Below are 69,249 nucleotides of genomic sequence, written 5' to 3'. Positions count from 1 at the left end.
TTTGAAAGGATATTTTTCAGAATATATAAAATTATTCACTTTTAATGTTTGAAAAAACGAGATTCATAAAGCTTCAAAATTGGCATTTTAAAACTCTTTCCTTTAAATTGCGATTGAAAAGAGGGGGAAGGCAGTCTCTATTTCTTATTGGCGACTGCTCTGTTACGTCACAACTTTAAAGCTAATCTTTCTTTTTTGATGTTCTGTATTCTAAAAAACATTTTCCAACTGAAGTTCTGTTAGCGTCTTCTTTTGTAAAGGATAACTGTAGTGTTTGTATTTGGATGTAAGTATTCTTTCATTTTTAATGTTCTTTGTTTTTTTTTATTAGTGTTATTTTAACTATAATTAGACAAGTTTCTGATTTATATTTGCGTTAGATTTAGCATTTTTTAAATCTATCTTTCTCTGAGAGCTTTTTAAAACCTTGAGTTTCTTTTAATGTTTGGAAACACGTGTTGACTTTTTCGTGAATCTTTGGATTATTTATTTTTAAATGATATTTGAAATATTTTGAACCAGTTAAGATATTTTAATTTGAACTCATTAAATTTGTTTACCTATATTTCGAATTTCGCAATTCAATAATTTTGTGAAACATACATTCTATTTTTTCAAGTTTTTCATACATTAATTTCTTTTTGCATTCTATATACAATAATTCTCTTTTTTCTTCTTTTTTTTAATGGTATGATAACTAACCAGAAATTTCGCTCATGGGCTATAATTACACCAAGAATAGTTGACGGATCTGAAAATTACTAAAAAACTTCTAATGATTGGATATTAACGAACTAACTGTCAATTTTAATAGTTCATGGGGTGACTTTAAATATACTAATTAATTAATACTAACATTAGGTTACAAAATGGGGGACAAAAACTTATTTTCTCTAAATAATCATTTTTTTTTTATTCGGGCAATTTCGTAATTTATTATTCTCTGAATAACCATATAGCATTTTCCTGGCCTTTAAAATATGGGATAGACAAAATTTCGAAAAAATTGAATCATAAATATTAAGGAACATTAGGAAGTTATATATTTTTGGCAATAATCCAAAAGAAAATGCCTAACAAAGCAGCAGAAGGAGAAATTAAAGTTCACAAAAGAACAAGATCTAATTTTTGTTGCTTAGCGACCAATTCTGTTCCTAAGCGACTAAGTTGACGCAATAAAAAAGAATGAAATAAAAACAAACTTTTTTATTTAACATTTTGTGTTTGCTTGGAATAGCTTATTTATTAACTCGATGTCGAATTTTTGGCTGATTTTTTTTATCGAAAAGCAAATATATTCTTTTTAATCTCCTTTGAAAATATCGATTGTTAAATTATTTACGTTTTTCCACGGTTTTAGAATTTGAACGCCCGAACTTTTTTATGTCATTATTTGTGCTTTACGTAGTTTTAACATGATGTGAAAATCTTACACCAAACTTAAATTTACATAAATTCATATTATATTCAGAGTAGTATGGTTAATCTTTTATACGTTTTGGGTCGAATATTCCAGGTAAGGAATTTTAACTACAAAAAAGTCTCAGGAGTAAAAATGTCAAGGGCCTGGAAGAGATTCTAATACATATTCATAAGGTTTGATATGAGTTACGAATTTTGTTTTTCTACAACTGAAGAAATTAGTGTGGTATTTTAAAAACATTGAAATGTGTATGTTTAAGAGTATAAGAGTCAATGATCCATAGTTTAAACAAATCGCTTCATTCAGACAGGTTAACGTTATTTGGTTTTCTTTAGATAAAAATGATTTTTCAAATAGCATCCGGATGTACTAAACTTATTTTCGTAAATTCGTCTTAAAATGCTCTCCAATTACGATCAGCTGCATTTATCTCCAAATATCGATATTATGATTTTTTTTTTTATTTCTTTTACTTACAAACTTATTTTACGACTCTCACATACATAGAGATGATACGATAGTCTCCTTTTTAACAGAGTTCGTAACGCAAGAAACTGAAATAGTGGGAGTAAACCTAATAAGATAAAATGTATTTCATTAAATTTATAGTCACCATTATATTCAATTTCTGTAACTCCGACAATCTGATTCCAAAATCTTAAGTTTTATAATTAAAGTTGAAGATAATTTATAAAATTACAATAATGACGTCAGGGTTTTCTTATCTTTTTTTAAGGGTTACATGAATCCTGTTAAAATGCAAATGTTTGCATCTACGAACATAAAATTCCAATAAAAATAATGATCATAACCCGCATGTAACACTGCATATTTAATGATAAATACTTAATTGGCTTTAAAAAATAGAAGATCTTAATAAAAGTCGACAAGTTTCGAACCCTCAATAGTAAACGTTCTCAAGACTCGTTAGAGGTGAACGAAGAAAAATTAAAAAGGCTTGAAAAACAAAATGTAAAGTTGTCAACAAAAAAATGCAAGTTTTAGATGGGGGGAAATAGAAAACTGCGGAAGCGGAGAGTGAAATAGGAAGTAAAAAATAAAGGTGAAAAAAAACTCGAAAAACCACAGTAGCGGAGAGGGGCAATTCAGGGGAAAATGCATATCCATGCGCTATGGAAGAGAGAGCGAGGACTTGATGTCGTTAAGATAGGGTTCATATGAATAAAACAAGATTCAAGGGTAACAGGGGTAGGAGGAATTATGGAATTTGTACCCAAGATTATAAAATTGTACGGAAATAGGTGATTTACCGCTTTCTTTATAACGGACACTATTATGATGTTTTTTAGTGTAAATTTTAATGCATGTTTGGTTTGCCTCATGTTGCTAAGGTTACACTGGCAAGGTATTCATTTTTTTATTTGTTTCCTTTTTGTTTCCCCCTCGGCTACCGCAGTATTTCTAGATTTAATTTTTCATTATCTTTTATTTTTCGTTGACAACCGTTTATTTTCTGTGTCAAATCAGTTATGTTTTCCTCATTCACATCTATCGAATCTTGAGAATGGACGTTTAGTTTTGAGTGCTCGAAATATTTGTTTCAAATAGTTAAACATGGTAAGAAAAGTTTACATGTTTCGAGATCTCAAAAATTGGCTCCCTGATTCTTAAGGCCCGCCAGGCTTGAATAGCCTGTCGGGCCTTAAGAATCGGGACAACAAATCTTTACAAATCTTTCAAATACAATGTATTTCGGCCTACCGTCGATCCGTAGCCTATGAAAGCGCCAATCATTTTACATGTTTCGTGAAATGTTTACTTGTCCTCATGTATGTACAGATACTGAGTTGGGTTCATTATCATGCGCAACTCTGTTGTATTTTGCAAGAGATTCTCCATTTCAGGCTTCCTCCCTCTGAACTTGAACCGAAAAATATCTTTTTATGGTAGCTAATGTAATAGAAAAAAAGAGTTCTTTGTCAGAATCTAGTTATTTTATCATGATCATGTGAAGTTTTTGAAAATTGTGCTTAAAAAATATTTTTAAGTGCTTGAAAAAGTACTTAAAATGTGCTTATTTTCTGAAGAAAAATTTGGCTACGTACTCTGTATAATTATGTTTATAACAATGTGTTATTCTTTTTTTTTTATCAAGTTAGGATGTATGTAGTACAAAAGCTGATTTTTTCATTGTGTATTTCGTCCCGCAGTGGACTGATCGTTAAGACACGGTTCCCAGAAGATCGCCGAAGTCAAGAATCACTGGCTGCGGTCAGTGTGAGGGTGGGAGACCACTTGGATCAGTCTGCGTAGGGACCGAGGGTGTCGGTATGGGTCCTCGTTAAACTGTTCTACCGTAAAGTGCTCGACTTCGCGTGCAGGTCGTTGGGCTACCGAAGCGGGAGTGCCATCCCCTCTGCAGAGGATCAAAATTGTGATGGCTTGTCTTCGGATCATCCTCAGGGATGTTTCCCAGACCGTCGCCAATAGCCCATTGTGCAGCTCTAGTTCTGCGTAAATTAACTACAACTATAACATCATTGTGTATTCATATATTAATAGCAATTAAAAAAAATTCTTAAGTATTTCTTAAAGGTATATTTATTTTTTAAGTTGAAACTTTAGATTAGGGGTGCACAACCTGCGGCCCGCGGGCCAAATGCGGCCCTTCGACTACTAAAGTGCGGCCCGCGAAAGCTTCTAAACACAATAAAAATTCGTTAAAAAATGGCAATTTTTAATCGCACTTTTAAGTCATCATGTTTTGACACAATCAATTTTAACAGATTCTTTAGTAAATGTACGTTTAACGCGCTTTCTTTAACCCGATTTTATCGTAAATATATTTTATTTTATAACCGTCGTTGAACAGCCGACCCAATTTCATGGGTTTACGACTACTTACGTTCAACTCCGTAGCCTTGTAATTTTGAACCAATCCAGAAGACAAGGAAACTCCTGGATCAGTACCCCTAGAGGTATTGATTTGTTGTGGGAACATGGAGGACTTTGAGACTCGACAGATTTAACGTGCATCAGTCACCATTTACTACACGGGGAGTCTTCGGCCGGCGAGGATCGAACCCACGACCTCTTGGATATGGGCCTAGCGCCCTACCGACCAGGCTATCTCGGCCTATCGTAAATATAAATGATTCTTTTTAAAAACAGTTATTTCCGCTTTTCTACGTGATTTCGAAAATCCCGAATTTTTATTATGACGCGAGTTTCAGTTCGCCCATTTAAATAACCACTTTTTTTGTGACGATTTCATCTTAAATGTAAGTGATTTTTTTAACTTTTTTTTTTTAAATTCTTTCTTTTTTAACAATTTTTTCGGCAGTTATTGCTATGCATTCCCACGTATCATAAAAAATTCCAATTATTCTATTATGGCATGCAAATTTTAAATCGTGCATTTGACACGCTTTATTCATGCTGAGTTCAGCATAAATATAAGTAATTTTTCCCCCCAATTATTTCTATACTTTTCCACATGATTTTGACAATCCCGTTATTTAACTATGATGTTATTACGACACGTGACTCTTAATCGCGCAATTAAGTAATCACTTTTTGATACGGTGCAGTTTTATCGTAAATCCTAGTTATTTTTCCTTCGTTTTTTTTCCGCAAAGAATATGATTTGGTCGAATGTGGTAATGAATTGTGATTTGGTCAAAAACCAAATATTCGGCAAAAAAGGAAGGAAAAAAAAGCGACTGAACGCCGTACATTTGGGGCCAAATAGCAAAATCTTTTAGCAGCATAGCAACACTGAAACTAAAATTTCAATGCTCAGAATAATATTTCTTGGAAAAACGTATTCATAAATTAACTCTAAAAAATGAGGCCAATCAAGAACGTTTTTGAAAATGTCGAAAATCGAAACAGGGAACATAAAAATTAATCTTAATTTTTGAAAGAAAATTTTAAACTTCTCAGTTTTCCAATTACCAGAAAAAGCCAAGAAAAAAGAATTAAGTCAACAGAAATGCTATTAAAAACTGCTGCGTTATAATAAAAATGTCTAAAAAAAGTTTTTTTTTATTTAAAGAAAATAAAAAGTTAGAAAAAACGTTCTTAATTTTTTAAATGGAAATCTTATGCTGAAAATCGCAATTTAAATTTGTCTCATTGCCATAATTTTAGAAGAAAAAAAATTGCTATAAAATTAATTTTGTTAGTAACTTTATTTTTAAAAAAAATGCTGAGTCATAATAAAAATGCCGAAAAAAAAAGAAAAACAGAAAAAACAGATTTTTCTTAGTTCCAGAAACAAAACTTTAATACTGAAAATCACACTTTTCTATGTTACTGGTTATTTATATTTCAGTACAGGGAAAGAGTGATAATAAATTAATAGTATGAGACGTTCTGTTAAAGTGCTGGGTTATAATGAAAACAGCAAAAAATGGAAAAAAGTCCTTCTCAATTCTCAAAGTATCGAAAAAATGACAAAATTGACTTAGAAAAAACTTAGAAAAATACATTTCTAAAGAATATTCTGCCGAATATTTGACTGATCATTCAACCAACTGAATTTTTCACTGAAGGGCCAAATACTCGTTACATCCCTAATTTAAATGCAATGTTATTGCAACTTGAGAAATTCATAAAATGGCGGAAAACGTGAATTTTTAAGCTGCTCTCTGTTTGTAGTTTAGATTTCAATTTTTTGTTGCTTAAGTGATCTTTTTCGATAAAAAAAAGAAAAATTTTTACGATATTAAAAAATCTAATAATTAATAAAATGAAATAATAAAGTACATTACAAAATAAGCATTGAATTTTATTTTCCTATACTATCACAGTTTTGCTTTTATTTTAGGCTTTTGTTTAAAACCTATAAATTTTCTACAATTAAAATATTTCATTTGAATTTATATGACTTAATTATGATAAATTTTTTCCTACTTTCATTCTGTGGGCATAGCAGACTTCCCATTGAGGTGTTTTCTACTTTTAAACTTTTAATTTGTATCCCCTTAGCCATCACGGCTCTAGAAGCTTTTTTCATGTTTGTCATGTCATTTTTCATGTTTGTCAACATTAAAAAAACTTCGACGGCATGAAGAGTCAACAATAAATTCATAGATTTTACCCATGATCAGTTACAAGAAAGCACAGGCGTGAATCATTTAAATGCCATATGATTTGAAAGTATAGAGAGAGTTCGACCATGATTCGGAAAATATACTTTGGTACTATGATTCTCTAGAAATGGACTCTAAATGATGTCACAACATTCTCTTCGCGATAAGTTATAGATATCGAACTAAGTGAAAATAATAACAAGATTCTGAAACAGGAACGGAATTTCCAAAACTTCCGACGTTACACAGCTTGTATATTATGTCCAAGGCATCTTGATTAACATCTTGCTGTGTGAACAGGTTCGATATTTTAGGAAATTTTAGTATTCAGATTTGTATTTAAGTTTGCAAGTAATTCATTAGATTTATCTGTATTCCATCAATTCTATAAGGTCGTAATTGAGTTACAAATTGAATGGTAAATAACACTAGTCATACTGTAAATAGTAAAACAATAATATCGGAAGGTGAGTTCTTCAAGGTAGGGAGTAAGAATAAATCAGAAGTCCTATTACTAATATAAACTGCTGGAACCACTTGCGCTTAGCTTTATACGGTTCTCCAATCTATTGCTCGGTTATCATTCGACAACAAGAAAGCTCAAATATAAGTATAAAATATTGTTCAATAAAAATAAGATGCGCTGAAATCAGGTGTGACCAAACTACAGAACCCTGTTATACGAGTCATGGAAAATTTCGAATGATGCACCAGAAATCTGACTATCACCTGTAATTCCATTAAAACAGCGTGTAGTGTATCTATCACGACAAAAATACAATTCCAATTCACTTGTATATTAAGACATTGGTCTTAATATAAGGTTTACATTGTCGATATCTACTTACCCCGCATTGGTGACCTTCGGACGTGATGTGAACACACCCACCTTGACAGATACTCCCACTTCGATTTGAACACCACTTCCAGGATGGATGGTCTACATTGAACAGTTGGCTTGCTACATGTGACTGCAAACATTATCCACCTCCACCCGTTGTTGCTACTTAGTCTCGATCACACACAACGTCTGCCTGTATGCACTCGACTGCTAATGGCAACATAGGAGCGATATCGACCGTGAATTTAATACAGCTCTCACGATCAGCATTCGAAAGTACGGTGATCTTAATATAGCTCTCCCGGCTTCTCACAAAAGAGCAATGAATTAACTAATGGTATCCGTTCATCGAATTCTATCACAGATACCCCACACAGCGAACTAATTAATGGAAAACCCAGAGTTTGTTGCGGTGAAAAGGAACTACTTAGTTGAAAAGGAAGATTCCGAAATTACTACATTAAAGTGTGTAGTTGTTTCTTTTTTTGAATAAAAGATTACATTCAAGTAATGGTTTTTTTGTGTGTATTCCTTCACAAAAAATAGGTATTGAAATGTTTGAGTGGTAGAGTGTGTATTGTGAGTTGTATGACATTCTATAAGAGGTAAAAAGTGGTGAATTAGTCTTACTAAATAAAGACTTTTTTTAATTTGAAAGTTTAAATATTCAAGCATTTTGTTTCATCAGCTCTTTCTTATTACTTCTCTTAATCTTTTCTCCCATTAACATCTTGCTTTTTTATATTTTATAATTTTCACAATTATGAATTTTAAATTTAAAACGCGAACTTAAAATTGACCTTAACTCCCGCATCAAGGTCAATTTATGTTGCATTTATATTGTCTGAATATTTTTTTAAAGAATGTCTGAATATTTTTTTAATCTCCATCTCGTCATTTAAGGGGAAATGAAATTTCTCGGTATAGGAAGAAAAACAAGATTCTTAACCCCTCTAGATTCGATGATAATTAAGGCAGTGATGGTATAAAGCGATGCGTACTAAACTAACTAAAACGAACTCTACTAAAACGAACAAAAATAATAATAAAAAAAATTATTTTACAGAACACATTTAAATACTTCACCTGTATGACGCAAACATTCTTCGCTGTGTTTTTTCTTTTAAGACTTGAAAAATTTTTTTGAAAAACTATTTCTTAACACATTTTATAGAGTAATACCTACTTGCAAGTATTTACTTAAAAAAAAATAAGAAAAGAAGAGTTGTAGGATTGTACGACCAGAATTGTAGAATTTCTTTTTAGACTAAAGTAACTATTTTCGTGCATTTAAAACTATAGAGAATTCTTATTTTTTCTCATGAAATTATAACTGGAGAGTTAATACTTATGATTGTTTTAAGGAAAGGTTCTATAAACTAATGATAAACTGGCTAAAGTAAAATTTTTTGAAAGCTTTTTCAAGTATTTTCTTTTTAAGTTAAGCTTGAAACCAGAATATGTATTTCCAAAAATAAGTGTTAGTTTGTTAAATATTAATTATTTACATTCATCTAAAACGACAGTTAATACTCCTAAAATATCTTTTTTTTCCCTCCATGATGTCTCTTATAGTTTAAATTTTAAATCTTTGCCATGAAAATACCTACAGGTTTTCTGCTATTTCAACAAAATCGAAATCATCAGTCGAGTTTTTGAAAGTTATTTCCATGTTGATTTCACGACTTTTATTGTAAGAAACTTTGTTGAAAAAAGCTGTTAGTGAGTTATAATACACATCGCTTTATACCATAAACATAAAAAATTCAAATGTATCATACTTACTGTTAATGAATGGGATTAAGCATTCTAATAATGAAATATTAAGTAGAATAAATCTGAAGTCAATGCATCCTTCACTTAAGAGTGCTTGATTATGTGTTCACATTTTCAGTTTTGTTCCCCCCTTTAATTTTAACTGCATTTATTTTGCAATTTCCGATCCCCAAATCTTTACACCTTAATGACTCTGGTTATAAGAAATTTTGTACCATCTATAAATAAATTCGATTCCAAAAAACAAACTACTGAGATGTGTATCATTTATGAAAAGCGCTAAAAATGATACCTGAATTTTGGAAGCAAGAAGGAAGGGGTTGAGAATCATTTGTTAGAAACCCTAAGAAAGGGAAAGGCTTATTGTAAAAGAAAGACGAACCTCAAGGAAAAAGGTAGAGAAACTATGAAAAAACTATATACTGAAAAAGAAAGATAAAAATTATTACGTTGAATTTCCAACCAATACCTTCTGGTATGGAATTTCCGTAGTTTCGGAAAATAATTTTCCTTTTGCGAAAATTATGTATGATTCTGACATAAGAATGAAAAGAAATGTACATTATTACATGTAAATAATTTGAACAGACGTCAGATTGACAAATGGTCATGCTCATAATTTCTGAAGAGATTTTTTAAAAAAAATCAATTTGTTTTAAATATTTCGGTTTTAGTTCTCTACCTCAGGAAATATTTCTGTAACTTCGCTTGTTAGAGACTATGACAACCTTGATGACTTTTAATTCAATACTTTTACTCATTACTTTTAGTTATATTCTACAACTTACAAAAAAATTACCTTTCGAAACGTTTGGTTTTGGTTTAGCTTGGTTTTTCATAATCTTACCATTAAAATAACTTTACATAAAGAAAAAACATTGTTTTGTTAAAGAATTACACAATAAGCCTTTTTCATTGCACGATTCTAAAATTTATTTTTGTTCATGTTCTAAAATTAATACTGTTCGAATTTCATGACGTTTGAAATCTATTCAATAGCGAAGCATGCTTGTACCATTTAATACTCAAAATCGCATTCATCAAATTATTTTGGGGTGTATTTTGTAAACTTAAGTTTGAGATGTCATCTAAAATTGCTATACCTCGATTTTCGAAACAAGCTTTAATTTATAGTGGACTGAAACTGGGTAATGTAATTTTTTTGTAACTTTATACCTCAATAGCGAATATGTTTCTTTTAAAAGGTCACTATTCTAAAATTTAAAAATATAGTAAAAAGTTCGTTAGAATGTTCGTTTACAATAAGAGATTATATGGTTGTTAATGAGAAATACGCGTATGTGATGTTAAAATAGGAATAAAAATGACTTGATAGTGTCCTGTTAACCTCTTTTATTTCACTATTGTGCACAAGGATCTGTTTAGAGGAAATTTGGGTCCGTTAACGGATGCTTCACAAAAATCTTTTCATAAAAACGGACCCTTCACAAAATAATTTATCTTTTAATCGGACCCTTCACAAATTTGTTTATCTTCATTATTGTTTTGTTAATGAAATAAACCCTTCTCGGGGGGAAAAAAAGAGAGACGGTTCGAAACGAACTAAGTTTTCCAAGTTTCCTTAAGTTTTAATTCCAAATGTAGTATTCTAAGAAAATATTTCTATATTCACAAACATCGTGTGCACATTCTTATTGATATTAAATGATAATTTTTTTGTAAATAAATAATTAATCAATTTATGTTTATGCATAAAAATAATTAATAGAATATTATGTAAATAAAAATTAATTTCTGGCATTTTTTTTAAATAAAATATCATAAATTTAAGAATTATTTAAATTTACTTATTGCGTAACACATTAAAAGGGATACATAACTTAAGTTGTGTTATTTAAAATACGTCAATTGAAATTATTAAAAATGTGAGGGATTTTGTTTCCATTATTCGTCCGAAATGAATATTCTTTGTGTTCTAAATATCAAATATTTGTATGTTGCATCTTTAATTTAGTAGCAGCAATTGATGAACAGAATCCTGTATCTATTTACAATTTAAAAACTTCTTGAAAAGGTTTTTAGCAATTTTTGCAATAGCAATTTTTGCATTTGGACAAATTCACAAAAGCAGGACCCTGGTTGAAAGAATGTGACTTAACGCCTTTTTTTATATTCACGAATTATGAGTAGTTTTTTTTCACAATTTTACAAAAACAGGACCTTTCACAAAATGTCTGGGCAGACCCCTGGTGTACAACTATTTTCAATTCAATTTACTTTGAGTAGACTGGTTTTCATAGAGGTTTGTACACTGAATTAACTCCGCACTTCATAACAACCCGAAATGTCTACAATAAGAATATTGAACAGAATGTTTTCAAATCGTAACAAGTTTTTTTGCAAGAAGAAAATAAAATGAAGGCAATACCTTTTCACGCCCTTCATAACAATGAATGTTTATTTAATTAGTCTAGAAATAAAATTAAAGGCCATTCTCTTGAAGTGAATGTCAGGATTTCTAAAAATATAGCAGAACTTGCCTTTTATTGGGAGTACTTAGCTCGTAGTTGCTAATACATTTATAAAAATGAAAGGTTAAAATTGTAAAAATAAAATGATATTCATTTTTCGCTTTGCTACATTGGTACTAAAAATAAATTACTCATCCAATTTAAGCCTTTTTGCAAAACATAACTCCCTGAAAAGCGGGAAAATTTATTTCTTTAGAAACAAAATTGTCGTAATGGCGGAAGGATAGCAATTTTTAACTCGTTAATATCATTTAATTCCTGGTATCTTTAAGATTAGCATTTTGAGGGTGATTTGGAAATTCGTTATAACAGAGGTAACTAGAACTCGTTATGTGGAGTTTTTACTGTATCAGATTTTTTGAGTTATCTTAAGTGGATTTAACTCGCAAGAGGCAGCTGAGAACATCACCGAGCAACTGAAGTGGAGTTAAAATTTTAGAATTTTTGTTTACCCGAAGGTCATTTAAAAATAAACTCTAAGTAAATTTTGTATTTTAAGTAGTTACTATAATTCCAATAATAATTGCAGATGACGCAAATGGATGCGAAATGTTTTAACTAATAATCCCAATATAATTATGATAATCTCCATAATTAACTTTTACACTCCTATATGAAATATATCATTGAAAAAATTTTTTATGTAAAATATAAAGAATTCAATAATAAATATTATTTAAATATAAGGAATATTAACAAAGCACTTAACCCTTTCCTGTTACAAAAAACTACAAACAATTATAATTTGAAACATCTAAACGTTTCATCCTTTTTCTTGACAACCACCACTCTTAATAAAAACAGAGAACTTAAGTATTATTGTATATTTAGTGTCTACGATTGCAGTTACTTATGTGACTTAAATCTACCCCTGTCTGAAAAGGTTAAAGTTATGATGATTTTTTAAGGGTGAAAAACTATTAAATCCATAAAAAATAAAAAACACCTCAAAATTCAAACTTTCCAAATTGCCAATTAAAGTAGAATGTCTGAGTTTTCTTGGAATAATAATTAATAATATACGGTTTCCAGACAACTATAGATATTCAAGGAAGCGATTAATAATGTATACTTATTAGAAAGTTCTAAACAGTTAATGCATGTCCAGTTTAGATATTTTTTAAAGATTATCTTGAAAGGTGCTGGAGATGTTTCCAAGCCAGAGCAAAATCTGTTCTTAACTATGGAAAGCACATTTTCCCTGTTGGATAGTATAAGTCTCGTTGACTATTTGCCAAATCAATGTCTGAAAAGGAAAGTTACAATTCACGATTAAAAGTTCCTCAGTTTTTTTCTTTAGTAAGATTTAAAGGTTCGACTTTCAGTGATGGTTAGAGGTGCGGTGCACGATCGATCGATGGCCCACGATAGATCGATGGACACTAACTTGTCTGGGAAATACGAGCGTCAAATCGCCACAATCATGCCCCTTTACGATATTATGGAGACATTGATACCAGGGCCCACAGCTATTTCGGGAAAGTCTTATTTTACTTTAAGATTTATAAAACTCTTTGATTTTTAAAGCTAGGGTATGTAATGCCGTTTGAGTTTTACGTCAATCGAGTCTGGCAAGCTTGCATTAAATTTAGTCTTATCGTTCAATCTGCCTCTGCCTAGATAATGATGATTTAATTCAAGTTAAATTTTTTCGAACGATTTTAAGTAGTATGAAGTGAATAAGATACTTGCGAATACTGGAAAGGCCCTTTTGAAATTTATATATATATATATATATATATATATATATATATATATATATATATATATATATTAATATATATATATATATATATTAATATATATATATATATATATATATATTAATATATATATATATATATATATTAATATATATATTAATATATATATATTAATATATATATTAATATATATATATATATATATATTAATATATATATTAATATATATATATATATATATTAATATATATATTAATATATATATATATATATATATATATATATATTAATATATATATATATATATATATATATATATATATTAATATATATATATATATATATTAATATATATATTAATATATATATATATATATATATATATATATATATATATATATATATATTAATATATATATATATTAATATATATATATATATATATATATATATATATATATATATATATATATATATATATTAATATATATATATATTAATATATATATATATTAATATATATATATATATATATATATTAATATATATATATATTAATATATATATATATATATATATATATATATATATATATATATATATATATATATATATATATATATATATATATATATATATATATATATATATATATATATATATATATAACCGTCGTTGAACAGGCGATCTAATTTTTTGGTTTACGACTACTAGTGTTCAACTCCGTAGTCTTGTAACTTTGAAACCAATCCAGAAGACAAGGGAACTCCTGAATCAAGTATTGGGAGAAATTTGCCTTCGTGGAGGACTTTCTAATGGAACTATCCCTCATTTGCTTTACTTGGAGGGGAAGATCACAAGAACCTCCCACGGTTAGTCTGACGGCAAAGGGGCTCTAACCCATGACCCGCCTATCACTGAGGATATTTTACGTCAGCACTGTGGTCGGTGCGAGATGCGGGCGAAATTCGAATCAACCTGCCGACGCTGGGATGGAACCTCGGAATGATTACCTTTATTAGGATAAAACTTTTGAAATGATTAACTATAAAATTCCTCTTTCATTCCCCCCTCTTTTCATTCGTACTCTTTTTTTTTTTTAAAATTAAGTTCCTACGGGGCTCTGTCACTGTTTTAAAACAGGGCCATCTCCTTGAAACGAAGGAAGTAGTTTTTTGATCATACTGTAATTTAAACAAGCTGATTACTTATTAATTATAAAAATTAAATACTCGATAAATTGTGGTTGATGAACAATATGGAATAAAGGACAAAGCTAAAAAATATATACCTACAAAATTATTAAAGCTAGAATAATTTCTTTTTTTTTGTATTTATTATTATTTGTTGCCTATGACTTTGTTATTAAATTAAGCAAAACACATTTTTATAAATTTATCTTTTCAAAATAAAGATTTACTTAATTAAGTATCTTTTTTCTCTTGATATTACTGGAGGAAAACTTATGATGACAAATTTTAACACAACCGTGCGATTTCCCCATGCCAATTCCCCCCTTAATCCCCACCACATCATACCTATTTTCATGGTACCTTTACCTATATTAACATATTTGGTACTTAATTAAACAATTTCAATTACGATAATGCGAGTAGTATCTATTATCAAAATTAAACATCATTAGATTGAAGAATAGTATGGCGTTTTTTTTACGGTTCTAAGCGAATAAGTACTACATATTAATCGATTAATTTTAGTTTTTGGTACGTAAGTTATTTTTTTAATGATCCTTTATTTTACTTAGTTTATAGAATGCGTTTTAAAAGTGGAACTACGAGGGAAATAAATACGTGGTTTCAGATAAGTTAAGAAATATAAATGTAGTGGCCCTCACTATCCACGCTGATGATTTAGCTTATCCGGTATATCTAATACAATAATTATATCTTAAAGAACGTGGAAAAACTCCTATTTTGATTAAATATAGCTAGCAAACATTTCTGATATTGTTTTATAAATACTTAAATGAAAAATAAACGAAAAAATACGTAGAGAAAGATTAATTTTTTAAACGGAATATCTTTTTTGAACGGAATAAATTAGATTTTGGTACGAGTTTTAGGATCGAAGGCTAAATTTGAACCTTCAGGAGGAAGCTGGCACAAATTGTGCTGGAATTATAAGACCAAATTTCTTTTAAAATTAGTGTTACATAGTTGCATACCAAATGTACATTTGATGTTTGTTAATATTGCAATTGGATTTTTTTTTTGTCTATAATTTAGCGTTTTTTTTTAAAAGTATTTCAGATATAATTTTGGTATTTTTATTTTATACTGGTTTTTTTGTTACGGTTAGTAAAAATTAATTTAAGTATCTACTGTTAAGTAATATTGCTAACAAAACTAAGTAAACTTGACTAGAAATTTCAAGTTAAAGAAAAATCTTATTGTTTTTTTCGGATAACAAAAGACGTACATTTTTATTTGCGATTTCAAAAATATATTTTAAGATTGTTTACTATAGCAAAAATATTTATTTAATTTTCGCTAAAAAAAAAAAAAACTCTAAGTTTGAGCTTCATTTGTAATTCGAATATAATTGAATTTCGATTTAAGAATGAAATTTTCATTCAGAAAAGAAGCTTTCTTATTATTGTAGTGTGGTTAGATCACGTGACGTGAATTATCCAAGTTAGATCACTTGAAACTTATTATTTATAAAGCATTTGTAAGCAATTAAGAGTTTGTTTTTTTAAATAATTAAATATGGCACAATTGTTACTTAATTTTAAAGAAATATCGAGCGTTCAAATATCGTGTGCTTAAACGAGAGATAGAAACTTTGTGTCTAGATAAAATGTTGACAGAATTGTAAGGAATTTTAAAGGACTATTAATTAAATTGTTTTTCGTATCGCTTTGTATTTTTTTATTTTCAATATTTACTATGTTGCAATCGCTTCGTGGGTTAAACTATTTATTTTTCTTTTTAACAGAGAATCATTTTCAAGATTAGGATTCAAGTTTTTACTATTTCAGAAATTAAATATGACACAGGCATGAAAATGACCTCTAATTTATTTATATATTTTTCGACAATGTTTCGATCGTCAACCTGACATCTTACGGCCGAATGTTAACACTATACATAGATTTTTTTTCAGTATTTGATTTTTAAAAAACTTCCATTAATAAAATATATTGATGGAATTTTTTTTTAGTTTTAACTTTAGCCGCAATATAACAAGACTGTTTTTCTCGTCTGTTTTTTTTTATTCCTTTGAAGATAGATCAATGGGGAATAAAAAAAAACTTTTTAAAAATTTTAATTCGAATTTTCATTGAGTCATTAATTATGAAAAATTATAATTTTTAATAAATATATTGATTTTTGCTTCTGTTATGTATTCCAAAACGTTATCAAATAGGATCGTTTAATGATGAGCAACCAATTATAGCATTTTACTTATAATATATATATATATATATATATATAATTTTAAAAACCTGTTTTATTCAAAATTTTCATACTTAAATTGTTCTTTATATTAACTAAGTATTATTCAACTTGATCGAATAAGAACTATTTTTCCAATTAAATATTAATATTCTGTAAGATTCAGTGTTTGTATGTTTAATTTTTAAATGCGCTTTACTTTCAAAACATAATGATTTCAATTTTTATTGACTGCGATATGTTAATATGAACACTTAAATGCTGAAAAATAAAGTGAAACAAGCATCGAAGAAATTGATATTAATTATTATAAATTGATATAAATTGAACATTAAGTAACATAAATTGCTCCATAAATCTATATTAATTTTATTCATTTCTTGGCTGTACTGATTGCCTACATCTGTTCCATATTAATTTAATTTATATCTTGGCTGTCTATTTTACTTTTTGTCGATATCTGATCAGGCATAACACTATCATAGCCAGCTCCATTGCAGTGCTGGGTTCATATTTTGGAGACTTGAAATTTGTCATATATTAATATTAGACAACTAATCAAAATAGGAAAATATCATAAAATAATATAAATTAGTGGGCTGCACCCCTTGCTCGCTAACGTTCGCCAACCCCCGAAAATTGCTACGCAATCTTATATGGTTTGCTTCGCAAACCAAGCTCGCTTCGCTGGCAACTAACTTAGGTACATTGCAAATGCACGAAATTCTAAGAATTCTAAACTATCATTCAAATCCATATAACAACTTTTTTTTTTTAAAAAATTACATCTTTTTAGTAAATACTAAGTCATTAAAATAAATTTGAATTCAAATAAATGACATGTAATTCGTTAAACCTATTAGAAATGTGCTATAGTATAAAATCTTTAGATAAAATTTCGAAATCTTATCTCTTTAAAAAGGTAAAAATTTGGCTATAATTAAGTCTATTAAAAGTTGAAATAAGTGAATTGCAATGGAAAAATCTGCATAAACAAAAAATTATGCTTTTAAAAAATAATAACCATGAACGATTCACAACTTTGTTAAAAACATAAGTATAAGTCTTAGAACTTGGACATACAAAAGAAAAACTTGCAGAAACTAAACATTAATTTGCAATAAATACTAAATACGAACAAATACTGAGAAAGATTAAGGGCTTTGTTAGTAACAAAAAAAAATTACTATTAAAGATTAAGAACTTCCTTAAACACACAATTATAAATTTCTGGGCTTGGAGCTATCACTGTTAGGCTGTCAATTGATCTAACCCTAGAGAGGCCAACATAAAGTTGCCCATGACTGAAAACTGGTTTAGTCGAAACTAAACTGATTCTTTAAAAAGTCTGGCTTTGTGACTTTAAACGTACCGGGAACTGCTTTCTTTTTTTAAAAAATGACATGTTGTTGTCTGATGGAATCAAAGGTATCCTAGGAATAAGAAATGTCGTCAAATAAATTCGTAATGTATAAATTCGTGAAAAAAAGCGCTTTCGACAAAATACTAAAATAGAGATCTATCGACAAAAACTACTCACTTCTGCCTAGTTTAATAGTACAAGATTACCGCAGCTGATAGGGTGAATTTCAGAAGAGATCACATTTGGTGAGAATGCTCTCTCTGGTTATTTTAGTTTCCGTTTTTAAAAGCGCTATATGTTGAGCCACATCAGCTAGATTTGGCATGTGACATTTTTAGCGGCAATCATAGGTCGATTTTCTAGCGTTGCCTTTCGGGGAGTTGTAATGAGGCTTTTTTTTGTCGCCGTGTAAGAGAAATATATATAATAAGCTGGACTGTTCTTTTTTGCTTAACGAAATTTTTGTTTAAGGAAATTTATTACTGATTGATTTACTCCACCTTTTACAGCGAAAAAATAAGCAGGGAAAAGAATTACAAATTAAAACTTGGAGTGAAGTTGAAACGATTTCAACTCATAAAAAATTAACTTTGACATTGTCACATTTTATTATAGATTTGAAATAAATATTAAGGAAACATTATAAATTCCTTCGCGTGCGACAATTCGAATTTTTAAATTTATTGTTTTTACTAGTAACAACTATTTTGGTAAACGTTTTTTTTTTAAATGAGCATGATTTAGTGAATTTTTTATTCCCTCAGTTAGTTTTAAATTTCTTCTTTATAATAATTAAATTCAGTAAATGTAGTTCTTGGAAAAATACGAGTACAATTGAATTTTTATCCCCCATATTTGTCTTAGAGTAGTTTCCTACGCTCCCGTAAAACATATTAGCATTTTTGATAGAGTGCTTAATCGGTAGGGGAGAGTGGGGTCAATTGTAACATTTTTTACTTAACTATTTTTAACTAACAAAAAATCCAATATATTATTAGTATTAATTGACGGACGAGTAAAGTAGACTATCCTCTACTAGAAAAAAAAATAAGTACCTGATTTTAAATATTATTATATTAGTTATTAACAGTTTTTGACAGTCGTGCACTTGTTACAATTGTCCCCACTTACGGGGTCAATTGTAACAGTTCATAAATTCAACTAAAACATAGTTAATTATACATATTATCATAGTTGTGATATATTTTTTATTGATCAAAATAGTAGTGATATTTTGGGAGTAAAAATAATAATGAGCAGAAACCTAAAGGGTTAAACTTTTAACTTTAAGGGGTTAAAAATTTTAATTTATGCTGTGAAAGGTGACAAATAAAATAATGCACATGCAACATTATATAAATGATATAGGAAACTATTGGTGGTTCTTAAAGAGTTAAGTAATGGTTTGTAAACATAAGATTATTTATTTTCAGCTGTTACAATTGTCCCTTTACTTATTGTTACAATTGTCCCCAAGACGCCATTTCAGCTTCATTTGTAAAAAAACAATGCTAGTTAATTAGCAAAACTAATCTTTTTTTATTGAAAGGTTAATTAAGGTGTCCACTTACATATTCGGTTACTAATTTTTATTTGTTTAAACAAAATTACTTTGTTACAATATAATATTCTAATACCAAAAAAAGTACTTGCGTGGCGTGAAAATATCTTTTGTGATGTAATTCTTTCAAAAGTACATAAAAATGGTTGCCATCAGGGGTGTACATGTAGATTTATTAAATACACCTTGTGCGCCACCTAGGAACCAAATCTAGAACCCAAAACTCGAAATTTTTACTTTGTTACAATCGTAACCTGTTACAATTGACCCCACTCTCCCCTACTTTACATCATTCCTGATTTTAGAGATTTTGCATAGCAGTACCGGTTTACCCTTAACGTTGCGTAAAATATGTAACTGATACGTTATTAGTTCTTTCCTTTCTCACCTTTTTTTAATCTTTATTTTTAATGTTCTTTTTTCTTCCTTTTTACTAATAACCACCTTGTTGCCTGCAATGCTGTTGTCTGGGGAAGAGACTAGAATGTGCAATAGGCGTTGTAGGATGATGATGTCCCACCTCGTTGGAGGTAGGGAGGCCCAGTAACACTTTCAAAGTATCAGGCAGTACAAAACTCTGTTTTGTTATTATTTAAGCTCTAACGTTTCCTCATATTTTTTAAATATTTTTTTTCTAATATGTAACTGATACGTTATTTGTTCTTTCCTTTCTCACCTTTTTTTAATGTTTTTTTTTCTTCCTTTTTACTAATAACCATCTTGTTGCCTGCAATGCTGTTGTCTGGGGAAGACACTAGAATGTGCAATGGGCGTTGTAGGATGATGATGTCCCACCTCGTTGGAGGTAGGGAGGCCCAGTAACACTTTCAAAGTATCAGGCAGTACAAAACTCTCTTTTGTTATTATTTAAGCTCTAACGTTTCCTCATATTTTTTAAATATTTTTTTTCTAATATGTAACTGATACGTTATTTGTTCTTTCCTTTCTCACCTTTTTTTAATATTTATTTTTAATGTTTTTTTTCTTCCTTTTTACTAATAACCACCTTGTTGCCTGCAATGCTGTTGTCTGGGGAAGACACTAGAATGTGCAATGGGCGTTGTAGGATGATGATGTCCCACCACGTTGGAGGTAGGGAGGCCCAGTAACACTTTCAAAGTATCAGGCAGTACAAAACTCTTTTGTTATTATTTAAGCTCTAACGTTTCCTCATATTTTTTAAATATTTTTTTTCTAATATGTAACTGATACGTTATTTGTTCTTTCCTTTCTCACCTTTTTTTAATCTTTATTTTTAATGTTTTTTTTCTTCCTTTTTACTAATAACCACCTTGTTGCCTGCAATGCTGTTGTCTGGGGAAGACACTAGAATGTGCAATGGGCGTTGTAGGATGATGATGTCCCACCTCGTTGGAGGTAGGGAGGCCCAGTAACACTTTCAAAGTATCAGGCAGTACAAAACTCTCTTTTGTTATTATTTAAGCTCTAACGTTTCCTTATATTTTTTAAAGATTTTTTTTCTAAAATGTAACTGATACGTTATTTGTTCTTTCCTTTCTCACCTTTTTTTAATCTTTATTTTTAATGTTTTTTTTCTTCCTTTTTACTAATAACCACCTTGTTGCCTGCAATGCTGTTGTCTGGGGAAGACACTAGAATGTGCAATGGGCGTTGTAGGATGATGATGTCCCACCTCGTTGGAGGTAGGGAGGCCCAGTAACACTTTCAAAGTATCAGGCAGTACAAAACTCTCTTTTGTTATTATTTAAGCTCTAACGTTTCCTCATATTTTTTAAATATTTTTTTTCTAATATGTAACTGATACGTTATTTGTTCTTTCCTTTCTCACCTTTTTTTAATCTTTATTTTTAATGTTTTTTTTTCTTTCTTTGTACTAATAACCACCTTGTTGCCTGCAATGCTGTTGTCTGGGGAAGACACTAGAATGTGCAATGGGTGTTGTAGGATGATGATGTCCCACCTCGTTGGAGGTAGGGAGGCCCAGTAACACTTTCAAAGTATCAGGCAGTACAAAACTCTCTTTTGTTATTATTTAAGCTCTAACGTTTCCTCATATTTTTTATAAATTTTTTTTCTAATATGTAACTGATACGTTATTTGTTCTTTCCTTTCTCACCTTTTTTTAATCTTTATCTTTAATGTTTTTTTTTCTTCCTTTTTACTAATAACCACCTGGTTGCCTGCAATGCTGTTGTCTGGGGAAGACACTTGAATGTGCAATGGGCGTTGTAGGATGATGATGTCCCACCTCGTTGGAGGTAGGGAGGCCCAGTAACACTTTCAAAGTATCAGGCAGTACAAAACTCTCTTTTGTTATTATTTAAGCTCTAACGTTTCCTCATATTTTTTAAATATTTTTTTTCTAATATGTAACTGATACGTTATTTGTTCTTTCCTTTCTCACCTTTTTTTAATCTTTATTTTTAATGTTTTTTTTTCTTTCTTTGTACTAATAACCACCTTGTTGCCTGCAATGCTGTTGTCTGGGGAAGACACTAGAATGTGCAATGGGTGTTGTAGGATGATGATGTCCCACCTCGTTGGAGGTAGGGAGGCCCAGTAACACTTTCAAAGTATCAGGCAGTACAAAACTCTCTTTTGTTATTATTTAAGCTCTAACGTTTCCTCATATTTTTTATAAATTTTTTTTCTAATATGTAACTGATACGTTATTTGTTCTTTCCTTTCTCACCTTTTTTTAATCTTTATTTTTAATGGTTTTTTTTCTTCCTTTTTACTAATAACCACCTGGTTGCCTGCAATGCTGTTGTCTGGGGAAGACACTTGAATGTGCAATGGGCGTTGTAGGATGATGATGTCCCACCTCGTTGGAGGTAGGGAGGCCCAGTAACACTTTCAAAGTATCAGACAGTACAAAACTCTCTTTTGTTATTATTTAAGCTCTAACGTTTCCTTATATTTTTTAAAGATTTTTTTTCTAATATGTAACTGATACGTTATTTGTTCTTTCCTTTCTCACCTTTTTTTAATCTTTATTTTTAATGTTTTTTTTCTTCCTTTTTACTAATAACCACCTTGTTGCCTGCAATGCTGTTGTCTGGGGAAGACACTAGAATGTGCAATGGGCGTTGTAGGATGATGATGGCCCACCTCGTTGGAGGTAGGGAGGCCCAGTAACACTTTCAAAGTATCAGGCAGTACAAAACTCTCTTTTGTTATTATTTAAGCTCTAACGTTTCCTCATATTTTTTAAATATTTTTTTTCAAATATGTAACTGATACGTTATTTGTTCTTTCCTTTCTCACCTTTCTTTAATCTTTATTTTTAATGTTTTTTTTTCTTCCTTTTTACTAATAACCACCTTGTTGCCTGCAATGCTGTTGTCTGGGGAAGACACTAGAATGTGCAATGGGCGTTGTAGGATGATGATGTCCCACCTCGTTGGAGGTAGGGAGGCCCAGTAACACTTTCAAAGTATCAGGCAGTACAAAACTCTGTTTTGTTATTATTTAAGCTCTAACGTTTCCTCATATTTTTTAAATATTTTTTTTCTAATATGTAACTGATACGTTATTTGTTCTTTCCTTTCTCACCTTTTTTTAATGTTTTTTTTTCTTCCTTTTTACTAATAACCACCTTGTTGCCTGCAATGCTGTTGTCTGGGGAAGACACTAGAATGTGCAATGGGCGTTGTAGGATGATGATGTCCCACCTCGTTGGAGGTAGGGAGGCCCAGTAACACTTTCAAAGTATCAGGCAGTACAAAACTCTGTTTTGTTATTATTTAAGCTCTAACGTTTCCTCATATTTTTTAAATATTTTTTTTCTAATATGTAACTGATACGTTATTTGTTCTTTCCTTTCTCACCTTTTTTTAATGTTTTTTTTCTTCCTTTTTACTAATAACCACCTTGTTGCCTGCAATGCTGTTGTCTGGGGAAGACACTAGAATGTGCAATGGGCGTTGTAGGATGATGATGTCCCACCTCGTTGGAGGTAGGGAGGCCCAGTAACACTTTCAAAGTATCAGGCAGTACAAAACTCTCTTTTGTTATTATTTAAGCTCTAACGTTTCCTCATATTTTTTTAATATTTTTTTTCAAATATGTAACTGATACGTTATTTGTTCTTTCCTTTCTCACCTTTCTTTAATCTTTATTTTTAATGTTTTTTTTTTCTTCCTTTTTACTAATAACCACCTTGTTGCCTGCAATGCTGTTGTCTGGGGAAGACACTAGAATGTGCAATGGGCGTTGTAGGATGATGATGTCCCACCTCGTTGGAGGTAGGGAGGCCCAGTAACACTTTCAAAGTATCAGGCAGTACAAAACTCTGTTTTGTTATTATTTAAGCTCTAACGTTTCCTCATATTTTTTAAATATTTTTTTTCTAATATGTAACTGATACGTTATTTGTTCTTTCCTTTCTCACCTTTTTTTAATGTTTTTTTTTCTTCCTTTTTACTAATAACCACCTTGTTGCCTGCAATGCTGTTGTCTGGGGAAGACACTAGAATGTGCAATGGGCGTTGTAGGATGATGATGTCCCACCTCGTTGGAGGTAGGGAGGCCCAGTAACACTTTCAAAGTATCAGGCAGTACAAAACTCTCTTTTGTTATTATTTAAGCTCTAACGTTTCCTCATATTTTTTAAATATTTTTTTTCTAATATGTAACTGATACGTTATTTGTTCTTTCCTTTCTCACCTTTTTTTAATATTTATTTTTAATGTTTTTTTTCTTCCTTTTTACTAATAACCACCTTGTTGCCTGCAATGCTGTTGTCTGGGGAAGACACTAGAATGTGCAATGGGCGTTGTAGGATGATGATGTCCCACCACGTTGGAGGTAGGGAGGCCCAGTAACACTTTCAAAGTATCAGGCAGTACAAAACTCTTTTGTTATTATTTAAGCTCTAACGTTTCCTCATATTTTTTAAATATTTTTTTTCTAATATGTAACTGATACGTTATTTGTTCTTTCCTTTCTCATCTTTTTTTAATCTTTATTTTTAATGTTTTTTTTCTTCCTTTTTACTAATAACCACCTTGTTGCCTGCAATGCTGTTGTCTGGGGAAGACACTAGAATGTGCAATGGGCGTTGTAGGATGATGATGTCCCACCTCGTTGGAGGTAGGGAGGCCCAGTAACACTTTCAAAGTATCAGGCAGTACAAAACTCTCTTTTGTTATTATTTAAGCTCTAACGTTTCCTTATATTTTTTAAAGATTTTTTTTCTAATATGTAACTGATACGTTATTTGTTCTTTCCTTTCTCACCTTTTTTTAATCTTTATTTTTAATGTTTTTTTTCTTCCTTTTTACTAATAACCACCTTGTTGCCTGCAATGCTGTTGTCTGGGGAAGACACTAGAATGTGCAATGGGCGTTGTAGGATGATGATGTCCCACCTCGTTGGAGGTAGGGAGGCCCAGTAACACTTTCAAAGTATCAGGCAGTACAAAACTCTCTTTTGTTATTATTTAAGCTCTAACGTTTCCTCATATTTTTTTAATATTTTTTTTCAAATATGTAACTGATACGTTATTTGTTCTTTCCTTTCTCACCTTTCTTTAATCTTTATTTTTAATGTTTTTTTTTTCTTCCTTTTTACTAATAACCACCTTGTTGCCTGCAATGCTGTTGTCTGGGGAAGACACTAGAATGTGCAATGGGCGTTGTAGGATGATGATGTCCCACCTCGTTGGAGGTAGGGAGGCCCAGTAACACTTTCAAAGTATCAGGCAGTACAAAACTCTGTTTTGTTATTATTTAAGCTCTAACGTTTCCTCATATTTTTTAAATATTTTTTTTCTAATATGTAACTGATACGTTATTTGTTCTTTCCTTTCTCACCTTTTTTTTAATGTTTTTTTTTCTTCCTTTTTACTAATAACCACCTTGTTGCCTGCAATGCTGTTGTCTGGGGAAGACACTAGAATGTGCAATGGGCGTTGTAGGATGATGATGTCCCACCTCGTTGGAGGTAGGGAGGCCCAGTAACACTTTCAAAGTATCAGGCAGTACAAAACTCTCTTTTGTTATTATTTAAGCTCTAACGTTTCCTCATATTTTTTTAATATTTTTTTTCAAATATGTAACTGATACGTTATTTGTTCTTTCCTTTCTCACCTTTCTTTAATCTTTATTTTTAATGTTTTTTTTTTCTTCCTTTTTACTAATAACCACCTTGTTGCCTGCAATGCTGTTGTCTGGGGAAGACACTAGAATGTGCAATGGGCGTTGTAGGATGATGATGTCCCACCTCGTTGGAGGTAGGGAGGCCCAGTAACACTTTCAAAGTATCAGGCAGTACAAAACTCTGTTTTGTTATTATTTAAGCTCTAACGTTTCCTCATATTTTTTAAATATTTTTTTTCTAATATGTAACTGATACGTTATTTGTTCTTTCCTTTCTCACCTTTTTTTAATGTTTTTTTTTCTTCCTTTTTACTAATAACCACCTTGTTGCCTGCAATGCTGTTGTCTGGGGAAGACACTAGAATGTGCAATGGGCGTTGTAGGATGATGATGTCCCACCTCGTTGGAGGTAGGGAGGCCCAGTAACACTTTCAAAGTATCAGGCAGTACAAAACTCTCTTTTGTTATTATTTAAGCTCTAACGTTTCCTCATATTTTTTAAATATTTTTTTTCTAATATGTAACTGATACGTTATTTGTTCTTTCCTTTCTCACCTTTTTTTAATATTTATTTTTAATGTTTTTTTTCTTCCTTTTTACTAATAACCACCTTGTTGCCTGCAATGCTGTTGTCTGGGGAAGACACTAGAATGTGCAATGGGCGTTGTAGGATGATGATGTCCCACCACGTTGGAGGTAGGGAGGCCCAGTAACACTTTCAAAGTATCAGGCAGTACAAAACTCTTTTGTTATTATTTAAGCTCTAACGTTTCCTCATATTTTTTAAATATTTTTTTTCTAATATGTAACTGATACGTTATTTGTTCTTTCCTTTCTCACCTTTTTTTAATCTTTATTTTTAATGTTTTTTTTCTTCCTTTTTACTAATAACCACCTTGTTGCCTGCAATGCTGTTGTCTGGGGAAGACACTAGAATGTGCAATGGGCGTTGTAGGATGATGATGTCCCACCTCGTTGGAGGTAGGGAGGCCCAGTAACACTTTCAAAGTATCAGGCAGTACAAAACTCTCTTTTGTTATTATTTAAGCTCTAACGTTTCCTCATATTTTTTAAATATTTTTTTTCTAATATGTAACTGATACGTTATTTGTTCTTTCCTTTCTCACCTTTTTTTAATCTTTATTTTTAATGTTTTTTTTTCTTTCTTTGTACTAATAACCACCTTGTTGCCTGCAATGCTGTTGTCTGGGGAAGACACTAGAATGTGCAATGGGTGTTGTAGGATGATGATGTCCCACCTCGTTGGAGGTAGGGAGGCCCAGTAACACTTTCAAAGTATCAGGCAGTACAAAACTCTCTTTTGTTATTATTTAAGCTCTAACGTTTCCTCATATTTTTTATAAATTTTTTTTCTAATATGTAACTGATACGTTATTTGTTCTTTCCTTTCTCACCTTTTTTTAATCTTTATTTTTAATGTTTTTTTTTCTTCCTTTTTACTAATAACCACCTGGTTGCCTGCAATGCTGTTGTCTGGGGAAGACACTTGAATGTGCAATGGGCGTTGTAGGATGATGATGTCCCACCTCGTTGGAGGTAGGGAGGCCCAGTAACACTTTCAAAGTATCAGGCAGTACAAAACTCTCTTTTGTTATTATTTAAGCTCTAACGTTTCCTTATATTTTTTAAAGATTTTTTTTCTAATATGTAACTGATACGTTATTTGTTCTTTCCTTTCTCACCTTTTTTTAATCTTTATTTTTAATGTTTTTTTTCTTCCTTTTTACTAATAACCACCTTGTTGCCTGCAATGCTGTTGTCTGGGGAAGACACTAGAATGTGCAATGGGCGTTGTAGGATGATGATGTCCCACCTCGTTGGAGGTAGGGAGGCCCAGTAACACTTTCAAAGTATCAGGCAGTACAAAACTCTCTTTTGTTATTATTTAAGCTCTAACGTTTCCTCATATTTTTTATAAATTTTTTTTCTAATATGTAACTGATACGTTATTTGTTCTTTCCTTTCTCACCTTTTTTCAATCTTTATTTTTAATGTTTTTTTTCTTCCTTTTTACTAATAACCACCTGGTTGCCTGCAATGCTGTTGTCTGGGGAAGACACTTGAATGTGCAATGGGCGTTGTAGGATGATGATGTCCCACCTCGTTGGAGGTAGGGAGGCCCAGTAACACTTTCAAAGTATCAGGCAGTAAAAAACTCTCTTCTGTTATTAATTAAGCTCTAACGTTTCCTCATATTTTTTAAATATTTTTTTTCTAATATGTAACTGATACGTTATTTGTTCTTTCCTTTCTCACCTTTTTTTAATCTTTATTTTTAATGTTTTTTTTTCTTCCTTTTTACTAATAACCACCTTGTTGCCTGCAATGCTGTTGTCTGGGGAAGACACTAGAATGTGCAATGGGCGTTGTAGGATGATGATGTCCCACCTCGTTGGAAGTAGGGAGGCCCAGTAACACTTTCAAAGTATCAGGCAGTACAAAACTCTCTTTTGTTATTATTTAAGCTCTAACGTTTCCTCATATTTTTTAAAGATTTTTTTCTAATATGTAACTGATACGTTATTTGTTCTTTCCTTTCTCACCTTTTTTTAATCTTTATTTTTAATGTTTTTTTTCTTCCTTTTTACTAATAACCACCTTGTTGCCTGCAATGCTGTTGTGTGGAGAAGACACTAGAATGTGCAATGGGCGTTGTAGGATGATGATGTCCCACCTCGTTGGAAGTAGGGAGGCCCAGTAACACTTTCAAAGTATCAGGCAATACAAAACTCTCTTTTGTTATTATTTAAGCTCTAACGTTTCCTCATCTTTTTTAAATATTTTTTTTCTAATATGTAACTGATACGTTATTTGTTCTTTCCTTTCTCACCTTTTTTTAATCTTTATTTTTAATGTTTTTTTTCTTCCTTTTTACTAATAACCACCTTGTTGCCTGCAATGCTGTTGTCTGGGGAAGACACTAGAATGTGCAATGGGCGTTGTAGGATGATGATGTCCCACCTCGTTGGAGGTAGGGAGGCCCAGTAACACTTTCAAAGTATCAGGCAGTACAAAACTCTCTTTTGTTATTATTTAACCTCTAACGTTTCCTCATATTTTTTAAATATTTTTTTTCTAATATGTAACTGATACGTTATTTGTTCTTTCCTTTCTCACTTTTTTTTAATCTTTATTTTTAATGTTTTTTTTTCTTTCTTTGTACTAATAACCACCTTGTTGCCTGCAATGCTGTTGTCTGGGGAAGACACTAGAATGTGCAATGGGCGTAGTAAGATGATGATGTCCCACCTCGTTGGAGGTAGGGAGGCCCAGTAACACTTTCAAAGTATCAGGCAATACAAAACTCTCTTTTGTTATTATTTAAGCTCTAACGTTTCCTCATCTTTTTTAAATATTTTTTTTCTAATATGTAACTGATACGTTATTTGTTCTTTCCTTTCTCACCTTTTTTTAATCTTTATTTTTAATATTTTTAATGTTTTTTTTTTCTTTCTTTTTACTAATAACCACCTTGTTGCTTGCATTGCTGTTGTCTGGGGAAGACACTAGAATGTGCAATGGGCGTTGTAGGATGATGATGTCCCACCTCGTTGTAGGTAGGGAGGCCCAGTAACACTTTCAAAGTATCAGGCAGTACAAAACTCTCTTCTGTTATTATTTAAGCTCTAACGTTTCCTCATATTTTTTAAATATTTTTTTTCTAATATCAGGGATGAGATTCTTCCGCGGATTCGCGGATTTCCGCTTTTTTTCAGATTTTTCCATTTTTTCCTCTAATTTCCGGTGAAATTTTTTTTTTGCCCAAGTTAAAATGTTTTATGAGGAATTTAATTTTCCGCGCAGGGAAATTGTTGAAGTCCCTTTTCCTCCCTCTGAAGTTTCTCTAAAAATCATTTCCTTGGGATAAAACTGGTTGACCTTTATACAGGGATGAGATTTTTTTTGTGTCTCGAATTTCAGCCTTTTTATCAAAAACTCCGATTCTCTAAAAGTTTCGTTTTTTTAAATAAGTATCCCTTTTTTTTTAAATTCAGTCATTGAAGTAAAATAATTATATTTATTTACGATTTTCAAAGATAAACAGAAAATTCAATTTACGCCCTAGCTGCTAACCCTTCCGCATTTTTACTTATTTTAGCTATTTTCTCCGATTTCACGCACAGAAAATAAGATTTTCCGTATTTTTTATCCGTCGGCTGGATAGCTCGTATTTTCGTAATTCAGATCTCGATTTTTATTCACGCGATTTTAATATCAATCATCGATTTTCGTATTTACCTGATTTAAAAGTTGCACATTGCGATTCTTATTTACGCTATTTAAATATCGTATATTATGATTCTTATTTACGACATTTAAAAATCCAATATCGTGTTTTGTATTTATGCATTTTTAAAATCTCGATTTTATTATCAAATCTCGATTTTCGTATTTACCTGATTTAAAAGTTGAACGTTGCGGTTCTTATTCAGGCGATTTAAATATTGTACAGTGCGATTCTTACTTACGAGATTTAAAAAATCAATATCGCGATTTGTATTTACGAGCTTTTAAAGCCCTATGTAGCAATTCGTATTCACGTGAGCTTAAAATCCAATATCTTGATTCGTTTTTGTGGTTGTAATATCGCGCGATTTAAAAATTATGCATCGTGATCAAAAAATTAAAAAATCATGATTTGTATTTTCGCATTTTTTAAATTCGATGTAAAGTTTCATATTAACGTGATTTAAAAGTCTCATATCGGGATTTATATTCACATGGTTTACAAGTTTAAAAATCGCACTTTTTGTCAAATTTTTGTTTATATGTATATATATATTTTTCTTCTTTTTTCTTTCTTTCTTTTTTTTGTTTTTTGGATTTCCTCTTTTTTACTTTCTGACTACTCTCATCCCTGAAGAGTGTCCAAACATTTTGATATGAAATTTTATGCTTCGAAAAATAGTAATTATTATTTTTTTCTCTTTCAAATAACAAAATAAAGGTTTTCATTTTGTTTTTCACTACAGTTTTGTTAGCAGTTTGCTTTCGATCTCTTGCAAAATTAATGATATTTAACAAGCTATGCTATTTTTTACTTCAACATGTTTTAGATTTTTAGGATTATTTTGCATAGGACTATGATAGATAAGGACTCTTTTGGATGATTGAAACATTGTTATTATTTGGATACGGATCGATGAAATAATGTCGGAAATTTGAAGACTTTTACCGTAAGTAAAGTATATGTTTTTAGTCTTGTTTTTTTAATATATATATAAAACTGCTGATCATGTATTTATCTAACACAATAAATTAATATAAAATGGACAAAAAGAAGAGAAAAGAATGGAGAAAATTAAGAAAATAGATAAATTTTATTTAAAAGAATATGTAGTAATGTTTATTTATCCAAAAAGCAAATAGACAAACTCTTTCAAAATTTGATTTAAAAAAAACAATGGATGCCCACCTAAAGTATTTAAATTCTATTTGGTTAATTTTGTGTGATTTAAAATAAAATGAACTAAAAACTTGTTTGTTAATTTATATAATTTTTACCATGTGCAAATCAGAGGCTAAAAATATATGCAAAACAGGCAATTCATGTTTTCGTCATGTTTCTCTGTCTTTATTTTCTTAAATAAAAGTTAATTTTCTAGAATTATTTTAAAATTGTGTAATTAAATATAAACATTAATAAACTTCTTTAAGCTATCCAGCGTAATATTACCTTGCTCACATCCATTTTCAGGCCAATCCTTGGTAACTAACAAATCAAACGCACGCCAGTACTGCAGTAAGAACGCACTATAAAACAGAACTTCTCTATTTACGCTTTTACCTTAATTTGTGCTTCTGTTTTCATATTTTGTAATCTGACAATATTATTACGAATTTATTTTAAATCATTCATGAAACTTTTCCCCTTCATGTAAGGTGAATTCGCTGATCGCTTTATAGATTTCGTCTTATATTTTGTTTTGTTTTTACATTTTATTTTCTGTTTGTAACGTGATATTTATTACTTAATGTGCTATTCTATTTTGTTTTAAAAAAAATTTTAGTGTTCCTCGCACTATTGTATTGATGTATTTTGCTTTGGTTACATTGATACAATCAGGGGTCTGTCTAGGTTTTTCTGAGAGGTACCTATTTTGTGAAAATTTAGACATAATTTGTGAAAATTAAAAATTATATTAAAAAATCAGCGCAAAAATATGGATATATCGCTTCTTACAGGATAAAAAAATTTAATTTTAAGAAAAAGTATTTTGTTTCCTTAAGTTGAATTTGTGAGGGTACCGTTAAACGGTAGTAAATTTGGCCTGGACAGACCCCTGACAATATTAGAAGGCACTCCTTTCTGCTGATATAGTAGTGTGAGCTGATGAAGAGATTATACCTTAGTTTTTCCTCCCCCTCCCCCGATTTTTTATTGAATTTTTTTTTAATAATTTTCTTCTCTTCTTACATTATTCAGTAATCTTTTCCACGTTTTCTCTACACTTTAAACTACAACAGAAAGTGTTGAAAACAAGGGCGGAGCCAGTAGTGGGTCAGGAAGGGGGGGGGGGAATTGCACCCCTGTCGGGAATGGCCAGCCCCCCCCCCCATCGGGAGTTGTTGTAGTTCATTTACGCCGCTCTAGAGCTGCACACTGGGCTATTGGCGACGGTCTGGGAAACATCCCTGAGGATGATCCGAAGACATGCCATCACAATTTTGATCCTCTGCAAAGCCCCCCCCCCCTTCCCATCGGGAAAATTTTGAAGTCTCGTCGAGAAAATAGTCTGGTCATATTTTTTCCTAAATTATGCCAAAAATTCATTTACAAATGCTTAGTAAAAAATTTTGCAGTTAACTTTTTATTTTTTATTTATTTATTTTTAAGAATTAGTAACAAAAATTAGTAAAATATATTGTAAATTCCACGTAATTGCAGTTTCACTGCACTACTCATAACTTTGCCCATACATTGTTAAACTAGAGACCGAATGCGGTTAGACATGGGTGAAATTGACGACTTTTCGAAGTCAATTAGAAATCCTTTTCCACAGACACATCTTCGTTTTCTTGGAAGCACATCTTTCAAACTGCTATTCTTTCTTCTGGAGAACTGAGAAGGGGATAATCACACCCTGACAAAAGCCTGAGGGATCGAAAGAGACGCAGGTCCTCTTCTTTACGAATTCTTTTTTATGTAATGTGTTTATCAATGGTTTATGGGATCACATAATTTCTTTTTGAAATTTTCAAGCAAAATGAAAGTATAAGAATAAAATAAATTTTTTCATTTTTTTTAATACTTTTAAATGAGGAAAATCATTTACCTATTCGGATTCAAGGTTTATATTTTAGTCAACGCAATAAATCTGCAGTCGAAAAAAAAAAAAGAAAAACAGTTACAAAATATTTTTAATTTATTATTTTTTTATCATTTTCTCAGTAGTAAAAAGATTGTTGATTGATTCAGAAAAACAATTAAACTGTTCGTATTCAATATCTTAAAATGTATATTAATCAACATAACAGATTCTCATTGACTTATTTTATGTACAGTGTATGAAATGGAAAAAGGGAACACCTTGATTAACTTTTGTTTTAATCATATTTTCACGTACAAAGAGTCAATACTATATTTTAAGTTACGAAAATGGAACAGAAAAGCGCATTCTGACCTGGATAAACATACAAGTTTGTCTATAGTTTTAGGTTTTTAATTTTCAAAATGCGGAAACAGCCGGAATCTCGAAGATATGGTCTGAAGTTATGGAAAAAAGAGAGTTGGAAAGTTTGGTTCCTTTAATTTTAACTTCACTCTTCGATTATAGCCCATTATCCCGAGAACTTTTGGAGTGAATTAAAAAAATTTTGCATAAAATTACAAAAAAAAGCATTTTATACACAAATTTTTAAGCAAAAATAATTTTAAATAATTATTTGTAATTTTTTATTAGTTTATTAAATATGAGTAAAATATATTGAATTGTATATTCTATATATTTTTGCATCCTTTTAATTTCAAAATACAAACTTTCAGAGCAATCGATCTATTAGTTTCTGTTTTATCAAATATTAAATTTTATGAAATCAATTACTATGAAATTAACAAAAGAGGACAAAATGAAAGACGTTTTTATTTACTTATGTCTGATATTAATATTGAAAGTGGACATCATTTCACCTTATTTTCCTCTTTCAATCATAATCCTTAAAATTATCAAACCATTTGGATAGCCACCAGCTAAATTACCTTTCTATATAAAGAGGAAAAATTATTTTGCTATTATCAGTAATATTGACATATACTTCAAATGAATGTACAGTGCGCAAAAAAAATAAATGGACCCACTGGAATAAATTTTAATCTTAAGTTCAGATCTTCATGTTCTAAGACTCATTATTAATGGTTCGAGAGGATGGCATCAAATATACTAATTAATTAGTCCAAACTATATTTTAAGTTTGGAAATTAGACATGAAAACGTACTCCGATTATTAAACATATCTTTTGTCGACGGATTCGGATTTCTGACTCCCAAAATATAGTAGTTTCAATCTAGAAATATTGTTTTAATAGCTTTTTCAGGAGCGCGCTTGAAAGTTAGGACCCTTTAATGTTAACTTTAGTTTTTGCGTATTTCACTGTATCCCAAATTTTTTTTTTTTTTTTTTAGCGAACTGAAAAAGTTTTGCATACAATTCCAATCAGATCAATTATTATTGTTTCATTTAAGGGAAGTCGAGAAGCTTAAGAAATGCAAGGTGTACAATTTTTTCATAATTTGCAATTTTAAAAGTCAAAATACAAAATTTAAGCAAATGCGATCAAGTAAGTCCTGAGAAATAAAAATAAAAAACTCTTATTTTTCGAACTTTGGTCCCCTAACTTCTTAATTTTTAGTGTCCATTTTTTGTGACTTGAAATTCGTAACTATGAAAGCAAAATCAAATTTAAATCGTAGAGGAACGATTGTTTCTCGTTGATATGTGGTAAACATTAATTAATTAACTGTGTGAAAGGTTATTCGTTGCAGGAGTATGTCAATATGTAAAAAGCTTCTGCAGGGCGAAACAGAAATCTTGTTAGAAAGTGTGCTTTCAGCTTTGCAGAGAAACGAAAACATAGGCAGACAAACAGCAGCCATGTGTGGCAATTTTTTTTTTAATGTAAGTTAGTTATTATTCGTTTCTCGGACGCAAATTTAAAATTTGTAAATTGAAAAATAATTACAAATTTAAGCTATATTGTTTGAATCTTATATTTTAAGCCGATGGACTTACTCTTTTTCTCAAATGGAGAAATTAGCATTTTGCCGGACATAGATGTTCACTTTAAAAGCATTTTTGAAAAGAAAAAGGAATCGCAAGGAGAAATTTTAAAAGTCTCTTTGTATTTATTTACAATATATATTAACATCGAGTCCCCTGATTAAAATAGCCCTTTTTTGTCAGTAAAATTATACTATGTAATAATTTTAAAAAATTTGAATTTTACGATTTTATGGGCATAACATTTCGAAGTTCGTTCAAAACGGGGCATGATATCTTTAGATAAAATACGTGGATGCAAAAAATGTACTTAAAACTTTATGTGAAAAACATTTAAATGATTTAAAAGCCAATCGATGCATATAAAAATAAAATTTTATATCAAAATGTTCTTTAAATGTTTTGTTAAATGTGCATGAAATTTCAAATTTTTATTAACGAATAATTTTTGCGTTATGAGAGTAAGATGGTAGAAATTTTTTGAAATAGCGGTTACTGCTACAACTATTTTTCTTTATCACAGAAGTAATTTTTACGCTTACAATGTATGGTAAATTGCACCATACAATACAAAATACATCGATAACAGAAAAAAAAAATTAGATTTAAATTTACATTAAAAGGAATCTGCACATTATGGTATCAATATTAGTGATTTTAGATTCTTAGAAGCACACATGAAAAAAATGACGTGAGAAAAAAAATGTTAAGTATAAAATTCATTTTAATTTAAATATTTTGAATTAATTTGTTTGAGCCCCTCTGTCGGGGGAGACTTGACCCCTTGTCGGACAGAGTCTGGCGCCATCCTTGGTTGAAAAGTTAGCCATTCAAAAAAAGAAAACAATTGTTCTCATTTTTTTTTTCAAGAACACGGTGCTCCGAAAAATATTAAACAGATTAAAATATGTGATCGCAATGTAATACCAAAGTCAGCAAATAAGGTTAAATATTTTAAATTCAGACTTTTTAATTATTTTAAATTAGTCCTTCTCTGAAATGTTTGGCTCCTTTTTTTATAGATAAAAGTGGCAAAGATAAAAATCGTGCAGAAATCCATTAAAACATTACTAAAGTCAATAAAATGTAACAAAACAAGTAATACAATATATACATGTTAACCACAAACTTTTCTAGCATTAAAATGTTTGATTCTGTTTTTAACTATTAAGATTTAACTCTCTCGGGGATGATAGTATTCCGGGTATCCATCCCTCCAGATATAGAAACTAGGAGCAGGGCATGTGATTTTTTTCGCGGAATTCTCAAAAATATTGATTCACGGACTCATCAAAATTTATAATCCGACGAGATTCTCACCACAATCTAAAATTTAAAGTTCTTCCATCTAAAGTTCAAATTTTGAATTTCGTTAACTCTTCTGCAATTTTGATTTTTTTCTCGGATTTTTATCGTTTTTAATATTTACAACTACGCTGGAATCCGCAAATATCGCGATTTTAATATCAGACTTCGATGTTTATATTTACCTGATTTGAGAGTTAGACATTGCGAATTATATTCACGCGATTTAAAAATCTTAAATCATGATTCGTGTTCTCGTAATTTTAAAATTCAATACCTCAATTTGTATTTACAAGTTTTTGAAATAAATATCACGATTCGTATTCACGCGAGTTTACAACCATATATTGCTATTCGTATTTACCGGATCTAAAAATTATGCATCGAGATTCCTACTTAAGCTAATCAAAAATACAATATCGCAATTTGTGTTTTCGTGTTCTTAAAATCCAATATGGCGGTTTATATACAGGGTTAGCGTTTCAGAATTCCTAAGTTAAGCGTTCTCAGTTAAGCGTTTCAGAATTCCTAAGAGCGGTAGAGTGCATCCTGACGACTCGAAATCATATAGCAATGCGAGGTCGGAAATGCTTTCCTGAAGCGGTAATGTACACAGAAGCACCATAAGGAAAAGAGACCGTAAGTGAAAAATCGTTTAAATAATTATTTGAAATAAGCATAAGGTACATGGGTCAAAATAAGTGTTCGAAGTTTCTACTGCAACTGGCTACAATGCACACCTCACATCTCCGGCACATGGACATCCGAACATTCAGCAATACTCCAAGCATATCTCGAATTTCTCCAGCAGCTACTGCAATTCTTACAACCAGCTCCTCAGCATTGTCAACAGGGGTGTCATAAGCCAGCGTTTTCATATGACCCCAGAAATAAAAAGCAAGAAGAGGCCAACGCACTGGAAAGCTCGGAACTTTCGTACAACACCATCTGCCGCCTCTGGAAAGCATTTCCGACCCCGCATTGCTATATGATTTCGAGTCGTCAGGATTCACTCTACCCCTCTTAGGAATTCTGAAACGTTTAACTGAGACACCGTGTATGAAATTTAATGATATATCTTAGTTCAAAAAATTATATTAAACATGAATAACATATAAATTGATATCCTGTGTTAAAAGTTTTCGGATGCTGTTCAATTGTTTGTTCGAGTTTGCAACTTTCTGGGATTTCCACTTCATGTCAAAACCAATCACCCATGCCTTCATTTACGAATGAATTGAAATTAGTTATGAATTTCAAATTTTGATTGTTCATTAAAATTAAAAATTAATTATGAATTTCTAATTTTAATGATTAAACTGCGTGATTTCTTTAAAAATCTCATCATGATGACCAACGAATATTTTGAACACCCAACATCTTTACAAATATCTTAAACATTTCTATCCATATGAGGTGTCGTTCAAGTGAAGCCCGTTTTTCAGCTTTAGTATCCCTCTCTCTTCTTGTCCGCAAAACTAAGCAAATCCCATCCTCTGTTTAAGATAGAAAGTAACAACGCATTAATTTGCTCTAATTTTAACTTTTTCCGAAGTAATCTAATTTTGGAATATAATTTAAATAAATAATATAACTTTTAACAAAAAAAAAATAGATATTTCAATTAATTTTATAATATATACTTTTAAGGACTCTTTGCTGTTCTTTTTTCTGAAATGGCTAAAATTTTTGAACTCTGCAAACAAAAGCAATTTGAGTCCAAACTTTTTCTTACTTCGAACTTTTTCTCCTATTGTTTCAGACGTAATTTTCAAAGGTTATGATTTTTTTTTTACCTTTAAAAAAAAAACTTTAAATTATTATGTGATTTAAATGACATACGTAAGCTGGGCATGATTATCGCCTAGACCCAATAGGCATGGGCCTAGGGCCCACAATTTTTGAGAGCCCTCAAATGTCAGTAAAAAGTCTTATGTAAGGTGGGATAGCTTTGTGTTACCTTAGGTACTAAATGAAAAATAATTACAGCTTACAATAAAAGAATAATTCAGCTAATCAGTGAATTTTAGCAAAAATCACTCATTTCAATTGTTCGTGGTCACCAAACTAAATTTATTTTGCCATAACATTTTCCTTTAATTTATAGATACGTAAACTTCACCTTAGAAAAATAATCTTTAATTACCTGCTTTCAAAATTTCTTAGAATGATTTTCTTGAATCATGCAGTTCAATAGAATATTTTCTATTGTTCGAATTATTTTTTAAGGGACCCAGAGAATTTGGTAGGCCTTGAACCTGAATTTGTCCTGATCGGTCCCTGTATGTAACTATTGCTCTCATCTTGCCTGCCCCTTGTCAACCACTATAAGCAAATTAAAAAACCTCATCCACGTTATGTCCATAAATAATGTTTGAACGGCCCATATTATCGTGTTGCATAAATATTTATATAATTTTAATCAATTTGTGGTATTTTTTTCAGCTTTCGAAATCTTAAGGAAACATCAATCCAACCAGGAGATGACATCATAGTTTTTTTTAAAGGTAAGTCATATTAACACTCAAAGAATATAATAATCTTCTTGTTCATATAAATGAGCATTTATATAAAGTGTCAGGAAAATAATAATGATACATAATACAAATAAAGAAATATATTAATAGCATACATCTCTGTACTTAAATGAAACTGCATTCAAGAATTAGCCTAAACATTATATTTGTCAAAAACGTAAACAATAAAAAAGTCGTTTTCGTTCAGAACTGCTTGACACCTTATAGTTAGATTTAAAAAAAAATTCTTCAAAAAAAGTTTTTTATTACGAGGGAAAAATTCGCTATAGAAATAAATTGAAATGATTAATTTTTCTTCTGGGAACGTACAAAATCTTGACGCATACTGGCGAAAAATGGGTTAAAAACGTTTTTAATGAATTATAGGTAACAATTATGACTATCCCGTCCTGATAGTGAACGGTATTTTCTAATAATGCTAATAAAACCATCTCGAACTAAATCTTTTTTTTTAAAAAAAAAGTCTCAAAGTTTAAAAAATTAAATTTGTTGAAGCGTAGGTAAAATTTGTTCATTCTGCTATGGTCCAAAAATGCTGTTAAAATAAAATTATATATCGTTAAGTAAACTCTATAATTTTCTGTTCATAAACAGCGTCAAATATAAAGTAAAGCATGAAACATAAAGTAAAGTAAAAAAAAGGCAATATATAAAAAAGTAAAATATGAAAAATAAAATGTGAAGCACAAAGTATAACGCAAAGCCAGAAGTACATAGTGAAACGTATAAAAACAGTGTAAAGAATAAAAAAGCTCAAAATGTCAGGCAAAGTTTAAAGTATTGAGTGAGGCTTATAAAATTAAAAAAATAGAGTATAAAGTAAAGATTAAAGTGAAAAAGGGAAATTAATACAGTTTGTTGTACAGTGTGAAGTAAACTAAAGCGAGATATATAAGGTAAATGTTAAATTATAAAGTGTGTAAAGCATAAAACATAAAGTTAAAAAGTGTGTTAAGATTAAAGAACAATTAATAAAAATATAGCAGAAAGTTATAAGTAAAATAAAGTACATATTATAACAGAAAAGCGTTATGTATGAAGTCAAGTTTAGAGAGTAAAATCGAAAATTTTGTGTAAATTAATTATTCTAAAAGGTAAAGGGAAACGTGAAGTAAAAAGTGAAATATGAAGTAAAATGTAAAGTAAAGCATCAAACTTGTTCTTAAGTATAATGTAAAGAGTAATATATTAAGTCAAAAGCAAGTATAATAAAAAGTAAATGTATAAAATAAAAAGCGAAGTATTGTATTTAGAATAATGAAACCCGTAACATATCAAGTAAAACAAAAAATAAGAAGTTGTAGAGAAGTAAAAAATATAAGTAAAACATAAAGTAGAAAGTGGTAAAATGCAATAGTAAAGTAAAGCGAAAGGTCGGATGTATATTACAAAGTATAATCAAATGTAAATTGTAATAAAAAGAAAAGTGTATAGTAAAGAAGATATCTATATATATCAATAAAGTTTAAAGTGAAATCGTCAAGTAAACTAATCATAAAGTAATGTTTTAAGTAAAGTAGAATGTAAAGTATAAACTAAAAGGTAGGGTAAAATGTAAAGTGAAGAAAAAAGCCCGTAAAATAAAATGTAAACTAAAAAACTGAACAGGATAGCATGGGATACATTATAGTATAGTATATAGTAATCTAAAGTAAAACAGTAAAAAACGGCTTAAAATATAAATTAAGTAAAAACGTAAATATATAATGCAGTTTGAGGTAATATGCATGTAAACTACATTGTGAAGCATAGTAGAGAATAAATTATAAAGTAAATACGTAAACTAAGCTTAAAAAACACGGAATACCTAATGTGCCATGTTAAATAGAAATTAAATAAAAAATAAAGTAAAGAAAAATAAAACAAAAAGTAAGTAAAGTAAAACATGAAATGTGAATTGCAGCGTAAGATAAAAGCTAAAATAAGGTAAAACGTAAAAAAATAGTGTAAAGCAAAAAGTATGAAATACAAATGTAGCGGAAAATGTTAAGGGTAAAATATAAAAGTTTAAAGAGTAAAATAAAAAAGTTTAGAGAGTAAAATATAAAGTAATGTGTAAAGCTTAAGATCTTAAGTAAAGTATAGCAAAATGCGTTTCAAGAAAACTCATATAATAAAAAGTTTGTTAATTAATGCCTAAAGTTAAAAAAAAAAGGGTAATATGTAGTAAAACAACAAGTTATGCGCTATATAAAGTATATAAAAATTTATAAACTTAAGATTAATGAAAAGTTTAGAGTAAAGCCTAAATTTAATTTGTGTAAAAAAAAAAAGTCAATTTTAATGTCGTTTGATGTGTGAAGTATAAAAAAAACTAAAGCGAAAATTATAAAATAAAAATATAGCTTATAATGTTTAGTAGAAAAAAAAGTAACACATTTAAAGTGAAAAAAAGCGTGCAATGCAAAGCTTAAACATAGCTTAATCGAGTATAATGATATAAACCGAGTAATATAAGAATAAAGAGTCTGGTTCATTTCATCGACAGGCCATTTCATCGAAACCACTTTATTGACAGGCCATTTCGTCGACAGGGTCATTTCATCGACAAGTCGTTTCGTCGACAGGCCATTTCCTCGACAGGGTCATTTCGTCGACAGTGTCATTTCGTTGATAGTGCCATGCCTAATTCTGAAACTATTTTAGAGATTTACTCTAAATATTTTATTATTAATTAGAAAAATGCTATTATTTAATTTTCATACTAAAGTAAAATTCTCTATTGCTGTGTATTGTTCCACTTGCACTAAAAGAAGTTTAACTTAATTGATAGGTAGTTGAGAAGCGTTTAATCGCGAACGGTTGATGTATCAAAATCTACTTTTCTATGTCTAAATCGTAATAGCTTGACAATTATTTTCAGGATAGGTAGGGATTGTCTTCAGAAGATTACCAAGCATGATATCCGGAACGTGGTCAACAGTTAATATAGTGTGACGCTAGCAATCAAATTATTTTTAATATGAAATTAATAAAATTAGATATTCTTAGAATTAAAAGTAATAAAAAATTCAAAATAAAAAGTAATATTTTTAAAAACCACGTTTTTGTAGTGGAGAATAATAATTAAAAAAAATTGAGAAACGAAAAACGTGGGGCGCATGAAATACATAAAAGTAATGTTATATTAGTGTGTGTATGTGTGCTCTTGAAAATATGTGTATGGTATATTTGTAATTGTAATTGTATCTGAATGTGGATGTGGAATATGTTTGTGTATATGCATATGTATGTGGATGTATATGTGGCTGTACATGTGTATGAGTAAGAAAATGTGTATATGTATGTGTATATGCACTGTTATGTACTTCATGCGCCCCACGTTTTTGGTTTTCAATTTTTTTTTTAATTATTATTCTCCACTACAAAAACGTGGTTTTTAAAAATATTACTTTTTATTTTGAATTTTTTTTATTTTAAATTATAATTTTTTTAATTTTTATTTTATATTTTTTAAAAATTATTACTTTTTAATTATTATTCTTCACTACAAAATACGTGGTTTTTAAAGATATATATTTTTATTTAGATTATTTTTCTTAGTAAAGAGTAGTCAAGACTACTACAAGACCACTACTAAAATAATAGAACTTTGATTTTAAATTAGGGATACAAAAATCTTTATAGAAAAACAATACCTTTACGACTTCCATTAGTTTTGTGCTGATGACAACCAAAACAATCTGGAAATGAATGAGGAAAAACTGGATCCTACTACGTGATTTTTCAGCCAATAAAAATACTCCGACAGTAAAAATCTTTTCACCTGACATGTAATACTAATTTGAAATAATGGAATCGACAACAAAAGACAATCTCGAAAAAAAAAATTTTTTTTTAAATTTTAGTTTTATTTTACTTTGTATGTCTTTTTTCTCTTCATTTTCATGTATTGTCATCCAATTCTGATCTATGTGCCAAATTTGAAGTTTGTAGCTAGTCGGGAAGTTAGTTTAAAATCGATTACAAAATTCCACCCGGACAGACATACACGAAGGCAAGTTTATATAAACGTGGTAAAAATATATTATAATGAAAATTAAGACATTATTTCAGGGAGGGAAAAGCTAAATTTATTGCTGTAAAAATGTTCCAACATTTTTACATACATTTTAACAAAAACATAGACTTCAGTCAAATTCTCACAGAAATGAAAATAATCATAGACCTAATAAATATATCTGCATAAGTATAAAAAAAATATTTCTGGATTTTTTTCATGGAGGAAAAGTAATTTCTTAATGTTCACATTAATTGCAATTTTAAACTTTTTTTAGTATCTTTAACATTAAGACAGGATGTATGAGTATGCTTATTTGAACATTCGAACTAAATAATTGAAATCGAACTTAGTCTTAGTTCCGTTACTACTATTAGAGTTTTAGAAGAACTATAGGAACGCAAATATGTTTACGTATTTATCGAGGCGGTTGTAGACTCCTACAATATTTAAAGTGCTACTCACCGGACCAAAAATGTTTAGAAACACAGGCGTAACGTTGCAAGCGTGTTAGTGTTTGCTCTTCACAAAATATATTTTTTCCATGGATAGTGAATTTAATAATAGTATTATTTATTAAATTAAAATCTAATATTATTAAATTATACTATTATTAAATCATACTATTGTAATTAAATAATAATAGTCCATTTTAATAATAGTAATAGTAGTAGTAAATGAATAGTAAATTAATTCCTTTTTATTTGCAGGATTTAAATTAGGCGCATTTTGTTTAAAAGAAAATGAACAAAACAAAAAAAAACTTAGAGTTATTTATTCTAACGTTTAAATTCTTACTCTACAAAAAAGAAAAGAAAAATCTTGCAATTAAAATTTGACCAATTTTTGACTATTTAATTGCTCAAATTTTTAACTGATTTTCTGTACAGGATGAAAGCACAATTTTCAAACACTTTCTGACCACTATTAGCAAAACTTATCGCCAATCGAAATTTTGATTATCTTCGGCCTGGACAAGATAGGAGACTCAAAACTAAATTGTAGAAAAAACATGAAAATAAAAAATTTTTTATATATTTAAAATATCAAGTTTGTTCAGTAGACTAAAAATGAGAAAAAAATTTTCACGCATAGCAAAAACCACAAGGATAAAATTTCACAATAAACTTCTATCAACATCCAAAATTCCACTTTTTTTCGTTTTGTTTACAAAAATTAACATTTCTTTTTCAGTACACTTATGAAGCATGATGTTTAAAAGCATTTCCATTTCCGATTACACTTTTTAAAGGACTTTCCTTAGTGCTCGCCTTTAAAATATCTACTCTCATTGCAAATTTTATTAATTTAAATAAATTTTTATTCTCTGGCAAATCGAAAAGAAAAACATTTTGATATTTGATTAAAAAATAAGTTTGCTAAACTTATTTTAATGAAACATTAATGAGAATAAAATCAGATGCATATGGATGACTCTCCACAATTATAAGCTCAAACGTCAATTTATTTGTTATATCGTAATAAGTTGCTTTTTTCCAAATGTTTTAAATCATAGAAACCAATTAAACAGGTTTCCTCCCCTCCTGTGATTTGGAACCATTTTTTACATTATCATTTCGATTGCATCGCATACCGAGGATGTGGAGTTATTTCGAGTTTTTTCTTTTATTTTTACATTAACGAAGTTTATTTTATAAGGTAAAGGAACATATAAATGTTTGGGGAACACATAGGATAAAAAACATATTAAACATTAAAACGTTATAAATAATTAATTAAATAAGAAATAAAATAAACTGGAGAAGTGAGAACAAGATTTTTGTTTCAAATAATATATCATTTAAATTTCACCAGAATTGTCAGAAACTTACTTCTTCAGCAGCATAGCGGACTAAGACACGAGGGTCAGAACAAAATTTTTTATCAACAATATTCTCCAATATGTTTTCCAAGTTGGATTTTCATTTTATTTTTCCCCACATGCAATTTTTAAGATTTTTGTAATACTAGGACTGTATTAATGCGTCTTGTGGGGGAACATAATATAAGTATAATTTTATTTTTATCGACAGAGAATTTTTGCAGCTGAAATGGCCTGTTAACGAAAAGACCTTGTCATTGAAATTACCTATCGACAACGGGTTTCATTATCTCACAGATTCATTATATACTCTTTTTTTTTCTTGCTAATTTCACTCGTCATTCACTCCCTACATCAAGAATCATTCACAATAGTTATTGCTTTTGCGATGATAAGCTACTAATGCACATTAAAAATTAATCTTAGAAATAAATGTGTTAAATATGACTAGAAAAAATTTTTGTAATATACAACTTAAATGTGTAAAATGCAAATAATGTTTTGCTTTTGAAACGTGATGTGAATAGAGGAGTAGGCTATTTAAAAAATAAATGCTTCTTTTCTGACAACTTCAACATACTATTAAGATTTTGCATCAGGCTAGGTTTAAAAAATTTTATCACAAATATACTAAATTACAAAGAAGTGCAAAAGGCATAAAGTCTAACATAAAAAATCATAAAACTAGTTTCAAAATTACACATGACTTTGCATACGAAATAACCTTTTCTACATATTGTCGACGAAATGACCCTGTCGACGGAATGACCTTGTCGATGAAATGACCCTATCGACAAAAAGACCATGTCGATGAAATGGCCTGTCGATGAAGTGATTGTCAATGAAATGAATGTGACCCAAGAATAAATCAGAGTAAAAAATAATGCATAAAGTAAAATAAATTGTAGAATAAAGAGAAGCAAAACAATAGAAAGTTAAAAAAAATATAGAGAGCAGTGAAATATAAAGTGTAAACCGTAATGCATAAACCCAAGTATCGAAATTCTTTAAGTCCTCAATTTGTTATTTAAAGAATAAATATAAGTAATTCGTAAAATATATATAAAAATGTATGGAAAAGTAAAGAAATATAAAAAAAAGTGTAAATGGAAGCGTAATAACTAATGCGCAAAATTAAAAGTAACGCGTGAAGTATGGAATAGAGCAACGCGTAATAGTAACGCTTAAGAAAAGGTATAAGTAACGAATAACAAAAATTACGCATAGAGAAAAATAACTTATGAAAAATGCGAGTATGTTAAGTAAATGAGAAGCAAGAAGAAAAGTATTGCATGTGACATAAACACATAAAGTAAAATTAACAGGTAAATGTTACACATAAAATATTAAACGTGCAAACCTAGCGCAGATTAAAAATGTGTGTAGTTCAAAAGAAATGAATTGAAAATAAAACGTTAATTCGACGCATAAAAGTGAACTCGCAAAAGAAACTCATACAAGTAAAGGCGTAAAAGTTACGGGCAAAGCAAAACTACGCGTAAAAGTTAATCTTTTTAGTGTGTAAAAGTAAAAATAACGCTTAAGAAAGATAAATGTATTGCAAAGGAAGAAGCACGGAAAAATAAATCACAAAGAAAAGTAGGGAATAAAAATAGAAAGTAAACGTGTAAAAATCCATAATGAAAAGCAATACGTTAAAAGGTAAAGGAAAAATATAATAGAGCGACGTGTAAAATACTGCATTACAAAAGAAACGACTTAAAAATGTAAATTCTTAAAGGTAAAACTTTAAGAAAAGTAACGCCTAGAATATAACGTGTTCTAATGACGCGTAAGTGAAGCTTTTGGAGAAAAAAAGGGGTGAAAGTAACGCTGAATCGAAGTAAACACATGTAAAATACAAAAGAATAATACATAACAAAAGTAAAGTTGTAAAATAAGCATTAAAACTAATGTAAATGTTTACGAAAAGTCAATTCGTAATTGTAACCACATAAACAAAAAAGTAACGCATAAAAAAATTAAACGGGTAAGATAGACGCACAAAGTGTAAAATCAGAAACAAAACATGAAACTTAAAATATGAGGAAAGGTAACGCGTAAATGTGAAAAAGGCACAAAAAACTAATTGTAAAGCATAATGAAAGTAACTCATATAAAAAGCAAATATATCGTGTAAAATGAGCCTCGTATTCCTCGTAAATGTAACTTTTAACAAAAATAAAGCTTAAAACATAATATCACGTGTGAGAAAAAGTTACCGATAAGAAAAGGCTTGGGATAGTAAACATAAGAAAATAACGTAAAATAGTATTGAGAGGCAAAATATGAAGTATTTGAAAATTGCCCATAAAGAAAAGTAACACACCAGAGAAGGGTGCGCGCAAAAAGAACGTAGCAAAAATTAAAACCTCGTAAAAATAACGCATAAAAAACTAATCGAGTAGATTGTAAACAATTAGAAAATAACTAACGAATAAATAGAAAAATACGTGCAAAATATAAAGGTTGAAAATATTAACAGGGGTCTGTCCAGACATTTTGTGAAAGGTCCGTTTTTGTAAAATTGTGAAAAAATTACTCGTAATTTGTGAATATAAAATAAACGATAAGTCACATTCTTTCAACCAGGCTCCGCTTTTGTGAATTTGTGCAAATAGGGTCCGTTATTGCAAAAAAAACTTTTCAAGGAGTTTTTAAATTGTAAAGACATACAAGATTATGCTCAACACTGTAAAATTATAGTTAAAGCAATTAAATTTTAAAAAATAAACAGCAATTGCAGCTACTAAATTAGCGATGCAACGTATAGATATATTTGGTATTTAGCCTATACTGCTGAATGCAGAATATTCATTTCGGACGAATGAATCAAGAAGCGTCTGCCGAAGACAAAATTTAGTTCGTTTACATCTGTCTTCCTGCCCCCCCCCCTACCTGAGAAGGGTTTATTCGATTAACAAAACAATAATGAAGCTAAACAAATTTTAAAAAGGGGCCGATTAAAAGATAAATTATTTTGTGAAGTGTCCGTTTTTATGAAAAGATATTTTGTGAAGGGTCCGTTAACGGACCCAAATTTCTTCTAAACAGACCCCTGATTAAGTCAACGGATAAAAAGCATGAGAAACCATGCGTCAAATGACAGCTTGAAAAAAGTGAAATGTAACGCATAACAAAAAGTAACTCATAATTCACAATAACATGAAAACATTGCGCCTTCCACGCATAAGAAAAGTAACACGTAAAATATAATATTGTGTAGACGTTCACAGATCGCAAAGAATAAAAGTGTAACAGTAAGGCATAAGAAAAATAAACGGTTGAAAGTTTAAAAAAAAAAAAACAACGTGCAAATGATACCACGCATAAAAGTACCAGATAAGAAAAAAACGCGTAGAAGATAGTAACGTGGAAAACAGTAACGTGAAAAAGTAAAATAAAAGCGTTTAAGTTACATATAAAGGAAAAGTAGATGTATTGAAATTAAAACATGAAGAATTATGCGCAAAAGTAAAAATAACGCATTATATGAGCAAACGTGTAAAAGTAACGTTAAAAGAAATATAACGCATAAAATTTAAATTGTAAAGTACTGCATACAAAATAAATGTAATGCATTAAAAAAGTAAACACGTAAGTAACACTTATAGTAAAAGTAACTCATAAGAAATAAAGCATGCAAAATTTCGCATAAAGAAAAGTAGCCCGTGAAGTATAATTTTTTGTAAAAGTAAAGCAAGCAAAAATTAACGCGTATAAGAAATGCATAAGTAATGTATGTAGAAAAAAATATAATGCATAATAATAAAAAGTGGCGCATAAAGAAAAGTATCGTATAAAATAAACTGTAGATAAATTGAGGAAGAAGGGAAATGAAGCTTAAAAAAGAGACATAAATTTAAAATCCGCATTAAAAATTTAAAGAAAGTTTGACGTAAAGAGGTGAATCTACTGTATAAGAAAAGTAAAATTTATCGTATGAAAAAGAAAATAGCCCGTACGAAAAAAACTTAGCATAAAAAGTAATGCATAGAAATATTAAAAAGTAAAATATAAATTAATAAATAACCCATAAAAGAAAGTAACTTGAAATATAGCACATAAGAAAAAAGTAAACGCCTAAGCAGGGCTGATTGTACCCCGGAAAAAATCCGGATTTCCGGAATTTTCACTAACAGTGATCCGGAAGTTTCCGGAGATCGAAGGTCCAGACGTTTCAAAAAAACAGAAATTTCTGGAAATCAAATTTTAAAGGTTGGCACTTAAAAGCACAGTTTATTTTATTTGTTCGTAAGGGAGAGCCAGAGGGATGCTTCATAAGTATCCCTCTGGTACTTCATAAGTATTCGTGATTAATATTCATTTTTTATCAGTAAACAGTTGTTATAATCATAAACTCAAGAAAGAAAGACATATTTGTACATTTTAATTACTTCTCCAGGTCATCATAGGTATGTGTAAATGGTATAGGTATGCGTAAAATTTTAAATATATCAATAAGCAAACTAAAAAATATTGAGAAAAAGGAAAAAAACCTTGTTTAAATTTTTTTCTAAGTTTTTCAATTGAAACTGTTTTTTTTTTTTTGTTTTTTTCTTAATTTTTTAACTTAAGAAATTTTCCGGAATTTTGACTTGGGCTCACAATCACCCCTGCCTAAGAGTAACTCGTAACAAAAGTAAGGGATTTGTATAATAACGCGTAAATGTAACGATAAATAGTACTTATACATGAAATATAACGTGTAAAAATATCAAGAAAAAGGAAAGGTAAAGCTTAGCAAAGGTAAAAGTAAAGGAAAAATAAATGTGTAAAACGACCGAATAATAAAGATAAATGTCGGGAATAAAAATAAAACGTGTAATTTACAATAAGGGTGTAAGAAGAGCGCGTAACGCATAACAGAAGTAACTAGTAAAATAAATATTTCGTGAAGTTAAAATGCCGAAACGAAAAATTAAACGCGTAAAAGCAACGCATAAGTAAAGTGAAGGCGTAAAAGTAAAGAAAATATAAAGTATAGTATAAAGTGTTTATTTTAAGCATAAAGGAAAGTAACGCATAACTAAAGTAAAATTAACCGATATTAAAAGAAACGCGTTAAAGATAGTAAAACATATCAACGCAGAACGAATAAAGGAAAAGTAATTCAAAAGAAAAATAAACACTTTAAAATAACACTTAATGAAAAATAGAAAATAAAATGTGTATTAATTAAAACGTACTGAAACGTAGCGCTCAAAAGTAAAAATAACGCATGATAGAAGTAAACGTGTAAAAATATCTCTTTGAAAACCTAACGCAATAAATACAATGAAATTAAATAGTAAAAGTTAAAAATCGAAATAATAAAATTAAAAGTCATCAGAAAACTAAAAGAAACGCATGCAAAAAAAATGCTGAATGTAATGAATGCATAAATTAAAGTAAGCATACGCAGGGTGTACGTAAAGTAAAAGCAACGCATACGAAATTAAAAATAAACATTTAAGTAGAAAAGAAAAGTAACGCGTGTAATTATATTACACGTAAGATTAACGTGTATGAAAATGAGTAAAAGTAATACACAAGTAAAGTAAACGCGTATAGAAAATAAATATAATGCATACGAATGGAAAGTATCGCTTAAAAAAAGTATCACGGAAAATAAAATAACCCGCAAACGTAAATGAAGTGTTATCCAAATTAGTAGTAAAGTTAAGCGTAAAATAAAGTAAAAAATAAAACAATTGTTTGTGACGTAATGAATTAAATATAAAGTCTATAATAAAAAGTATGTAATTAGTACATAATTAAGGTACTTAATAGGGTAACGTAATAATTAAAATAGTATTTAATTAGGGTGTCGGGGCAAAAAATGCAGCCACTCGTAAAGTAGTAAAGTAAAGAGCCGATCATAAAATAAAGTAAGGTATAAAATATAAGCGTAATATATAGACTAAGACGTTAAGAAATTTGTGAAATAAAAAGTAAGGAAAAGATTAAAATAAGCGAAGAATAGAGTAAATATTATGCAAAGCATAAATGAAATCATGGAGTATAAAGTAATGTGTAAAATAAAATGTATAATAAATGTAAATTATATTTAAAAGAATAAGTAAAGCGAAGGCAGTAAAATAAAATATAATTGAAATTAAAGCATAGTATAAAATAAAAGTTTTTAGTGAACTAAAAATAAAGTTAAGTGTGAAGTAAAGTGAAATGTGAATCATGAATTAAGTGTTAAAATAAAGCGTAAGGTTAAGAGTGTGTAAACTGAAACTAAAGAGTTCATCATACATTAAATGCAAAGTGGAAAGTACTGTAAAGTAAACCGCTCAGTATATTTAAGTAGTTTACACTGTAAATTTAAGTATAAAGTACGCACGTAATCTAAACTTAAAGTAAAGCCTAAAATCTAAAGTAAAATATTAAATACAAAAACGGTGAAGCAAAAAGTAAAGCATTACTAAAAGAAAAGCATAAAGTAAATTGGAGGATAAAATACAGCGGCAAATGCAAAGTAAATCGTAAAACATTAAGTGTAGCATAAAGTGTTATATATAAAACTAAAATGTAAAGTATGAATTATATACACAAAAAAGTAAAACATAAATTGAATATAAAGGGAAGGGTATAAAAAAAGTAAAAAGGGTGAAATGAAGCACGAGGTATAACTCAGTCTGAAGTACCAAGTGAAGCGTTTAAAAATTTACCATAGAGTATAAAATAAAGATTTAAATAAAATATCAAGTAAAATCAAATAATTAAAATGTGTGTTAAAGTGGGAAGTGAACTATAAAATAACGTATAAGGTGTAACGTAATGCGAGGTCGTATTGTAAATATATGTATTCAAAGAATGAAGTACAGTAAATAAAAATACAGCAGAATGCAATGTTAAGAATAAATTACAACGTTAAAAAGAATGAAAAGCCCAAAATGTAATTAAAATTTCAAGAGTAAATTAAAAACTATTGTTAAACGCCTTAAAAAGTTTGAGTGAAGTATTACGTAAAATAAAAAGTGTGCAGTCTATCGTTAAACCTATTATGTATAAAGTAAATATAATGTAAAGTTAAAAGCAAGGTATATTTAAGCGTAAAGTGAAAACCAAAGTATTGTATAAAATAATATTTTACAATATACTTTATATGTGACGTTTAATAAGAAGTAAGATATAAAGCGTAAAATATGTTTGAGTAGTAAAGATTTAAAATAAAGTGTAATATAAGAAGTGAAGCCTATAGTATGAAACGATTAAGCGCGAAGTAAATAAAAAATTACTTTGTTAGACACAAAATAAAGCACCAGGCTCAGAGTAAAGTCGGAAGTACAGTGCAACGTTTGATCAAATGATGAAGATAGTAAAAAATTGATAGGTAAACATTATATAACAGAATAATTTAGTTCAAAGTAAAAGCATGAAAATAACTAAGCATAAAATAAAGTTGCTGCAAAGCATAAATTAGAGCGTAAATGTATAGTTAAGAAGAAAAGCGAATAAAATGAAAGGCAATAAGAGTGTAAACAAGAAAAATAAAGCATATAGCAGAATATTAAGTCAAGTAAAAGTAATAAATGTGTTAAATTAAAAACTAAAAGAAACAACTGAAAGCTGTTAAGAGCAGGGGTTTCCAACTGGCGGCCCGGGGGCCGCATCCGGCCCGCGAACTAAAATATATTAGTTGTTATTTTTTTGCGGACAATTTTCGTAAGAAATCTATATGAGTTTAAAATACTTTTCTCTTTAATAAAAACCTAATCTCTTCGTTTCTGTGAAATTTAACATACCAACGGTGCAAAGAAATTTATTTCTCAGGTTTTGCATCCAAGAAAATATTTATTAAAATACAAAAATTATCATGTATGTTGCTCTTTTTTTTTTCAATTTTTTGTATTTTGTGAATATAATTTAGCATGTGCGTATCAGAAATTTTCTCGAAAATATTCTCCGATTTAACTTTTTGAAACCACTCATTTTGGGCGAATATATTTACACACACATTTGTAAATTTGAAATGTAAATATCTATTCACTGATGGTTGCAGCAGACAAGCCTCAATTTTCTTATTGAATATTTTGTGTGCTACTATGTAAGTTTTAGTACCAAACTTTTTAAAATTTTATATCTTAACAATTAGATATCTGTTGCACATTAATCGTTTAATACATTGCTGCACATTACAGTTATTGTAGCCCAAATTTTTATTATTTATTTAATATTTTTTTAAATATTATTAATAACAATTAAATATTTTTAAGAATCTTCTTCTTATTTTAATTTGTAATTCAATACTTTTGTTTTGTACAACTTGGTAAAAGACTGACAGTAATATTTAATATTCCTTCAAACATAAAAGAGTCCTACATAAAATTTTGATAAAGTTGCGGCCCGCCATTTGATTTGTGTTTTTAATTGTGAACCCCGGCCTCATGTAAGTTGGAAACCCCTGTTTTAGAGCAAATTATACTGTAAATTAGAGTATAAAGTAAATACTTAAAGTAACGTGTACAATTTAAAGTGCAGAGACGAGTGAAACGCTCTATAAAGTGGAAAGTAAAGAAAAAAAAAGCAGTAAATTAGTAGGTAAAATAAAACGTGAAAAGTAATATGCAGCAGAAAATAAAAAGTAAAGCCTAAAAAATAATGTAGCGTATAAAGCAGAAAATGTTAAGTAAAGGGGAAAATATAAAAGCATAAAGAGTAAAATATAAAAGCGTAGAGAATAAAATCTAAAAAAATGAGTAAATTAAAAGGTTAAATTAAGCGTAAAATATAAATAAAGCACAAAACGGAAAGTAAAATAAGGAAAAAAGTGTGTTTTTTGAAGCGTGAAAAAATTATGAAGTATAAAGTAAAATATATATTAAGTGTACGCTAATGAGTAAAGTTAAAGCTTAAATAAACTAAAACTGCGTATAAAAAAACGCTAATTATATTTTAATATTAAGTGAAGTACTAAGTAAAAATAAGCGTAATATAGCTTGTAATGTTTAGTAGATAGAAACGTAAAAAAGCATCTAAAGTAAAGTAAAATAAAAAGTTTGTAATATAGACTGAGAAGTAAGGCAAAATGTAAATTAAAAAATAAACTATTTTAAAAAGTAAAGATTAAAGTGTGAAATATAAATATCAGTGTTAAAAAGGTGTTAATTAAAGCATGAAGAAAAGTAGCGCTTAAAATATAACAAGAGCGTGTAACAGTAATGGATTAAAAAAAAAAGTAAACGAGTAAAAGTTACTCATAAGAAAAATGCGAGTAACGCATAAAAAAAAGTTAAGAAAGATAAAGTTTCAGTAAGGAAAGGGGTAAAGAAAAAAGCGAGTAAGTAATGAAGTAGAGAAACGTGAAAAAATTATAACTTTAAAGTGAACGCGTAAAAGTAAGGAATAACCAAAGGTATGGCATAAAATGCGGAATTTTAACGCATAAAGACGATCATTATAAGGCGGACAATAAGTAAAGACAATGTCTGTCTATGAAAAGATACCCCATCATAGAATCGAGTTGACACGTCTTATATACTAATGAATTGTATTTTTGTAGTGGTAGATACCCTACAGTACTCCCCCACCAGAATTGTATCTGTAATAGAATTCGATGGACGGATACCACTAGTTGATTCATTGCTGTTTCTGGGAGAGCTGTATTAAGATCACCTTTCTTTTGCTGATCGTGAGAGCTGTATTAAGAGCACGGTCGTTGTCACTCCTGTGTTGCCGTTAGCAGTCGAGTGTATGTATGCAAGCCGACGTTGTGCGTGATCGAGACGAGACTGAGTAGCAACAGTGCGAGGAGGTGAATAATGTCGCAGTCACAAGTAGCAAGTCAATTGTTCAATGTGGACCATCCATCGAAATAGGCGTTTCTAGATCGAAGTGGGCGTTACTGTCAAGATAGACGAGTTCACATCACGTCCGGATCAACAATGTCAACCTTCATCTATGAAAACCCATCATAGAATCGAGTTGACACGTCTTATATACTAATGAATTGTAATTGTACTTTTGTAGTGGTAGATACCCTACAACAGTGTTTCCCAAAGTGTGATGCGCATACCTTCAGGGGTACGGGAACAGTTTAGTGGGGGTACGCATTATGAGAAATATCCTGCAACAAACGAAACTTTCAAAAATTGTTATTTCAAAACAAAGATAGCCATGAAAATTTACGATTACGTATTTTTCTATTGGCTATTTTTTGCAGAGTTATCAGTTAATAATGAGTGGTGTCAACAGCCAGTTGTGATTTTTAACTTTTGTGCAATTTTTTTATAGTAAAAAATACATTCATTATTTTATTAGTGGTACACAGCGTTACGAAAAATTTAGAAAGGGTACACAAAACTCATAAGTTTGGGAAACACATAAGAAACGATAACTGCTTATGAGAATTTTGTAGAAAAGCAAAGTAAAATATGTACAAAAAGCGTGCACGCGATAAAGTCATGCGTGTAGGAAAATTAACGAGTAAAATATAAATTAAAGGAAAACTTAATTATAGAGTAATCAAGGTAGTAGATCAAAAGTAAAAGTAACGCATAACAAAAACAATGCGTAAAGAAAAGTTACTAGTAAAATGTAAGGCCTAAAAGCGAGCACGTGAAAGTAATGTTAAACTAAAATAAAGAAAAGTAACGCGTAAAATATAATTAAGCGTTAAAATATGCGAATATTACGTAAATGCTACGCTTCAAGAAAAATACCGCTTAAAGTATAACGTGGAAAAGAAATACATAACAAAATTAACGCATAAGATATAAAGTAAAAGAATCTTCGGATCATCCTCAGGGATGTTTCCCAGACCGTCGCCAATAGCCCATTGTGCAGCTCTAATGCGACGTAAATGAACTACAACAGCAACAATAAAGTAAAAGAAAGCTTTAAGTATGGAGTAAAAAATACACTAGAGCAATACAAAAAAAAAATAAAAGTATAGTATAAAAAAGGTAAACTTGTAAAAGCAATGCATAAATAAAAGTAATGGAAAAATGTAATACATAAGTAAAAAGTACATGTTAACGCATATGAAAGTAATACATAAAATATCGAAAAAAAATTATTAACTGGTAGAGGTTATGCATAAAAGATTAAACGCGTTAGCTCAGTGGAAAAATGAATATAAAGTAAAATGTATGCAAATTAAAACATAAATAAAAATATACCGTAAAATTGATGCATAAAACTTAACGTGTCAAAGAAATTCATAAGTAAAAGAAAAAAGTAAAATTATAGAAGGTAAAAGTAAATTATATAACGAGTAAAATAAGTTGTCTAACGTGTAGAAGTAAAAATAGCGCATAAGAAAAGTTACCACGCAATAATAATGTATGAAAAAAATAACTTTAAAAAGGTTATTACTTATAATTTAAAAAAATAACTTATTAAAAGTTGTTAAATTAGCCCTTCAAGAGAAAACTCTTAATCGGTTTCAAAGATAAATACCTTATTCTAAAAAGTTTAACAAATATAGAGTTGGTCGTTTTTCTTACATTTTCGCTAGTTTTTATATTAAGAGAATGAGCAATACATTTTGGTTTAATAACTTTTAAATGATGTAGTTAAAAATTGAAACTTCTAATTTTTTTTCAATGTAACGTGCTTCCGAAAAATATTTAACAGCTTGAAATATGAATTATGCTATCGCAATATAAAAATTTTCAATGTGATGCCAAAGTCAACAAGTCAGCAAATAAGTTAAAATATTTTAATTTCATACTTTTTAATTATTTTAAATAGGTCCTTCTCTGAAATGTTTGGCTCCTTTTTTTATAGATTAAAGTAGTTAGGATAAAAATCGTGCAGAAAACATTAAAACATTAGTAGAATCATTTACGAATAAAGTGAAGTTAGTTATAAATTTCTGATTTTGATTATTCGTAAAAATTAATTATGTAATTCTAAATTTAATGATTAAAATTCTCTAGATTTCTTTATAAATCTCTTCATAATAAACAACAAATATTTTAAACATCCAACATTTTTACAGATAACTTAAAAATCCTGAAACTGAAATACTATTTCTATTTATATGAGGTCGTTCAAATAAAGCCTGTTTTTTAGCTTTATTAGTCTTCCTCTCTCTCCTTGTCAGCAAAAGTAAACAAATCACCTCCTCTGCTTACGTAAAAAAGTAACGCACTAACTTACTCTAATTTTAACTTTTTTTGAAGCAATGTAATTTTAGAATTTCATTCAAATAAATAATGTAACTCCTCAAGAAAATAGTAGATATTTCAATTAATTTTATAGAATTTGAGAAGAATATTTTTACGGAATCTTTGCTGTTTTTCTAAAATAGCTAAAATTCTTGAACACATAAAAACAATTTTTTGCGAAAATTTTTCCTTCTCCAAAATTTTATTTGAAATTGTTTCAAATGTAATTTTTCTCAAATTATAATTTTTGTCTCGGTTTTTCCTTTTAAAAAAAAGCAACTTGAAATTATGCGACTTTAATGACATACGTAAGCTTTCATCCTGTCTGTCCATTGTCAACCACCATAAGCAAATTGGTGAACCTCATCCCCGTTAAGTAATGTTTAAACAGCCCTTATTATCGTGTTGCATAAATATTTATATAATTCTAATTAATATGTCCTATTTTTTCAGCTTTCGAAATCTTTAGGAATCATAAATCCAACCAAGAGCTGACATCATAGTTTTTTTTAAAAAGGTAAGTTATATAAACACTCAAAGAATTTAATAATCTTCGTGTTCAACCAGCATTAATGTAAGTTTTCAGGAAAATAATAATAATACTTAATACCAATAAAGAAGTATATTAATAGCATAACATCTCTTCCTGTACTTAAATGAAACTGCATTCAAGAATTAGCCTAAAAATTAGATTTGTTAAAAAAAAAAAAAAAAAAAACTCAAAGAAAGCAATCGTTTTTGTTCAGAATTGTTTGACACCTTCTTAATTAGGTTAAAACCAACTTTTTATTTCTTAAGAAAAAAAGTTTTTTTTATTACGGGGAGAAGAAAAAAAAATTCACTATAGAAATAAAATGAAATGATAAATTTTTCTTCTAGATCAAAATCTTACGTAGATTGCCGAAATATAGATAAAAAAAATTTTAATAAATTATAGGTAACAATTTCGACTATCACGTTCTGATAGAGAACGGTGTTCCCTAATAATGCAAATAAAACCATTTCGAAGTGAATCTTTTGTAGCAAAAGTAAATAAATGTTTTACTCAAATTTCCCAACTAAGTATGATTCAATATCCAATTAAAATAATTCATGTGAAAATCTCAAAGTTTGAAAAGTTAAATTTGTTGAAGCGTAGATAAAACTTGTTCATTCTGCTATGGTCCTAAAATGCGGTTAAAATAAAATTATATATCGTTAAATAGTTTTCTGTTCATAAACAGCGTCAAATATAAATTAAAGCGTGAAACATAAAATGTAACTAATTTTTGAAATGAAAAAAAAAAGCGCAAAATAGTAGAAGATGAAGCACAAAGTATAACGCAAAGCCAGAAGTATTAAGTGAAGCGTATAAAAACAATGTAAATAATAAAAAAAAAGCGCAAAATTTAAAGTATTAACTGAGGCGTATAAAATTAAAAAAAATAGTGTATAAAGTAAAAATTAATGTAAAAAAGGGAAATTAATAAAGTTGGTGTTAAAATGTGAAGTAAACTTAAGCGTAAGATAAATGTTAAATTATAAAGTGTGTAATGTAAAGGGTAAAACATAAAGTTAAAAAGTGTGTAAAGAACAATTAATATAAATTTAGCTGAAAGTTATAGGTAAAATAAAATATATATTATAACAGAAAGAAAAGCGTTAAGTATGAAGTCAAGTTTAAAGAGAAAAGTAAAAAAATATTGTGTAAATTAAAAAATTAATTATTGTAAAAGGTAAAGCTAAACGGGAAGTATAAAATGAAATATGAAGTAAAATGTAAAGTAAGCAGTATATCCTCAACCTTATTGTTAAGTATAATGTAAAGCGTAATATATCAAGTAAAAGCAAGGTATAGTAAAACGTAAATTATAAAATAAAAAGCAAAGTATTGCATAGAATAATGTAAAGCGCAACATATCAAGTAAAACATGAAGTAGGAAGTGAAAAAGAAAACTAATGCATAAAATACGACGTGAATCATAAATTAAAAAGTGGCAAAATGCAAAATATCAAAAAATTAATAAGTAAAGCGGAAGTATAGCAAAAAGTATAATCAAATGTAAAATTTAGTAAAAAGAAAAGTGTATAGTAAAGAAGATATCAATGTATATCAGTAAAGTTCAAAGTGAAATCGTCAAGTAAATTAAAGCATATAGTAGTGTTTAAAGTAAAGTAGAATGTAAAGGGTAAAATGTAAAGTAAAGAAAAATACACATAAAATAAAACGTAATGTGAAAAATGTAAACTAAAGAATATAGTAATCGAAAGTAAAAGCGTAAAATATGAAGTTAAGTAAAATGCGTAATAAATGCCCGGAATATAAAATACATTTTAAAGAAATATGCATGTAAATTGGAAAATATATTGTAAAACATAGCTGAGAGTAAGTTATAATATAAAGTAAATACGTAAACTAAGTGTAAAAATACGTAAAATCTAAAGTGCCAAGTTAATAATTAAATATAAAATAAAGAAAAATCAAACAAAAGGAAAGTGAAGTAAAACATGAAATGTGAATTGCAGCGTAAGATAAAAACTAAAATAAGGTAAAACGTAAAAAAAATAAGTGTAAAGCATAAAATAAAAATAAAGCAAAAAGTATGTTAATGGTTAAATTTAAGAGTTTAAAGAGTAAAATAAAAAAAAAGTGTAGAGAGTAAAATATAAAGTAATGTGTAAAGTTATAGTAAAGCGTAGGATCTAAAGTAAAATATAGCAAAATGCGCTTCAAGAAAAGTCAAATATGTATAAAATAAGGTAAAATGTGTGTTAATTAATGCCTAAAGTAAACAAAAAGTGTAGAGTATATAGTAAAATAACAAGTTATGCGCCATATAAAGTACGTAAAAATTAATAAAGTAAGGACTAAGGTAAAGTTTAGAGTAAAGCCTCGATTAAATGTGTGTAAAAAAAGTCAATTTTAATGTCATTTGAAGTGTAAAGTATTAAAAAAACTAAAGCACAAAATATAAAATAAAAATATAGCTTATCATATTTAGAAGGAAAAAAAAAGTAAAGCGCATTTAAAATAAAAAGTAAAGAAAACCGTATAAGAAAAAGCGCGTGTAATGCGAAGCTTAAACGAAATGTAAAACTTAATATACGAATAAAGCAGAGTAAAAAGTAAAGAACAAAGTAAACTATAGGATAAAGAAAAGCAAAACAAATCGAAAGTCAAAAAATAAAGAGTGTATAATAAAGTAAGTCGTGAAATATAAAGTAAAATGTAAAACATAAGCTGAAGTATAAAAAATATAAAGTGTGAAATATAAAGTAAGCTATTTAAAGCATAATATAACCCATGCGCAAAAGTAAAAGTAATGCATAAGAAAAGTAACACTTGAAGTATGGAATAAAGAAAATAGAGCAGCAAGGCATGATTAAAGGTATAAGTAACGAATAACAAAAATTACGCCTAGAGAAAAATACCTCTTAAAATAGAAATACGCATGAAAAATGCGAGTTTATTAAGTAACGCAAGAGCATTACATATGACATAACACTTAAAAAATTAACGGGTAAATGTGAAACATATAAGATAAAACTTGCAAACGTAGCTTATATTTAAAAGTGTAAATTGAAACAAATGAATTGAAAATATAACGTCAATGCGACGCTTAAAAGAAACGTGTCATTAAATGAAGACTAGAAAGTTACCCTTAAAAAAAGTAACTCGTAAAAGTGAATTTTTTAATGCATAAAAGTATGTATAGCCCATAAAAGTAAAAATAACGCTTAAGAAAAGTAACGCATAATAAAATGATGTATATAATGCATAAGAATAGAAACACGAAAAATTAAGAAAAGTAGGGAATAAAAATAGAAAGTAAACGTGTAATGGTAAACTTTTAAAGAGAAAAATACGTTAAAAAGTAAAGGGAAATAAAATAGAGCAACGTGTAAAAATACTGCAGTACAAAACAAACGCCTTAGAAATGTAAATTCTTAAACGTAACGCTTTAAGAAAAGTAACGCATAGAATATAATGACGAGTATGTGAAGCTCCAGATGGGGAAAAAACGCGTAAGACACGAAAGAATAATTCAAAAGTAAAATTGTAAAATGTATAATAAAGCAAATGTAAGCCATAAAAATTAAGCATAAAGGAAGAAACTCATAAGAAAAGCAAAAATAACGTTAATACAGAAATTTAAGACGTATAAATAACGCATATAAAAAAGTAAAGTTTACATTATAAAGGTAAAATGTTTAAAATGAGATGTGTATAAACTAATGCATCGAAGAAGTAACGCAAAAGAAACGTAATTTCGTAATTGTAACCACAAAGTTACCGTATAAAAAATTTAACGCGTAAGATAAACACAGAAAGTGTAAAATCTAAAACAAACATGAAACTTAAGGCATAAAAAAGTAAATGTGAAAGTAACTCTTAAAACTAATTGTAAAGCATAATGAAAGTAGCACGTATAAAAAGCAAATATGCCATGTAAAATGAGCCTCGTATTCCTCGTAAATGTAACTCACAACAAAAGTAAAGGGTAAATTATAATATCGCGTATGAGAAAAAGTTACCGATAAGAAAAAGCTTGGCCTAGTAAAGCATAATAAAACTAAATGCGTAAAAATAATGCAAAAAAGTATTAAAAGGTAAATTAAGAAGTATTTGAAAATTGCCCATAAAGAAAAGTAACAAGAAAAGGGTACGTGTAAATTCTAAATTAGCTTTAACAATTTAAAGGAGTTCGGACGGAAAGATTCAAAACAAGTTCACAAGAAAAGTAACATATGAAAAAATAATATTCTGAAGGGTAACATATTAAAAGAAGCAACGCGTAAAATATAATAACACGTGATGGTAACGAATAAAAAAGGTCGCTTATTAAAAAAGTACAAGCGTAAAAATGAAAAAAGCACAAAAAGTAAACGCGTAAAAGTAAGGCTAAAAAGAAAATATAAAATGCTTAAGAAAAGTAAAGTAAAAAATTAACATTAAAAGCAAATACGCGCAATTAATAATAATGAGTAAAAATAATGAAAAGAAAATTATATGGGTAATAAGTAAAGCATGAAGAGAAGTTGAGAATAAAATAGAAATAAATTGTGCGTAAATTAAAGCATTAAGAAAAGTAACACCGAAGAAAAATGTGTAAAATTATTACATAAAAAATATAACGCATGAAATATACCCGTGAATTTAAATCGAAAAAGTTGCGCATACGGAGTAAATCCATAAATATAAACCGTAAAGAAATGCTAACATAACATGTAAAGTAAAAGACGTTTTTAACGCTTAGAATAAAAGTAGCGCAAAAAAGTTAGGCACAAAGAAAAAAACAAGTAAAAGTAGCGCATTACAAACTGCAGTAATGGATATACAAAAGTAAGGAATCTATATAAAAAAAAAAAAGCAACGCTTAAATAAATACAAATACGTAAAACTAATATATATAATTCATGAAAGCTAAAGAAAAACGCAGAAGAAAAGTAAATTAACGCATAAAAGTGTAACACTTTAAAAACTAAAAATTGCGCAATTTTAATCATAAAAAAAATCGTAATGCGATAAAATAACGAATAAAAAGTAAAGTGTAATGTACGATAACGCAAAAATTGAGCTAATGCGTGAAAGTAACAAGTAAAAGTAAGTAGCACATATGCAAAATAAATGCTCAAAATTACTACGTAGTAAAAGTAACTAAGAAAAAAACTAAACGAGAAAATGTAACGCATACAAAATTTAACCCTTATTGTAAAATAGCATGTAAAAAGAGCGTATACCGTGCAAATCGAATTCATAAGAAAGGAATGAGATATATTAGCATGGTACTTTTTCCTTCATAAAATTTTTTTTTCCCGTTTATTCTTAAAATATAACAACGCATAAAAAAAAACCTTAATACAAAAAATTTAACACAAAAATCTTAAAAAGTAAATTATACAATTTATAAATAACCCGTAAAGGTAAGTAACTCTAAATATTAACTCATAAGAAAAGTAACGCGTTAGAAAATAAAGTGTAAATAGTAAAGTAAAATTAGTTAGTAACGAGTAAGTAGTAAAACATTAGTAAACGCGTAAATTGAGCTAATGCGTGAAAGTAACAAGTAAAAGTATGGCGCACATAAGTAAAATAAGTGCTTAAAATTGCTGCATAATAAAAGTAAAAAATTAGAAAACTAAATGAGAAAATGTAACCCATAAAAAATGTAACTCGTATTGTACAATAACGCGTAAAAAAAGCGCGTATGCCGTGCAAATATAATTCATAAGAAAGGAATGAGTTACATTTGCACTTTTTTCTTCGTGAAACAAATATTTGTTCTTACTTGCAAACAATATAATATCGTATGGAAGAAAAAACCCGTAAGATAAGTTTTAAAAGAATTTGCGTAAGAAAATAAGCGGAAAAATAAAATAATGTGTTAAATTAAAAATAATCTTGAAAAGTAAAGCATAAATATATTAAAAAATAATTAATAAAATTTATAAAGAACCCATAACGAAAAGTAACCCGAAAAAAAAGCGTACGCCTAAAAGAAACACATAACTAAAGATGCTTGTATTATAACGCGTAAATGTAACGATAAATAGGACTAATCCGTTAATTTCACAAGTAAAAGAAATAACGCATGAACAAATAAATGCTTAAAACTACTGCATAATAAAACCAAAAGCGTAAAAGTGACAAATAATAAAACTGAACACAAAAACATAACGCATAATGAAATGTAACTCGTAATTTACTATAACAAGTACAATGAGCACGTATGCCGCACTAATGTAAATAATAATAAGGAAAACAGAGTAACACAAAAAAGTTAAATAAACACATTGAAGTAGTGTTATTTTAACACGTTTATTTTATTTTTTCGTAGAAAAAGTAGAGAATAAAAAATAATAATGTGTTTAAACTGAAACAAAGAGAAAAATAACTCATAAAAATGTAAACGTGGCAAAGAAACATATGAAGAAATGCGTAAAATCTAAAATAACAGTGAGACTTGAAGCATAAAGAAAAGTAACGCTTAAATGTAAAAGTAACACATATGAAAAGAAAATGTGGGAAAGCCTTTAGTAAAGGGAATGAAAAAGAGCAACTCGTGAAAACAAGACAAAAGTAAATATATAAAGCGCAAAAGTCCCTCGTAAATAAAAATCAGGCGTAAAGAAAAAGTAAATCATAAGAAAAATAACGTGTAAAATGTGAAGCATAAGATTATTAAATTAAGGCTAGGATTTTGGGAATTTGAATTCCAAATCTGTCAAACTTTTATTAAGAGGAAGCATGCTTTGGTGCCTAATTACATAACTTAATAAACATACTAATTAGTTAGCATATTATTTAAAGCATTAGCCATTCATTAAAACAAAAGTTTTTCAGGTTGATATCCCTATTTTCCAACTCACTATTCAAAGCAGTTTACACCAATATTATTATTATTTTCAATTTATTATTATCCTATTTCTGTCTAAGTTACAGTTTTTGTAATTTACGTCTTTTCGAAGTAATTTCCACGCTTAATTTTTAAATTAGTTTTACTTTAGAATTACATTCGTATTGATTAGTATATTTTATTAATATTTTTAGTTTATGTCGTCCAATAGCAGAATTAAATTTTATAACATGCAAAAATTTTTTTTGTTCTGTTTCGTAATTAGTAAAAAGTTTGTTAAATTTTTGTTTTTGGAAGAAGAAAAAAGTAACAAAAATTTTTATAAGATTTAATCGAATATTACTACAACTAATATTTGCCATTCATAATTAGTTTTGTCAAAATGTACTTACTATTCGCGTGTCGTTTTACTTAATTACATTAGTATCAGTCAAAATATCAGTAAAACATATTTATTTAATCTCGTTTAGTTGCAAAATTTATTTGTTTAGCTTATAAATTTGAACAATGTTATGCATGTTAATCTTATAAAATGTTTTATTTCCAAAGGTAAAATGTGGAACATGAAAAATTTGATTTGCTGGTCCTCCAGAGATAGCAGAAAATGATTCAATGTGAAGACATGCACATCCATGGGAGTCTCAGACTTGACAGCAGAGTCAAACAACGCTCTAGAGCAGTGGTTACCAACTGACGGCCCTCGAACTGAAATATATTAGTTTTAATTTTTGGCGGACAATTTTCATAAAAAATCTATATGGGTTTAAATTACTTTTCATTCGTTTAAAGAAACCTAATTTCGTTTTTTCTGTGAAATTTAACATACCAACGGTGCAAAAAAGTTTTTTTTTCACAGGTTTTGCATCCTAGGAAATATTTATTCAAATACAAAAATTATTTAGTATTTTTTTTTTTTTTGTATTTTGTGAATATAATTTAGCACGTGCGTATCATAAACTTTCTCGAAGAAATTCTCCCATTTAACTTTTTGAAATCACTCATTTTGGACGAAATTATTTACGTTTGTAAATTTTCAAACGCATAAAAGAGGGAATGAATACCATGTTTTATCTAAATTCCTATCGCATGAGCGGAAAAGAGAAAAAAATTAATCTCAGGTGCTCGAAATTTTTTTGTTTTGTTGTTGCGATAATTCCTAATACGTCGGAAAATTTTTTTTAGTTTATCACAGAATTAAATTTAAAAGAAAAAAAATCTTGTCTCTAAGTTTCTGATTAAGAGAAGATTCAAAATGATACGTAACATTATTTGTAATGCTTGTTATTTTGCTTTTTAATATTAAAAAACCTTTGATAAAAATCTGACAGTAATATTTAATGTTCCATCAAACCAAAAACAGTCCTATATAAAATTTTAGTTAACTTGCGGCCCGCCATTTGACTGGTGTTTTTAATAGCAGTCCCCGGCCTCATTTAAGTTGGAAACCCCTGCTCTAGAAGCTAGTTTTTCCTTTGTCAAAAGTTTTATAAAGTGTAAAGTTTTAAAAGTTTTATAAAGTGTAACACTTTATAAGTTTTATAAAGTGTTTATCTCAAGTCTGTAACTTCATATCTGGAGATCTCACCATGATCCGGGATTTACTAGAAAGTCGTAATACAGACTAAACAGACCTTACTAATTAACAATTCCGTATCAATTTAAAACCCCACCATCTGTTAAAATGGTGTTGTCTCAAGGAAATTGTTTGTTTTTTCCCCCCAATCTTAATCTCTCCTTTGCCAAAAGAGAAAGACATTTAATAATTAATACTGAAATAATGTGCCAATACTTTTTTAATATTCGTTATAAATAATATTATACAGGGTATTCATGTACAGGTGGATGCAATTAAAATAATATTTTGTGTTGTGTCTTCATTAACCTCCAAAGCATAAACTTTAAAATTAAATCTAGTCCTCGCAAATACAATTAATTTAATGACGCAAGAGCCGAAAATGCTGTGCTGAACATAAAGTAGTAAATTGTAAGAACGTGTTTTTTTTTTTTCGTATAACAGTAAATTAGAATAATAAATATCGATTTTTTTTTTTAAATTTTATCTATATAGATTCATAAGGGACGTGTTTAGATTTTAAATTTGCTTGATACTTGTTATTTCTCGGTATTATCGATTAGGGTGATTAGTTACAGGGCTAAAGAGAATACAAGGGCTAGTTCACTCCGCTCTTAGAGCTGAAGCTACGATTTCCCTCCTCATGACGTCACTGTGTCTACAGATCTCGGAGATTGCAAGCAAAGATATGATAACTTTGCATTTTTCTCTTGTAAAAATAAGTTAGACTTTTTCTGGTTATTAGCCTTCAAACTTTACGTAATTAACACATTATTTCCGTTCATAAACATAGTTCAAAAAAAACTTTCTTGGTTATTATTTTAAAAAAATACCATTTTAAACTTATAAAAATGTTTTGCTAGTTGGTGAAAATGACACTATAAATACTTTATTTTAAAAAGTTCAGTTTTAACTTTAACTATTAAGAAAAATGAATGCATATATCGACACTTTTTTTTATCTACATATTCTTTTATAAAGATAAGTTAAGTTAAATTTAGAATCCCTGATTTTAAAATATGTCGTTAATAGCAATTTGTTCATACTTAATCATTAGGAAACATCAACCTTAAACGCTAATTACTGAAACAAAATAATAATTTAGGTTCATAATGACATCAGAAATTTTACAATTGCTTATAGACATTTAAATTTACGATGATATAATATATAGATATTTAAATTGAAGAGAATATAATTTTTAAAAAAAATCATAAATATTTAGAATAACTACATTAAAAAATATGTTATGAAATTAGGAGAATTTCAACTATATACTATATATTTTATTTAAACTTTTTACTTACATTTTAATTTTCTTTGACTTTATCTATTTTTTAATTCTCTTCACCTGCCTTTCTTTATGAAGTAGCGAGGCGGTTTCTATTTAGATAATGAATTTTTATAAAAGTTCTTTACGACAGAATAAACGTATTGCGGTTTTATATTAACTGTGTCATTTCGGAATCCATTCTTTACATAGTTGTTCATTTTCTTTAAGGAACACGCGAAAAATTATACTTTTTCCTTTTGTTTTTATATCAGAATTTTTGCAAGTTGCAATCGCGCAAACTGGCATTTCGATAATAGTTTTAAATTCGTGTAAATTCACTGCAAAAACTGAGGAAAGTCATTATAGAAAATAACAAATGTCTTAGAATATCTCGCAAAAAGAAATGATCCAATATTAGTTAGAGCTAGTAAGGCCAAACGCTCCGTTCTTGAAGTAAAAGTGCGAGCTTTGCGCCAAAGTGACGTCGGAGGATCGGCGCGGCAAGAGATACTTCAAAGGAGTGAACCAGCCCTTCTATTCTCTTTAGCCCTGGATTAGTTACACTATTGAAAGGAAACAATTATTCAGTATTTTATATTTATCTCTAAAAAAACATGCGATCAAAGTTTTAGCTTTTTCAACTTGGTTGTTGTATGTACACATAGATGAAACTATAATCGAATTTCATTAGTAATATTTGTGGACTTTAATTGTTTTTTTTTTTTTTTTTTTTAATACTAAACATAAGATTTTTCTACCTCTCGAATGTGAGTTAGATGTCGCTGAATTTCTTTAACAATTATAATAGACAATATCTATGTTTAGTTGATCAAAGTTATCCTAAGTTGCACTACGTTTATAATAAATATACTTCGGTAGTTTTTATAAACCGAAAAAAAAATGCTTATTTTCTTAGCTTTAAAATAAAGAGATATTTTAAGAAAATTGCAGCACAAGTTATTACAGATTGAATACAATTTTGCCTTGTTGGTTTGGTACAGTTGGTCATAAATAGTCAGATAGTTGAAAATGTTTTCATATAAGAGTTAAAATCAGACTTTCTCTTCGAAATACTCACGCATAAATGAATGGGACCAAATCACGAGACTTAAAAGTTATAAGGATTTTATGTACAAATTTGTGCATGCACCTATTTACTCATCAGCCAGAGTAAGCGAGACATTTCATATTTATCTCATACACTTAATAGAATGATATAATACGAGAACTAATCACTGAAAAGTTAAAAAATTTCATGGAAAAAATTCTGTTTTTGGCGTAACTTTTGTATTTTTCTTATTTTACTATCTAGGAGTTAATTAAACATGCGAGGTACTTTTTTCGATAAAATAGTTTAGCTTGAATTGTTTTCTTCATATTAAGTGCAATTCAAAAATAATAAATTTAATATTTAAAAAAATTACCTTTAAAGTTTTGAAACTTTAGGTTTGTGCCTGTTCTTATTCACTTAAATAAGAAAAGGAAGAAAAAAAAGCTGTATTTCAGCATTATGAATAGCTGCGTTAAGTGTAGGTACAAAATTCAACTTATTCATACTAAGCTTATAGTTTGATCGCCTCGGTATTGTACTCGAATTCAACAATAAAGGAAAAAAATCCTTAAAATTTAACTCTAGTTTTTTTTTTTTTTTTTTCGTTTTTCAGTGAAATTTCAAATTAATCTAACCATGAATTATTGAGTAAATACTTTACAGTTCAATAGATGGCGTCATTAAGATATACATTAATCTGTATAAGCTTTTTCAACTTGAAATAGTTCATTGTTTATCATCAAAGCATTTAAAATGCAATTTAATTAACTTGCTGAAATGTTCACTATTAATGTCTAGCATATTTATAATAAATAAAGTAATGAATAATGTGCTTAAACGAGCAACAACAAAAAAATACGTTCGCTAATTGACTTATTGTACAAGCGAAACTTTCTTTTATAGCAGACTTCATAACATGTTAAAGAAATCACTAAATTATTTTTAAAATTGACATACAATATAATCAAAATGACTTGAACATATTGGTTGCCGGAAATTAAACTGTTCCGTGAAATTCATTAATTAAGAGTTCGAATTCATTAATTGAAACCTTATTAGATATGTTCCTTCTATCTAGATTAATTAATTCCTTCTATCTAATCAAACAATTTTACATGATTGCTAGTCAATAAGTATAAAATTCAGCTAAGTAGATTTTTAAAATAGTATTTTTTAAATTTTAGTGGCGCCATCTATCAATCTATGAAATAACTATGGTTATATATATCTCCTTATTTGTATTTTATCTACATTAATTTATCGATTTTTTAATATATATAAGATAATAA

General features: G+C 29.0%; 1 long non-coding RNA gene across 1 annotated transcript; it reads left to right on the top strand.

Moving 5' to 3' along the window:
* The first annotated feature begins 30,793 nt into the window (after positions 1 to 30,793).
* On the top strand, positions 30,794 to 64,743 carry LOC147816179 (uncharacterized). Its single transcript, XR_015431858.1, has 4 exons — positions 30,794 to 30,916; positions 38,709 to 38,770; positions 57,180 to 57,243; positions 64,613 to 64,743. It is a non-coding gene; the product is annotated as an uncharacterized LOC147816179 (long non-coding RNA).
* Positions 64,744 to 69,249: the final 4,506 nt, after the last annotated feature.

This window comes from Parasteatoda tepidariorum, chromosome 2 (assembly GCF_982258835.1).
Source record: "Parasteatoda tepidariorum strain Cologne lab strain chromosome 2, Ptep-v5.0, whole genome shotgun sequence".
NCBI classification, from domain to species: domain Eukaryota; kingdom Metazoa; phylum Arthropoda; class Arachnida; order Araneae; family Theridiidae; genus Parasteatoda; species Parasteatoda tepidariorum.
Note: the sequence above shows the minus strand (reverse complement) of the source record. Positions and strands in the feature narration are given on the sequence as shown.